The sequence below is a fragment of the Maylandia zebra genome, linkage group LG6, assembly GCF_041146795.1.
Source record: "Maylandia zebra isolate NMK-2024a linkage group LG6, Mzebra_GT3a, whole genome shotgun sequence".
Lineage (NCBI taxonomy): Eukaryota > Metazoa > Chordata > Actinopteri > Cichliformes > Cichlidae > Maylandia > Maylandia zebra.
In genome coordinates this window covers 38,347,942-38,420,030 of record NC_135172.1, presented here as the reverse complement: position 1 = coordinate 38,420,030, position 72,089 = coordinate 38,347,942, and the positions used below count along the sequence as shown (strand labels likewise).

The 72,089-nt window shown below is 39.4% G+C and overlaps 2 protein-coding genes across 3 annotated transcripts; one reads left to right on the top strand and one right to left on the bottom strand.

The window, feature by feature from the left end:
- The first annotated feature begins 34,768 nt into the window (after window positions 1-34,768).
- LOC106676063 (E3 SUMO-protein ligase ZBED1-like) lies at window positions 34,769-36,675 on the top strand. Its single transcript, XM_014411920.3, has 2 exons — window positions 34,769-35,835; window positions 36,078-36,675. Exons 1-2 carry the CDS (start codon window positions 34,769-34,771, stop codon window positions 36,673-36,675), a joined length of 1,665 nt encoding a protein of 554 aa, XP_014267406.3.
- Window positions 36,676-43,388: 6,713 nt separating this feature from the next.
- pcdh10a (protocadherin 10a) lies at window positions 43,389-64,044 on the bottom strand. 2 transcript variants are annotated; one of them, XM_004538854.3, is made up of 5 exons: window positions 60,734-64,044; window positions 59,429-59,487; window positions 58,792-58,898; window positions 49,232-49,392; window positions 43,389-47,059 (listed from the first exon to the last, which is right to left on the bottom strand). In XM_004538854.3, the coding sequence occupies exons 1-5, from the start codon at window positions 63,278-63,280 to the stop codon at window positions 47,006-47,008; spliced, it is 2,928 nt and encodes a 975-aa protein (XP_004538911.1). In that variant the 5' UTR covers window positions 63,281-64,044; the 3' UTR covers window positions 43,389-47,005. The 2 variants fall into 2 exon arrangements, with proteins under 2 accessions (XP_004538911.1, XP_004538910.1); XM_004538853.3 differs by having other exon boundaries at window positions 49,009-49,392; window positions 60,734-63,857.
- Window positions 64,045-72,089: the final 8,045 nt, after the last annotated feature.

Sequence of the window (72,089 nt, the reverse complement as noted above, 5' to 3'; positions counted from 1 at the left end):
ATCTCAAGTGACGACATCATCTTTATACTTGTCTGAAAGATGGGCTGAATTTGATATGGGACACACACACACACACACACACACACACACACACACACTTACTAAGAGATCTACAAACACTGGAATCTTCTTAAATCTATACTAATCCATAAACCTCTGGGTGCGCCACTTCCACCGCTTCTCTGTCGGCGGGACCCGCATGCATTTTGTGCTGTATTCATGTTGTTGAATCGTCGGAAGTCATAAATTATCAATAAATGGAACTGAATCTCCACATATACTCAACATGCAAAGCAAACCTCATTTGCTCATTGTCGCTGACATTACATTATTTTTTTCTCACCTTGACAACACTTCCCATATGTAAGTGTGTGTGTGTGCGTGCGTGTGTCTGTGTGCGCACAAATTCAGACAGGACTGTATGTGTAATGAGGCAGCATCTGTTGTGTTCTCTACTGCAACTAAACACCAATCAAAGATGATTATGATGTTGACAAAGTTTCCCAGCAGATAGCACTTATTCAACCTCTGCAGGAGTCAACTCTTAAACAGAGCCAGAAAACAAATTTTTATTGTCAAAGATTTTGATGAATTAGTGAGTTTGATGTTATATTTAAGACCGCAAGAAATGTGAATGATTTTGGAGCTGTTGAAACAAAGTTCAAAATTTCAAATAAATGTTTAAAGATACATCTTACAAACTCTGTACTCTTCAGTTGGATAAGTGGAAAAAATACTGGCAATATCTCTTTTTGCTTTTCAGATGTGTTTGCCACTTTCATTTTCAACATTTGAAACTGAATAGCCTTGGGTTAAGCTGTTTAATTGAGTTGTTAAGGTGTTTAATGAGATCAAGCTGTTGATTAATTAGAAAATTAATTAAGAGATTAGTGTAATTAAAGTAACTGTTATTTGTGGCCTTAAATTCCATCCTAACTTTTTTTTTTATTTGCAATCAGCTACAGCATTTTTGCATTGTATCATCTGTTGCTTTGTTAAACACATTTTTAGCAGATGTAATTTCACAGATTGTGACACTATGCTATCAGTCATTTAGCTTGCACAGGTCACTCACCAATCTTTTTTCCTCTGTATATGGAAGGCAGAATTGTTCCTTTTAACATGTTTGCCAAGCAAAAATTGAAAAACAATAGGTTTAAAACTTTGATAGTGGATAGTAGAATAAATTATCTGTCAGGGAATAATACATTTATGTTTATTACTCACTCTGTAATTTCCTGTGAATTTATTGCCTATACCAAAATCTGTCATCCCTCATTTGTTTCTTCTGCCAAGACGTGTCAGATTATGGATAGCTTTATTATTATTTTTGCACAGTAGCTGCAGTAGTAGCATGGTATGACACTAATTGTGCCAGGTTTTTTGTTGCTAATTCAGCCTATAAGTTTCTCTTTAATTACCAAGAAAATTACATTGCTGTGGTAATTAGTTTGGTAATTATTTGCATATGATCAGATCTGTTTTTACTGATGCTGTCCCTCTCGGATGCTCCCACCTTCTCTTGTTTGTAACTTTTTTTTTTTTTTTTGGAACTTGTCACTATACCCAGGGTTTCTTAGCTTCCTGAGGCTGAACTTTTTTTATTTTCATAAAAATGTGCTGGCTTTTAACATTTGCATTTAATTGGTTTCAAACACAAACAAGCACACACGCACACACGCACGCACGCACGCACGCACGCACGCACGCACGCACACACACACACACACACACACACACACACAGAGATTATTCAAATAATTAAGACAATCTGAACTGTTATCAGACCAGCAACCAAACAGCAGATGTAAGTCAAAGTGCATGACTGGCTTTAGGACTAATGGTCCAATTCCAGACGTTTTAACCAGATATATGTCTGATTCCTGTAAAACATGTTACAAAGTTTTGTTCCATAACACCCAAGTCATCTTTGGACAAGTGCCTCTTTCATGGCGAGCACTTAGCGTCCATAGATTAAGATGAAGGTGACTGAAAATTTCTTGGGAATAAAATCAAAAACCTCCTGCAACTTTCTATTTTCAAGACTACTACTCCATCCCATTATTGTTAATTGTGATGCACTCAGTATACAGGACTTGACTGGTCTATACAGGCTCATACTAAGTATATTTAAAGTTATTAAAAAACAATTCAAATACAAAATTTAACCTACATGCTTCCCCCCCCTCTGAGTTATATGTTATAATGTCGGAAAACTATCCCATCTCTGCTTTTACTTTAATTTGATATACAGTGGAAATTCATTAATCTTTTCTTCTACCCTGCATCTATCCATTCTCCCATCCCTGCCTCATCCATTATTCATGCCCCTTTCTACTTTATCTGTCTCTAAAATAAACTGACTCCACTTGAGCAGTAAACAGATACATGCTACGTCCTCTTACATCTATTTACCCATATTTTCATTTCACTATCTTTTGTAAAGGAAACACATTTATTTTTCACAGTGTGAATCATATTTTTCTCCACTTCATTATAGAGCTTGATAAGATGACTGCCCAATCCATTTACACAGCAGTTATAGACCACCTGTGCCAACATGCTGTTGCGTCTCATGCTATTACCTGCTTTCTTATGCTTATCCTACATCTCATATTAAAGGAAAAATCAATATGAAATAGGGCTATATTGAAGTGCCAACATGGGGATGTTAGCTCATTTTTTGTCTTCTGAATATAATACTGGCTAAAGTAAACACAAATCTAAGAAACTGAACTAAAGTCCTTTTGAATTTCCAGCACTCTTTTCTTATCTCGTATGACATGCAAAATGTTAGTCATTTGACTGTAGTAAGTATAACTACAGTCTAGTACTGCCTCTACTAGTTATACTTGACTGTGACTGGAGCAATGTTTGTTTCTGGGGCTAAATTCATAAGATGCCAACTGCAAAAGTCAGAAACAAAATTAGTTTGATAATGTATTTCATGAACTATCCAAAGAATTTCAATTACAGTTTTTGCCCGTTGCCTGAACACATTTTGCAAAACTTTGCTCATTGTGCCAAAACCCTAAACACAAGTAAATATGACACAACACTGGGAAATATACCATTCACATCTGCACCAAATTGAAACTCTACTCTCAAAACCTAAACTCTGCTATCAAAACCTGACATTCCTTTGTCAAAATGTAACTCTGTTGACAAAATGACACATACTTGCATCATATGCAAACACTTACAGAGCAGGAGGAACACACTAGTCTACTTTATATAAAGCACTGCAGTCTTTGATTTCCATTGTTCATTCAGAAGGCATATTTTCAGGAGACACATTTGCAAACAACCAAAAAAGCAAATAGGCCTACTCAATATTGTACATTGCAGCACTGTACATTGCAGTACCATGAATTCAGATAAAGCAAAAATAAAAAACAAAAACAAAAAACCCATAATACAGTAATAGAAAAAACACTATACTGTAAACAAAAAATCATGACAATTGTGCATACGTGGGCTCATGGATCCCGCCGTCTGTTGGGGTCTGGCCACAGGACCTCATCAACATCGCAAGCAATGTCTCCTCCCGCTAGGCACCGGGGAAAATATCCTCTTCCATGTCAAAACCATCCATGGATTGCTGTCACCTGAATGTCGCCGCAGGCCTGTTCCATTGCCTGCAGAAGAGGCATGCAGGCATGTAGTTGGCGGTCATATACACGCCATCTCCAAGCCGAAAAAAATTCCTCTATAGGGTTTAAAAATGGTGAGTAAGGGGGCAAGCATACCACTTCAAGTTGACTGTGGTTGGAGAACCAGGACCAGAGCAGCCCGATGGAAACTGACATTATCCCATATCACCACAAACCTGGGCTGATCTGGTCTGTTCTGTACAACTATATCATGGAGAGCATCTAGAAATGTGAGTATATGTTGCCTATTGTATGGACCTAGTTTTGCATGATGATGCAGAAGCCCTCGAAGGCTTATGGCGGCACACAATGTGATATTTCCCCTGCGCTGCCCTGGAACGTGCACAATTGCCCTTTGGCCAATTACATTACGACCCCGTCGTCTTGTTTTGCACAGGTCGAATCCAGCTTCATCAATGAAAATGAATTCATGAGGCTGTGCAGCTCCATCCATGGCCAAGATTCTCTGTAAAAAAAAAAAAAAAGAGAACATATTACTGTACTACAGTGCTACACATACAGAACCCTCACCCCATCACACGGGTACCTGTGTAGCTCTCAGAATGTATTCATGTGGTACTGATATGGTACATATTCAGCTCGAAGTCCTTTGACCCTGTCACTGTTCCTCTCAAATGGGACTCTGTAGAGCTGCTTCATGGTGATGCTGTGTTTTCCCAAGATGCGTCTGATGGTGGTGATGCTCACATGGTTTATGTTGTTGAACACTTGCCTGTCTGCAAGTATTTGCTTTCGTAGCTGGTGGAGACGGATAGCATTGTCTGCCCTCACTAGGTCCACAACGGCAAGTTCCTGCCGTTGTGTGAGCAGGCGTTGGCGTCCTCCCCCAGAAGGTCTTCGAGTCATTCTAGAGAAATACAACCACATATTGTCATCGGTTTGCTTATTTTTCTTACAGTACTTTACTGTATATACTGTATCATCCACTGTACAACACTGTACTTCAATATAAGTAATCATGGTATGTTTCACAGAAACTACCACTTTGGCTGCAAAAGGAGCATTAGCACCCTGCAATACCCTGTACACTTGATATGGTAACTGTAGAACAGTACTATAAAAACCATCTGAGTAGAGTAGAAGGCAGTGAGATGAAGACAGACCTGTTTTCTAGTCGGAATTTTCTTATTACAGATGCCACTGTGAAGCGGCTTAGATGTGGGTGGACTCTCTGCCCAGCTTCCCTCATAGTCAGGCCGTGGTTGATGACATGGTCCACCAAAGTTGCTCTTATATCATCAGAAATATGGGTCCGTGCATGGCCTCTTTGACCACCTCCTCCTCTTCCTCTTGCTCTCCCTCCATCCATGCTTGCAAAGTTCTTGAAATGGCTAAACTGAGGGCTTTTTGTGGTTGGCTAATTGGTGTTCAGTTTTGCAAGTAAGTGCCTTCAGGTGTATATTTGAGTGGTTGCAATTACCCGATGTGTTTTGTATTTTGGATACATGTGTTTTCCAAATGGCACCCTGAAATTTCGTTTTTGAACGAAGTGTCTTATGTATGAAATAGAGTGTACTATGCAGGACCATGTGTGTTGCATAAAGGAGTAAGTGTGTTGCATAATTGCAACCAGAGTGCAAAGCAGCACTTTTGTTTAAGGTATGGGTATGGTGTTTGAGGTATGGTAACAAAAGCTTCAAGTTGTGTTACTTTAGTCTAAGCATGGGTTTATAGTGTTCAAGCAACGAGCAAAAACTGTAATAGTATTTTTGAAATAGTCATCCATCCATGACAATAAACTGGACGGGGTTAAAAACACCACTGCACCATAGAGGAACGACGAAAGCTATCTCTATTTTCTGAGATGGACAAGGCTCAGGATTTTCTATGAGTGTGTTGTGGGCAGTGCCACACAGTGATGCATGCTGGAGCCACAGGTTGAGGTTCACAAATCCCAACAGACTCAATAAACTGATCCATTGCTGGGACAAAGCTGGACTCTCTTCAAGTGGTGTTGGAGAGGCAGAAGTCTTCCAAGAGCCATTCATCCATCCATCCATCCAGAAGACCAGCCACGTCCTCTGGTTCATCCCAGGGGACAACTGGGTTTTACTAAGCCAGGCCAAGAGATATAATCTCTTCATTGTGTCCTGGGTCTGTCTTGGAGCCTCCTCACAGTATGACATACCTGAAACACCTCACCTAGGAGGTGTCTAGGATGCATCCTAATTAAATATCCCAGCCACCTCAACTGGGGGAGTAGCTGCTCTATTCTAAATCTCAAGCTCATTCTTTCAGTCACTTACCCAAAGAGGCCATAGGTGATGGTGCAAATGTGAACTAACAGCTTCATGTTCAGCTCTTGCTTCACCACAACAGATTAGTATAGCATCCTCACCCCTGTCGTTTCATCTATCGGGCTTACTCTCCTCTCTCCCATTACTCATGGACAAGACCTAGAGATACCAAACTCCTCCACTTGGGGCAGCAAAATGTTCCACAGTAGGCACTCCAGCAATTTCCAGCTCAGAGCTATGGCCACACACTTGGTGGTACTAATTTTAAAAAATCAAAACAAAAATTAAAATCATGATCATATAATTCAATTCAATTTTATTTATACAGCACCAAATCACAACAACAGTCGCCTCAAGGCACTTTATATTGTAAGGTAGACCCTGCAATAATACATACAGAGAAAAACCAAACAATCATATGACCCCCTATGAGCAAACACTTTGGCAAAAGTGGCAAGGAAAAACTCCCTTTTCACAGGAAGAAACCTTCCTTGCATTCAGTACAGAGAGGTAGCATTTATAATCTATATAATATGAACATATTTTAAAGGAACAGTTTTATAAATCCAGCTCCAAACATTTGTGGGACTTCATGAAGTCTCTAGCTAAAATGTCCCAGTGAAGAAACTGTTTTGAAACAGTGTTTCAAGTGTTTCAGTATTTCCCAGTGTTTTAAAACTGGACACTTAACGGCTGAGACAATTAGGGACCTAGGTTTAACACTGTATAATGAATGTGGTGAAAATGCCAGACTATCATATCACAAGTCAGTCACACTCTATTCAATTAAAAGGGCAAGCTCAGATTGTGGCACATCACTGTGGAAGCCCTGGTGGCAACCTCAGAAGCCACTAACTACCACAGTTTTTGAGGTTGATACCATTTGGGGTTCATGTCAAGTCATATAGGGATGGTGTCATGACCTGCTGTGGCAGTGGTCTCTTTTTGGAGGTAATGCAGGTGCAAATTGGGTAATGCCATGGGATTTGGAGGTAATGCCATAAAATCTGTGTATGATGCTGTGGCATTTGGAGGAGATACCATAGCATCTAGGGATGATGCTGCATTTGGAAGTAATGTCATAGTTTTTTTGAGTAAGGCACAACTTTTGAGGGTGATTCCATAGAACTTGGGGGTGATCCTGTGGCATTTGGGAGTAGTGCCATATCCTGCCATGGAGGTGACTTCTGTTTGGAGGTAATGCCACGGGCTTTGGGGGTATTGCTATAGCTGTTGGTGGTGATGCCATGGCTGCTTGAAGGTGATGCTACAACCTGCAGCAGCTGTTTAGAGGGGATGTCATGACATGGAATGATAAAGTATGGAGGACAGGTGAACAACTGGAGTTGTGTCTCCTTCATAAGGCAATGCAATGTGGCAAGTTTACGTACATTAGTCATCTATTTCTGAGTGCATAATCACATATTAGACTGACTCATTCCCTCAGCTTATTCTCCGTTTCTTTCACACACACACATCAATTGTCTGGGTTGGTGGTAGAGTTACATGAATTAGTAACCAGTTGGGATCAAGATATACCCAAAGATATTTTTATGCCCTGTTTTACAAAATCTGTAAAAACACATTTGAGTAACATGTAAGATGCTATGCAAATGTTTTACAATGGAAGCAATGTTAAGAAATAAATAGTTTGTGTCCACTGAAATTCCATTGACAGAGAGATTTTAATTTGAAATTAAAACAGGCATTGGATCAAAAGTGATAACATTCCATTGATTATACTTTTTTAAACATTTATAATGAGAAATGGACAGTTACATTCAACAGTGTTCTGAAAGATGAAATAGGCACTTTGTGTGAATGAAGGAGAAATAATGGAAGCCAATGTTATTTTTTAGTAACTTTTACTGTTTAGTGGTTTCAAAATTTCAAAACATCATGTAATGTCTCTCATCTTCACTGGTTAACATATAGGATAACAGCTAACAACATTTTTTAAGATGGAACATTTTCTGGGATGTTATTGAGAACATAAGTTAACATTATGAACACATCAACACACCTAAAATGTCATTGTGACATTTCACCAATTAATTTCCCTTTATAAGGCATATTATAAACTTAACGCAATTATTGAAGCTGTGATTTAAAAATTGTCAAGTCTGTAGATTAACGTGAATAACTGGGTATTGTTTCTGCACTACTTTCAAGTAGCCAATTTCAAGTAGATTTTCATCAGAAGTGTGTTCTGTGAAACCAACCATTCTTGGCGTAAGCTGGCTCGACAAAATCTAAAAGCGCAGTCAGCAATAACAAGAATCACAATGGTGGTTATCAACTTTCTCTGTTAAGCCGGTCTTATGTGTGCAGGCACATAAAGGGCCTCTCTCTCACCTACAGCATAAAATGGGCAAATTGTGAACATAAAAATGCAACAACACAATGGAACACTGTTGTTGCAAATAAGACAAAACAGCAAAGCTGGAAGAAAATAATTAATTTTGTAAATTCATGAATTAATATATTTTGTAGCTTGTAGCTACTGTTGTTCTAATGTGACAGTTAAACATTTGAGCTTTGAAACTTTAAACTTGGTGTATTTAAACATTAAAGCTTACTTAATATATATCATTCTCATTGTTTCATAGTCTGAGGGAGACATTAAAGTTATTTTAGTCTGATGCCAGATCAAAGTCAAACTAATTAATCAGCTGAATATTTTGGCAATAAATGTAATCTAGTCCACACTTTTAGCAAGAAAAAAACAAAAATGAGTGAAATGTGACCAAAACTACACTCTAACCCTGCTGTTTATTTAATGTGTTACCATTAATTACCATTGGTTGTCATGATTATATAGGGTGAAAGAGAGCTACCTTTGTGACATTAAGTTTAAGAACAACAGATCAACAAGTTATGTTTTGTAGTACACCCCTAGGGACAAGAGTTACAGTAGCTTGTGGCATCACCCCAGATACCCATGGTAACATATATTCATCTCCAGACAATCACAAACACTTGTGGTGAGTCATCAGCTCACAAAAACTGCATTTTAAGATTGTTGAGGTTGCTAGAAGTGGTGCAGACAGTCAGAAAGTTTATCATAGTCCTTAATCACCTTACAAACACTGTGTGTTATAACAAGGCAGAGGTATTCTGTGTTAATTTGTGTACTGTTCTTTTATGATGTTTGATTTTGATGTAAGTGTTATTCACAAATTTAGATTTGTTTTGCTTTGTATGTATGTGGCGCCTTCAATATGGTTATATTGTTGGTAACTTGGACTTGGAGGCCAGAACAAGTTTTATCCATACTTTGAATATACTCTGTTGGGGATATAAAAGTGTATTCTGTTCTGTTCCTACAACTTGAATGTGAGGTCATCCCCTAAAGACACTGATAGAACTACATCATCTGCTTCGGTGGAGTTCAGCATCCTTTAGTAACAAGTTTGACTTATTTGTTAGCAACTGGGCAGCATTTTGAAAAGTGTGATTTTGTTTGGATTGTTTGTTTTTTTTAGTTAGATATTAAGAACAATAACCTAATCATTTGCTGTGTGCTAAAACTGAGGCCAGCAAACGTAATCAGTTACAGTAGCTAGCTTTGAAAAAAGTTTGGTTTTCTATTTTACATTAGACTTTTGATGGACATAATGGTCACACGGCAAATATCTAATTAACATAATCACATACAATCAGTATATCATTAGTTTTTAGTGAAGAACTTGTATTCTGAATTATGACCAATGCCAAAAATATTACATTGTACAATGTTGGAGGGCAGTTTTGCTATCCCATTCAATCATAAAAAATATACAAATATGCATCCTTTCAAAAATTATGTTTCCCAGCCAATCATGTTTGTTTAGATTATGATGATCACTAGAGTTCTCCCATCTCTCGTCACCAGAGATGGACAGTAACGCGTTACTTGTAACTATATAATGTTGCATATAATTTAATGTTTGCCTGATGCATAAAGTTAAAAGATTAAAACTAATAAAACAAGTTTTAAAAGAGACTTTTTTATTTGATTACATTTTATATGATGGATTATGCAGAAAAAGTAGAATTGGGCTAAAAGATCTATTGCTTTATTACCTATTTAGGGGATAAATCATGTTTTAAAAAGTAACTAAGTAACTAATTACTTTTGAAAATAAGTAATCAGTAAAGTAACAGGATTACTTTTTTCAGACATAGGTGCAGTGTCAAAACTTGTCATCTAACATTCACAAGAGGTCATTAAATTTTTTTTCTCCACAGAGTAATGATTTACAAAAGCCAACAAGAACATCTTAGCCCATTCCAACCACTCAGCTCACATCTTGCCTATTTCTTATCCTTATTGTATTATTTATTTTTCTTCTTCTCTTTTTAGAGTTCATGCAGAAAGTAGTTCTGGCATCCTCATTTTACCTCTTCTGTGGAGTTAGTCAAGAGTGATAAAAGTACATAAGTGGGCACGGTGATGCATTGAAGACAATGAAAAGGAACGCGGTGGTACTTCAGAAACACACCATCCTTGAGTCTTCCAGTTTTTTGATGTCTGTCTCTTTGATCTTTGATGCTGGCTGCTCCACTAAACTGGGTGGCATTCAGTCAAGATTCTACCTGTGCCAGTGCTACATAACTGTCAGAAGATGTCATTTCCACAATTCAGACTTTACCAAAAGTTATTCATGTTTTCCCAGACCTCATTACCAACTTGTTTCACACCGAGAGATGCACACATTACTGGGAGTACACATGCAGCATAAGACATGCTTGCTCATTGCTTATCGCCACATCAAATAACTGCACATTATTTGTGGCATATTTCTGTATTTGTTGAAGTACCATTAGAGCCAATCTTGTACAGAAGGTGGGTTTGATGTCTATAGTATACATTTTTCATGACTAGGCAATTGCAGGTTTTTCATTTCTAAAAGCTAAGTAGCCATGATTGCATTGCCAGGGTTTCCATGTCACTGACCAACTTCCTCCCCCAATATGTTTTAATATTTCCAGATAAACTGAATGGTAAAAGAGAATACATCCACGTGGAATGAAGAAAATGATTATGTGCAACCTCTATGCTCAAAAGTTGAGGATAATATATCAACTTTTAAGGGACAAATCCACAGTGGATCATCAATAGTGGGGAAAATTACACCTTGCTTCTTGCTATAGGCAGAAACTTTCCAGTCAGCCAGGCTTTGCAACAGAGTGATATCACCAGATTGTTAGTGTGCTCTGTAACATCACACACAAAATTCATGGAATGTTATGAACTGCAACGTAGTCTTAACCTTCGTCATCCTGCTATAGTCCACCAGTGCTGCTGATGACAATACATGTACATATGAAGCTCCTACTTATGAGTCACTCTTAAAAATAAAGATGCAAGTTCCCAGTAAATAGAGAAGAAAAAAGCCAAAGAAACTCAAGAATGCAAGCACAGCATGTGTGTGCACGCATGTGTGTGTGTGTGCGCGCGTGTGTGTGTGGGAGAGAGAGAGAGAGAGGGAGTAATTTAAAGGTCATTGTCACAATGAGGCCTGCTAAAGAGTGTGTATCACAGACAGCCTGACCCAGCATAAAACCAAGGCAATTAAAGCCCAGCCACGGACCAGGGAATCGACACAGCACAGCAGTGGAGTGATCCAACATGGCCTCGGTCGCACAGAGTAAACAGAGGCTGAGGGAAAGGCTAAGGCAACTGGCAGTAAGGGAGGGGAATAGGTTATGCAAATGATCCTGGGCTCCGGCAGAAGGGAGTCAATGGAGTTCCTCCACGCTGACGGGAGCAGAAAGTTAACTACACAAACAAGTCACTGGGTTTTTGAACCAGTTCTCTCCTTCAGTCCCTCTGTCTCTTTTTGCAGTCTGCCTAAGTCAAATTATTGCAACTATCAGCTGATTGTAAAGCTCTGACCTTGATTTAAAAAAAAAAACAAAAATAGACTCCAAGCAGTCTTTGAATTCTTGGTTCTGGATTGAAAGCTACCACAGAACAATTTGCCGTAATCCATTTTCAAGTATACTTACAATCTCAGAATCTCTCCCCTAACCAAATGAAATTCCTTTGTATTCCATTTAGCCCACAAAACATGTTATCTTTGCTCATAGTCTGCGGTTGACTTGAGAGAGAATGACAGGATGGCTGGGTATATGTGGGTATATTTTCATGCCATTCTGGTGGGAGAGACTTGGCCTGGTTTTCAAAGCCTGGTGCCAGATGGTGGGAGCAACTTGCGAGGCAAAGGAGGAGAAAAAAGAAAACAAGCTTGACTCTATAATGCCAAGACCAGATGAGAAGACGTAACCCAAATCAGACACACTCATAGACAGACACGCAGACATGCAATCTTGCATCTTGATCACAACTTCAAAAGACTACTTTGAGAGATGTTCTTTCGCAGGAGCCTCAGATACGCTGAGGTATGCTATTGTTGGAACATAAACAGAACCGTCTGTTCATCCCACTTAGAGGATTATACATTCACATTTACAGTACAGCTGTATGAGAAGGTATAACACATTTTTTTCCCTTTGAATGGTAGTGTTAAACAACTAGTTCGCTGTCACTGTGTCAAGAGCTTTATTTTAGCATCTTCAGTTCTCTTATTTTTTTTGTTTTATTTCAATGTCAATGATAGTTCACTCAGAATACACCCCCAAGTTGCAGGTTTATTGCAGACATTCGTGTTGAATCCATTTGGTGCAAACTATTTAGTTACACCAAAACCCTGCACTGCATTTGGGTGCAGCTCGTTTTGATGTTATCAGCCCACTACATAGCCATTACCAGTTCACTACAAACTGTGAGTGTACAAAGAGGCCATCATGACAATTGTTAACAGGGTAACACCAAAATGTGTTTTTTCAGGTTAAGGAGTATTTTAAAATGTCATAAAATTATTGAAAACACATTCAGTAAGGAATGAATTATCACAATAATAATAATAATAAGCACTGTTAAATGAAAATAATATTAACTCATTCACTGCCAGCCATTGGCAGTGAATGAGTTAAACCCATTGACTCATTCACTGCAATTGACGGCTATAGACGTCAATGGCAGTGAATGAGTTAAACATTATAGTATTTCCTAGTGTAGGGACTTTGTTTCCAAAACTAGGGTTTATGATTTGCATCAAAAATATAGTACCCTCCTAAAATATGTAAACAAAGAAGTGACACTGATATTTTTCCATCTTCCATCTAGGAAATTGTTTTACATTTTTAATTTATTTCCACTTATCCCTTATGCAACATGTTGTATTTCTACACTATTTGCACTGAAAAAAGAAAGAAAGAGAAAAAAGAAGCTAAAACCATTTTCTGTTTTTTTCTTCATTTCTGTTTTGACCTCAACTTCAACTTAAAAATAAATAAGGAAAATTAATATTTTTCCTCTTACGTATTGTGATTTTGGAGGAATTTTCAGTTTTTAGGATGACTTTTAAATTTTTTTCAAGGGCAACAATAAAATATTTTTTTTTCACCATTAATCCAATAAGTTAAAATAATAGGACTTTGTAACAACAAGAATGATATTCATCCCTCCTGTTGAGTTTAAGGTTACTGGAACAATTTGTGTATTGCATTTACAACTAAATATAATTCAACAATAATTCAAAAGTCCTCATCTGAGTTTTATCAAAGCTTATACTATAATAAGTTATATTATTAAACATATGGGAACTATGACAATTGTAATTTTCAGACAGTTATACTTTCAGCAAAAAGTCCTGACTGATTTTTTTATGAAGCAATTAGATGAGAAATGATTGAATGCCCTCCTCTGGTGTGGTCATTAAGTGAGGGCACTGCCAGTATATTTTCCAGAATTTCTTGCAGATCTTTCTAAAATTTTGACAAAAATATTTTACCAAGGCTTTGTTAGTGCTATATCTTGACACACCTTGACAACAAGTGAAATGCACTGTGTTCTTGGTATTATCAATTAACTCACTATATTATCACTAAATAGCTCTGTGCTGTTCTTAAATTGCTGCTAGATTTGAGTTTGTCTACCATTCCTTGTTTCTCTTTTTTTATTTTAAGTAGAGGGCTCTTTGTTTACCAGCACCCTGGCTACTTGGTGAGAGGTTTCAATCATTTGTCTGGTGTTAGAAATTTTAAACTTTTTTCTATAGATTCACAGGAAGATGTGAGCTTTTGATCTCAGTACTGTAAATAAATCTGTTTCAAATTGCTGTGTACGTTGTCATCTAGAATTTTTACTTACATTTGCTGTTCAGTGACTGAGGTCTACATTATAGAAATCACACAGACACACATCATGTACTACAATCCAATGTTTAAATGTATGAGGATTTTGAGGCAGGGGTTAATGGGTCATTCATGGCAGGAATGTTGTTAGCCAACATATGGTGAGTCCAGACAGCTTAAACCCTATTTGGACAAATAAAGGAGGACAAGTCAGGTCAGGAAGTCCAAGCACAAAGACTGTGCGGAGATGACCTGAGAAAGAGATGATCCTAAGTTCATCACACCCCTTACACTTCAGTGCACGTCTCACAATACAAAGAACACAACTCAGACATGCACACAAACACTGCATAGCATGCATTTGTACTCAACACTTTGTGCTGGGTACTTTGTCTTGCAAAAGATTTTAATGCCTGACAAACTTTTGTATCCTCAAATAACTTGGATTAGACAAATCGGATGAATCAAGCATTTTAGTTTAATGTTGTGTTAATGTGGCTCTTAAGATAAAATACTGTTGATAAGAATGCATGTCTGTAATTGGGTGGGTTTTAAAGAGTTAACTGTATTAAGTAACAGGATCAGTTAATTGCAGTCTATTTTAAATGTAACTAATGAATTGATTACAGTTTAGTTAATTAAACTTTTAATCTGCTTTCTGTATAATAGATGGGATAGACTAAAATGCAACCTGAGGATCAGTGTACAATTACATGTATATTTTAATTAAAGAAAATTCATCATGTATCATACCGCAGAACAACTACAATTAATGTGGGTTACATATACTTCCACATCCAGAATGTTGTTCTTCAGTACAGAGAATCCTCAAAACACTTTTGATCACAGGAGCTCCATCCATCCATCCATTCGCTACCGCTTATCCTTTTCAGGGTCGCGGGGGTGCTGCAGCCAATCCCAGCTGTCATGGGGCGAGAGGCGGGGTACACCCTGGACAGGTCGCCAGTCTGTCGCAGGGCTAACACACAAGGACAGACAACCATTCACACTATCACAGGAGCTCATTGACACTAAATATTCTCTGCTTGCTAATAAATGAATTAGAATAAGCATAGATGATCCCTAACACAGTTAATGTAGTTAATACATACACTGTATGCTACAATCAAACCAAAGTACTTCATGGTGTTGTCAGTCATCTCAAGGCCAAGACTTTAAGGAGTGTTTCAACATGAAGATGATGAAAGTGCAGTGGCAGATTAAATGATAAGACATTAGGTGATTCAGTGGTTAAAATTCTAAGGGTAATGTTAAACAACAACACAGTCAAACAAGCTGATAAAATATCTATTAAATGATGGTAGTGATCAAACTAAGAAATGGTTTCATTATCTTGTTGACACTGCAATAGTTACAATTACTATTACTATGGTAACAGTTACTATCACATTTGGGAGCATTCTTCTCAGGTCTGCATACTACTGCATGTGTGAGAATAGCTATAGAAAGCATTTTTGAAGCTCCAGAGGGAACTGGAGGAAATTCGATTTTGTCAGAATTACCACAAGTTACATCAGTTGCATCAGGATCGGTTTGGGGTGAAAAGTTTGCCCTGACATCTTCCTTGTGCAAGAGTAGGTAATTGTCCAGAGAATTTCCAGCTGCCGTATTTCTAGTAATTTAAAGGCGTTTGAGATTAACAGTCTTCGATGGAAGAACAGTTCTGGAATATGGAATATAGTCCAGACTAAATAAGTGAAAAAAATGTTTTTGCTTTGTTTTGTAAGTTTATATCAGGTTTATATCAGATTTATAAAGCAGAAGAAATAAGTGTTACCCCCAAACCCCCAAAACACTTAGCAGTGACTAGTAAAATCTACTAAGAACAGTACAAATTCGTATGCTGTTTAATGAAACAGCACAAAAGCTTAAACCTAGGAGATCTATGTAAGAGAATGTAGGGAAAAAAGGTTTTATGAAACATCACACACAAATTTCATGGAATGTCATGTTTTATGTGTTTTATGATATAACAGTACATGTTGGAGAAATGTACATTTCAGGAAAATATTTCAAAACCACAAAGCATGCAATAAAATAAATATAAATCGATAGGAAGTCACATTTGTACGGTATAATAGTATTAGATATATTAAATTAAATATATTTCTTTGCAAATTATAACCTGAACACAGCTTTGTGTTGTTAAAAAAAATCAAAACACAGCTGGAAACAAATGTTCCCTTTTTAACAGTTAATCTATTACAGCCATGTCGAGTACAAAATGGGGTAAGCTATCTGCTTGTTTTATTTTAATTTAATTTTTTTCTCTCTGCACTGTGCTGGTACAGTGACTGTACCTGCCACTAAGACACTAAAGTCATGGAGACACAATCTCTGTGAGATCGTTTTACTCAGATAAATGTTATTGTTACCGTGTGACATTATCTCAGGGACAATGCTATTGCACCAATGTTTAGTAAGTTGGATGTTTACTACTTAGTTTAGCTGTTAGCATCCTAACAGATTTTTTTAATAACCAGTTGACAAAAAGTACAGAAAAATTATTAGAATTCTATAGGCATTCAAGGAATTAGTCATAATGTAAAAATAGGGGCAGGGATAGCTTAGTAGGTAGAGTGTACGGGGGTTCAAATCCACTGAACGGCTACCCTGAGGTAGCCTGAGCAAGGTCTCTACACACTGCTCCCCAGGCGCTGGATTGGTAGCTGCCCACTGCTTCACTGAGTGAATGGGTTAAATGCAGAGCAATTTCTTATGGGATTAATAAAGTACACATTAAGCAGGGTACAACCTGAGATTAATATAATTTTACCAATTTAAAATATATCGTTTGAGCTTAGTGACTTCTATTGTTTAAAATGTTTGATTAACAGTATTTTTCCTTTTGTGTACTATACATACATACGTGCTGATTAATGTAGAGATCTGTTGCATGCATTTGCTGGTTAAAAATTTGGATGGATGGATAAATGGATTGATGGGGTGTACTAACTTGAGCTGAACTGAATTCAAATAAATTGAATTAAGACACATTTGATACGTATTTAAAGAGGCTGTGTCTTATTGCCTCATATCAACATACAACAGTTTAAGATGCATTTGTTAAGATAGATAATTTGTAGTTTGTAGATGAGGATCATTTTAATAAGCCCTTTCATATCTATTAGTGGCAACTTAAGAATAGAGACTGACAGCTGAAATATTCCATTGTCTATTTGGAAATCTTTTTACTTCCTAATTAGATCTTTTCCCTGAGATAAAACTGGATCTATAAAAAGAGGTCTGGAACTAAGTTGCAGAAACATCTGAGACTTTGAAGTGGCTATAACAAATATGAAACTCAAGCTGTGCTTGATGTAAGAAAAGCTCAGTCATTACCTCTTAATATTGTAACTGTTGTCAAAGCATTCGCATAATTTATTATCAATTTATAGCACTGCTATGAGAGGGCTTTATCTTCATTTCTATTCAAAGTGTGCTTCTGTGTTAAGCAAGGCAAATACAGCTGAGCTGAGAGACTCTCTCTACAGCCTCTGCTCATTTAGCTCTATACGACAAAGGGAGATGAGTTGCATTTTCGGATGCATTCATTATTTCTCCTCTGTCTCTCTTCCTCCCCTCCTTTCTCTCTCTCTCTCTCTCTCTCTCTCACACACGTACTCTGTCCTTGCTATTAAAATCTGTGGGTATTTTTGTTCCCATTAAATGAATTATACCCATTACTCTCTCTGACAACTCAGCATTGAGTGTGTGCACCCCGATTTAACATTGTTCTAATTCCTCTCACTATTATTGCAATAAAGCATTCATCATAATAATTAACCATTTTGACATCTAATTTAAGTTAATTAATTTAAGAGAAAGAATGCTTGTGTTATATGGAGTTTTGTGAATTGCTTTGAAACTTCTGATAATCATGGGGTCAGAATGAGTGTTGATAAATTTCACATTCTTTGGAACTACAGGAAAAAAAATATTCGCACAAATGTGACATGGGTCACCTGTCCATTAAAGGACAATGACATTGATCCATCTTGGTAATAGCAGTAATGGCAGATTCCTGTGAGGGTAGCTTATGGTGACCATTCTTCTGTGTGCCAACCTAATGATAGACACTCGAATAAAATGCTCTATTCTTAGATTGGTAGCACCATAATCTATCTGGATAGAGGCAATCTAGCTTTTCAAAATCAGGCTATTGGTTTTCTCTGTATTGCTCTTCTGTTATGGATCCCTCCAGGCAGCACATTGATGTACTATAATTTGCGTGTTTTTGTTCTCTGCATTTGGCCAAAAGCTTCTTTGTTCGAAGAGACAAGCGATCGCAAACAACAGTAGGCAGATATTGTTATTGGCACATTGTTTTCTTTATGATGAAGCAAACTCTTGCAAGAAGTGCATTTTGAATTCACATATTGATTCTTTGAAACCGAAGCCTAGAAAATATATAGTTATTTTGCCAGGTTCTTGGTTTGCTTTTGCAGTGATTGGCGTTGAAATAAGAGCCTAGTGCAATAATAAAGCACATCTGATAAAGACATGTGTAGATTTTTATGTCTGTGCATTACCAGACCTGCCTACCAGCTACTGACCAAGTGACTCAAAGGTATCACAGACAACAATCGTAGTGTATCAGATTAGTGAGCATGAAAAAACAAAACAGTGAGCACACCAATATGTTTCTCTTGCTGTCACCAGAGCCTGTTTTTTCTAAAGCAAAAACACCATTAAATGATATTTAATATGACATGTCTTCAGCAGTACTCAGACAGGTATATTTATCATGCACGCTAATAGATTAGGGAAACACTCATTTGGTCTCAAGTAGCACAAGTCATTAATTAAATTCTCTTCTCAAGTGATTTTTCACCATGCTCTATAAGCACAACAGTGATATATGCTTGTGTCCCAAGCACAAAGTCAAACTGCAAGTAAAAAATTGTATTCAAGGCATATAAAGTGAGATGATTGGTACCTGTTGTCACATCAGACAGGCATATGGATGATCTTGTTGAGTTTCCACACATTGCAAAAATAAATAAATAAATAATGTATATTGGGAGATGCCCCTTAGAGTGGTGGAGATTGGCCGAGCTACACAGTCCTGTGGGACTTCCAGATACAGATGAGCAAAATGATGGTGGATAACCAACCGGACATAGTGGTGGTAGACAAGCAGAGGAGAGAGACGGCCATAGTGATAGATGTAGCGATACAGAATAACAGCAACATCGGGAAGAATGAACACGAGAAGCTGAAGAAGTACAAAGGGCTCAGAGAAGAGCTCGAGAAGATGTGGAGGGTGAAGGTAACAGTGGTCCCACTTCTAGTCGGTGCAGTGGCTCCTAAACTAGGCGAGTGGCTCCAACAGATCCCAGGAACAATATCAGAGATCTATGTCCAGAAAAGTGCAGTCCTAGGAACAGCTAAGATACTTCGCAGGACCCTCAAACTTCCAGGCCTCTGTTAGAGGACCCAAGCTGGAAGGATAGACCACCCGTAGAGGCAAGAGGGGAATTATATAATAATAATAACAACAACAATACATTTTATTTGAGTGTGCCTTTCTAAAACCCAAGGTCACTTTACAAAGAGAAAAAGACATCAATAAAACAATAGATTAAAATAGATTCTAATAAGTTAAAATACAAAAAAAAAAACCCAACAAAATACAAGCACAAACACCAAATTTAAAAAAAAAAACACACACAAACACACACACACATACACACACACACACACACACACACACACACACACACATATATATATATATATATATATATATATATATATGCTGTGTGTATAGAATCACATTGAAGTGACACCCTTTATTATGTCCGTCAGTCTGTCAGAAATGTCTGCTTTAATATGAAATGATGGTCAAGGTCCACAAATTTAAAATTCTAACGAATTTCATAATTTAAAATTAGAAAGTTATCATGTAGGCCTTTAATTATCTTTTTTAAACTTTTTTTTAAATACTGCAGTTTATGACTTGCAAAACTACTGGTATTCTCTTTAGTATAATCAGTAGTCTAAGTTTAGAGATGATTAGCAAATCTTAGGTTAAACTAAGATGGTGGACATTACACAGAAACATCAGTCAGTCTCCACATCAAAGCATTACAGGCTCACTAGCATTTTTAGATGATTGTATTTAACCACAGCTATAAAGCTTGTTAAAAAAGAAATGTGTTTTTATGCTTGAAATCCATTTATTTGGAGCTAGTTCACTGACACCCTGCCCTTCCCCTTCTCTTTTCCCACCACCACCATCATCAATATCAGCCCTTCAAACTAACCATGTTTCAGAGTCACTTTTGCACTGAGTTCTGTGCCTCTCACAGGTACTACAAAACAATGACTCCATTTCAGAGACTTGGGTTTTTCATTCCATTTTTAAACTCAAGTACCTTTCCGGAAATCCATCACAGGCTGAGATACATACAGTTTTCTGTTCAGACCTGACAATGTTCTCAATGTAGTCTGGGATGAAAAATACTAAGAAATATTCGGCTGTTTGTTACTAGTTCCCAAGGTAAAAACGAAGGATATAATATGGGACAATATTTTTAATATTTTATATTAATATTCATGTTTTTTCACTAATTTCACAAAGTATTAGACAAAGAGTTGTATTTCTGAATTTTTAGACGGATCTTAAATCAGAAGCGTTCCTAAATTAAGTAGAGTTCATGTTAAGGACAGAAACATTTTTTGCTTAAAATATGTATACATAGTATGAAAACCTAATTAAATAAAGCATAAACATAAAACTATTCTTGGTAAACTGCTCCTTTATTATCTAAGTTTGTTCTTGGGTTGCTCTGGCACGCTCCAACCCCCCATTTCCTAGTCCTGTTATTGGTTTTATTATCTCTTGAGCTCTGTAATATTTGTGGAAACTGTCTCCTCTTGTGGTTTTGTTTTCATGCAGTTCTCTGTAGACCAAAACATGGGGTTTTGAAAATTATTTGTTTTTTATTTGTCTGTCTGCTTTTATTTATGTTTATTTTACATACAAAGGTCAACTTACTCCCCTTGTGATATACTCCTGTGAAAACAGTTGCAAAATGCATCTAAAGTCAATTTGACCAGGGACACCTGCATCGCATTGCTTGTATTTTAACATATTTGTATTTATAAAGAATTATTATATAGCATAATTTGTATTTTTTGGACATGAAGGATCTAATGCCTTTTAATCTTTGACCCATCTGAGAGACAAAAAGGCAGAAAATCGTTAACTGATTGACTTTACCATTGATTTTAAACCTGTTCAACCAATTCCCACAACTTTGTAAATTTTCAACACTAAATTACTGAAGTACCCTTTCAAGAGGTGATTATTCTAACTGTGACTGTGCCTCCAGCAGTGGTATGCACGGGGGATGGACGATTGTCACCATTTTGCCAAATTGTTTTCTTAAACATTCATTTATCAGGTATGTGTGTGCACTGATGTGATATTTTTGCGCTCCATTTTTGCCTTAATATAATAGCTGGTGGCAAAGGGGGCACCTGGTATGGTCAGGTTAAGTACCTTGAAAGTACTTTTGTTGTTGACCCAAGTGCCCCTCTAATTAGTTAAAGTGTCATCCTTCTGACCTTAGGGCAAAACATAACCTTTTCCCAAATGCTGCACACTCCATTTTATTATTTTTACTTTTACCCCATTAGTGTAGCTGTGTTTATCACTGCCCACACCAATCAGCAGCATACATACATTTCCATACAAGCTTGAAATCAGAGAAAATATTCCAGCTGGACTCACGCAGTCAAAATTGCCCACACATATCACAGGGAAAAAAAAATATCATGTCCTTTTCAATGTAGAGTCCTGTTGCCATTTCCAGGCATGCTTATCCATTAGTGCCAGGGAAAATGAAGGGATGTGCAAGTATGTGTGTGGGGTGGGCACACACAGGTACAGCACAATGTTCATGACTTCGTCTGCCAGACTTCTGTGGCTAACTGCATTAGTTCTGCTTCAGTCACAGTTGGAGACCCCACAGAGGAAGAGACTTAGCTGCAATGAGCCACCCAGGAGAATGAAACTGATCAACAGTGTTTACTTCTGAACAAAATTTGTGTGCACTCGGAGGGGCCTCTGTCTACATATGTGCATTTTGAGCATGTACTTGCTTTCATAGTATTGGCAATATCTGTGTGCATCTGTGCAGGTGTATTCTTGGGCGGTGTTTGAAATGCAGAGACAAGAGTATTTCTGAAATTGGAATGTGGAAATGGTTTGGCATACATACGCAGGGATTTCAGTGTCTCGCTGTGAGTGTTTTTCAGGGAGATGATTATGGTTTATTAGTATGGGACTGTACAGCCCTTCTAACTGATAGTCAGATGTCACAACGGCTGTTGCATGAAATTCATTGACTTTATAAGGAGGACATGCTGAGTTTTGGCTGGCAGGGGGGCACCGACAGCTTTGTAAATGTTTGGGAGATAAAAAGGCTGTGTGACTGTGGGCCTGTGTGTCTATCTGTGTGCATGTCTGGCTAGGGTGTAAACAATGGCTAAAGAAGTCTTGATAAAATGTCACTTGGGCGCTTGACCTTGTTTGACAATTTAAGGAGCAAATAAATAAATCACCCTGAAATGCATCACCGCAGGGTGGTAATACATAAATACATACCCACACACAGACACACACAAATAAACAGATTAATGCAAAATATGGGGGTCTAAAATTTTAGGATGTGATTTCTAGTTTATTTTAAATTACTAGGTTCATAAAATACCTGGATGTGACATGCCACTCAACTAAGACTATGTTAGTTTTTTTTTTCAATTAGATTTTTCTTGCACCAAATCACAACAGCAGTTGGCCCAAGGCAGAAAACAGAAGCTGGGACGCTGAAGGATCTGCAGATCAGCAGAAGCAGCTTCAGTCCTCTCTCTACACAGGATGTGTTCAGGCACTGTACTGTGCATAGGTCATTTGATAGTGCTAAGCTCTACACACAGTCATTGTATTTACAAGAAAAATGACTTAACCCTTTAAGACCTACCATAGAACCAAGTCCGCCAGAGCTTATATCATATTTTTACATGCTGTGGAGCCATGTAAAATTGGTGTATCTCAAAAATAAAACTATGAAGACACTCAAAATTAATTTCCTGTTGTTGTAAACTATTTTTTGCAACTTTTTTGTATTTAAACTTTTGAGGGATAAGCCTCTTAAATTTCTCTAATTAGACATATATGAAAAAAAAAACAAAAACAAAAACTATTTTCAATTTTTCTCTAGTTTATTGCACTTTTTGCAATTTACGTGGTTACTATGGATTTAATGCATAACTTTTATTAAAATTTGGGCTATAACAGTTGTATTGATGTATAGCAACTTGAAATGCTCCCAAAAATGGCACTACAGCATGCAAAAATATAAAGTAAGCTCTGGCGGACTTGGTTCTATGGTAGGTCTTAAAGGGTTAACTATAGTAGATTAATGTTCTTACTGTCTTGGAGCAACTGTGACCCCATAATTTCCTCCGGGTTTAATAAAGTATTCTGATTATGATTCTAAAGAATACACTTAAGAATTAACATTATCATTACCCTAGTACCAGATTGGGTATACCTTCAACTGAGACGGGTAAATACCTGCAGAGGGTAAGGCAAGTCCTGAGGAGTCAGCTAAATAGAAAGAGCAAGATCTGGGAAATCAACACTTACACCCTGCCAGTGATCAGCTACCCCACTACGATAATAAGATGTCGAAAGCAGGAAACAGAAGCCACTGACATCAATACAAGGACGCGCCTGACCATACATGGAGGGAGCACCCTGAGACTGTACGCTAAGCGAAAGAATGCAGAGGACTGGTGAGTGTCAGAACCACTGTCCAGGATGAGACAACAAACATGAACTGACTGTGTGCTTAGTGAATACCTCAGGCAGCAGAAACCCAAGAAAGCAGAGGAGCAAGAGGAGGAACCATCATGGAAGGACAAGCCCCTGCACACAGCTTATAGAGGAAGTGACTGACAATCAGAAATCCTACTAGTGGCTGGACAAAGCTGGACTGAAAGACAGCACAGAGGCACTAACCATGGCAGCACAAGAACAAGCTCTGAGTACAAGATCCATAGAGGCTGGGGTCTATCACACCAGGCAAGACCCCAGGTGCAGGCTGTGTAAAGATGCCCTTGAGACAACATAACATCATGGTGCAAGATGCTAGCAGGCAGAGCATACATGGAACGCCATAACCAAGTGGCCGGCATAGCATACAGAAACATCTGTGGCGAGTATGGCCTGGAAGTTCTGAGGTCAAAGTGGGAGAATGACTAAGCCAAGATTCCGTGGGACTTCCAGATACAGACAGACCAATTGCTGATAGCTAACCAACGAAACATAGTAGTGGTGGACAAGTGGAGAGAGACGGCCATAGTGATAGATGTAGCAATACCGAATGACAGCAATATCAGGAAGAAGGAACACGAGAAGCTTTAGAAGTACCAAGAGCTCAGAGAAAAGCTCGAGAAGATGTGGAGGGTGAAGGTAACAGTGGTCCCAGTTGTAATCAGAGCACTAGGTGCAGTGACTCCTAAGCTAGGTGAGTGGCTCCAACAGATCCCAGGAACAACATCAGAGATCTATGTCCAGAAACGTGCAGTCCCAGGAACAGCTAAGATACTTCGCAGGTCCCTCAAGCTCCAAGGCCTGTGTTAAAGGACCCAAGCTTGAAGAATTGACTGCAAGGGGAATTTTATATCATGCTGACTTTAAATAGAAAAAAGAGCCTTTCAGTTAGTTTATATGGTTTTTTTTAAATTATTAGTTTTGCTTTCAATTTTGATTATTATGTCAAATAGTTTTGATTCCTATGATTCAATAAATGTCACTATTGCTTATAACACTGACTCAAAAAATGACTTTACTTTCTGTAGGTTTACTGTGAGTGTAGACTATTAACATTGTGTATAATTTTAAATTAAATGGATGGCACCATTTAATGGTTGTATTGGAATAGTCTTTGAAAAGGGATCAGGGCTGATTTAGCTGGAATGGATAACACTAAATTGTTTTAATTGCAGCATTTTAAATACACTTAGAATCTAGATGCAGTTCAGTCCCACAGTGCAAACTTGTTTAATGGCAGTTACAATACCTTAAATGTTAAACAGTGTGCAGCATAAATCTGTAACCAGTCAATGAAATACACTGCCATTCAGCAACTCTGCTGTTAGCTAGCTGTCTGTCAGTATGTGACTGTTAGCTCTGTTTAGCTGTGATATTCACTTACAATGTTTTCTTTTTTCACACATAGATTAGGAACCACACATTTTAGGCCTTTGTGAAAATTACTGTTACAAAGACCTAAGGCATAATCATATGTCTAGTATTTACATTATATGCACAGCTGGTAATTCTATATTTAATAGGCTATTGGCCATGCTGTTGCACAGCTCTGACTCAGCCAAAGCAAACAAACAAACAAACAAACATAAAAAGGTATATATAAAAAACTATTTTTACATGTTACATATCTTTGTGGAGGCTGTGGTTCAGGAGGTAGAATGTGTTATCTACTGATTGAATGGTTGGTGTTTCAATTATCGCCTTGGGCGAGATCCTAAGCCCCAAATTGCCCCCAATGCATGACATTGGAGGCTGCTATGACAAAAATTATATTTTGTCATAGCAGTACCAGGGCTTTTACCATCTATTTTTCTAATTTGGTTTAAATTGTCATGAATGTACAAACCAATTTCAACAAGGATACATTACTTCAATTTTAAAGTTGTAATAATCTATTCTTTATTTTCTTGTTAACAATTCTGTCACAGTCATGTCATGTCTGATGTCTTGTCATCTGTTAAATCACAACATTACCAAAATGACAGGAATAACAGCAATGCATTTAGTACATATAGTGTTTATCTCTAAGGACTAAAAGGATATCAAGGGTGCTTTTGGAGATGTTTCAAATTCAAAGGCCAAATTAGCCCTTAAACAATATAGTGTTCTGCATGACAATATTTTATGTGAATGTTTAAATTTAAATATTACAATTATTTATCAAGCAAATTTTATGTGGTTATGTCAACGTTGTGGTTCCAGTTTCACATGTATGTAAATATATTGATCTTTGCATTTCATCAACTTAGGCTCTTGAAATCTTTGATGAACATTTTCTTTCCTTTATTTCTGACATTTTATGCATAAAGTGGTTAGTCAGTATTTCAACAGATATGCTCACTTTTCAAGTGTTGCAACTAAGAGTAGTCATTATAAGCCTATTATAATGTATAGATATATCTCGGAAAAACAAATTATTTGTTTTTCCGAGATATATCTAGAGCTGTCACACCTTCATGCACTCTTTTTTTTCAGCTAACAGTAGCTTCATTATCAAATGAGACAAATGATATATGATAGTAATGTCAGTCCAGCACAAGACAGCGCTACTTGGCTAAAGAATTCATGTCCTGTATAAGATAATTGAAATAATGCAATAATGTTTGTACACCTGAGTACATGTACATTTAAGGTGTTGTAACTGCCATTAAACAAAAATATTGTCCCACTTTTCTGGTGCAACATTGTAATTATGTTTGATTGTACACAAAGAAATATGCAGTAGGAAATGTAAATGTTTAAAAAGCAAAAATGATTGAAAGATAACAGATTAATCAAATTCCTACTCTTTGGATATATTAGAAAACTAAATTCATGCAGCCTATCAAGTGAGTGTAAATAACTTTATACTTGCAAAGTTAACTAACTTGGAAAAAATATAACTCTACAAAACAGCCATGCAGCTAACTGCCAAACCTAAAATTAGTTTAGAATTGATTGGATGTTATAATTACAGCAGGTTCGGTACTTTAGAGAGACTTTAGATGCTTGAGTAAAACGGAGTGAAGGAGCACATCCACCATAATTTGTACCATCTGTGGAATATTGGCCTCTTTGAAAAGTACAGTGTAAATTATGCACAGTCTTCTACTCATCTTTCAAGTCTGTGAAGGAATATGCTCAAATACAGACAGACACACACACACACACATATACACTGACCTAGACACCTACACTCATGCACACACACACACACACACACACACACACACACACACACACACACACACACACACACACACACACACACACACAGACAGACAGAAACCCTTTCCTCCTTCCCAGAGCTTCTCTTCCTTTATCTAATCTGTGTTTTATTGAATATGGTAATTATAATGAAAGGCCTATCTTGTGCTTGGTTTAATTTGTTTTTGTGCCTTTTTCTGATCTCCTGCTTACTCCTTCTGATGAATGTGTGTGTGTCCGTATGTGTGTGTGTGTGTGTGTGTGCGCGCGTGCATGCGCATGTGTGTGTCTGTAGGTGTGTGTGTGTGTGCACATGTACGTGTGAGATGGAGATACACTATGTGTGCTAATGAGCATGTGTGTGTTTGTGAGAAAGAAGTCCCTGCTCTGACACACTGCGTTACAGTGGGACCTTTGTAATAAGGAAATAAGACATGGCTGCTGATGTCACAGGAGTTTAACTTTGGCTCAAGGGAAGGAACTGGACACACACACACACAGTGTAGACAGCCCAAGACATCAACAAAATTCTTCCATCGGGCCTATTGGGGGTTCAGGGGATTAAATACAACATGTAACCTTAGAGACCCGCTTCTGGTTGGCTGACACGTTTTTGCTCTCAGTGCTCCTGTAGGGTTGTTTGTTGTTTGTGTTCTTGTGTTTGTCGATAAAACCTAGAATGCTTGATTATGCCTAAAAAGTTTGAACCATGCAGCTCCAATTCTGCCACCCCAGGTAAGGAGACATTTGACGTTTCTAGCTTTTTCATTCTCTATTGGTTATTCATGGTTATTCACTCATGAGAACCTCAAAGGCTGAGTGAAATTAAATACAAAGAGAAAAAGGGGAAAAGGCTGTTGATTTCTTTTCAACTTGGTACAAAACAGATGTGGTGCACAGACAACAAAATATAGACAAAGTCAGAAAAATTCTTCTATAGCCCATTTTCTCTTGCTTTTCCAGCAATACCAACAGAATCAATTCTTCTCTTTTTTGGCCCTTATTTTTGCACCAACTCATGCTTCCAATAAAAACAAATTCCTTTCAAAGAGCTTCTTTGAAATTCAGACAGACCCAGACTGCCAAGAGGTAGCCTTGTCACCTTATTCCTTGTTGCTACATATTTTAAGTGGCAATACAGTGAGAGGAAACCACAGGAGATGCATAGTTACTGTAATGGGGAGTCTTTTGATATACTAGCTCCATTTGACTGGGGTCTGGGGAGTCTCGTTTGAAAGTATTATCTTTAAAGTCAAGCTGCATCCATTCACTCCATTACCTCTGATGTTAGTCAGTGTTATTAAATAGGAGAAAGTCACGTCATTTTTGACACTGTTAATGCTTGCTGCAAGTAATACACAATGACTGTGAATAGGAAACCTGTGATTTGTGTAATTTTATGTGTGCATGTGCACATGTGCGAAAGAGGAAGAAAGAGACGGTCCGCAGAATACAGTATAGCAATAGATGGCCTTAGCCTTTGGTTTGAAAATGTACTGTAAAAGAAATATTGCACAATTCACTCTCTAAAGTAAATGAAGTAGCTGAATAGCCACACACACACACACACACACACAAATACATGAACTCAGTGTCTTTCTAAATAGATATTTTATTTGAAATCTCATACTAGATGAGACCTTTTCAGTGTGATATATTCATTGTACATGTACTCGAGTTTGTGTTTCCTTAATATGCATATCAGCAAAAAAAGAGAAAAGAACTTATGTGTTTTGGGATTTTCGTCATGGAGGTCATGGTGAATGTCAACCGATTGATAAAACATGTTCTGGCTCGTGTCCATGTGCATGTATCAGTAGGAAGTATTTTTTAATCACTGTATATGCCAGAACCTGCCCACCATATCTCCAAGCAGCAGGGTACCTCTATTCATGTTTGTTTGTTTTTAAGGTTTTTTCAATGCAGATATAATTCAGATTACAAAAAATGATGTAATGACATCCAAAGGTTCCCTATTTGGGTTTTCTACAAGCATGCTTATGTAGTTTTATTTAATTTTGCTTCCTGACATTTTTTATTCACAACTCTACTTGCCGGCCAGGAAAAACCTTGATTCTTCTCTCTGAGGGCGGATGTGGCTTGTTTCCTCTTGTCTCCACTGGCAATGTGGGGGTAAAGTGCCACAGGGGTATCACACAAGGGGTTTCCCATTGTGACTGACAGTATGAGATATCAATTTTTCCCTCCACTGCTTGTGTCTCAGTCTCTTCTTTTGTGTATACATTTTCAGCAGATGTACATGCCTCAATCTACAATTTTTCTGGTTTTCCTTTAGAAGCTGTTGTCAAAAGAAAAGTTTATTTCCTTTCCAACGTAAACAGTAAGTAGACAAGACTTCAACAAATGTTTCACAGAACAAAGACCCACTTTGATCTCCCATTAGCATTTAACAATACAATACTCAGCAGGAATAAAAACATAAATGCTCATTTGCTCCCTTTTTTCTTAACACGCCATGTTTTTCCATCAAAGGCCCACTGACGACACCTCAGGAAGGGAAGAAAGAGCCTTGAGCCATATAAGCCTAAGAGGAATTATGCATTACTATTGAACAACTGTGTCTATGTACAGTATAGTATTTCATGGTGGTAATGCTTTTCAAAAAAGGGAACATAAATTGAGGAAGATACAGTGTCCTAATAGAACAATGAAATATTGTGTGGCTGTAAGCTTTTACAAAAAGGACTTACATTACAATCTTCTTATTAAAGGTGAGTTTGTGGATCACAATGGACAGAGGAGGAATCATCCAGTGACTGAACAGTTGAGGAGAATCTTCTAAAAGTAACTGTAAATATTAATACTATTAATAATATTAATTTTTTTAGTCAATAAATAGTGATTACATTATGTTCTGTCTAGACACGTTTTGGTTTTTATGACAGAATTAAACAAGCAAGCTACAGTTTGTTGTCCATTTGGGAGAATAATTATGTGCCCCCATGTGGAATTTGTAAGTTTGGCCACTCACTCACAACCATCAAACATCTCTAATTTTATGATGGTGGATCACTTGTTGAGAAGCACAAAATATTTCTTGTAGTGTAGTGACCAGGATTGCAAACATCTCAGGAGGGACTCTGCCCACATCTCTTTACAGGAGCTCACTAAATCTTGGTTTCTTGGCTGATTTTTGGCGTCTTAGGTCTCTCCAAATATTTTCTGTTGCGCATCTGTAACCGGAAGGTCACCGGTTCAATCCCTGGGCTCTCTGTCGTGGTCGTTGTGTCCTTGGGCAAGACACTTTACCCTACTGTCTACTGGTGTTGGCCAGAGGGGCCGATGGCGCGATATGGCAGCCTCGCTTCTGTCAGTCTGCCCCAGGGCAGCTGTGGCTACAACCGTAGCTTGCCTCCACCAGTGTGTGAATGTGTGAGTGAATGAATAGTGGCATTGTAAAGCGCTTTGGGTGCCTTGAAAAGCGCTATATAAATCCAATCCATTATTATTATTATTAGCAGCGTACTCCTGAAATGCGCCAACAACATTGAGAGTAATATCCTCCTCTCTGCCCCTTAATGCTCTCTGGTCGCTATGGTAATGCGTAAATATTTCTTTCAAAATAAGACACAGAACTACAACACGGGAAAAGACCCAGGGAAACAGAGTTCATGATAAAAACCTGAAAACCATAAAGTTCACACCCGTGCCTCAACTCTCGCGGCACGGTGGCCCGGGGGTTGTGGACCGCTGGTCTTGACCATTGTGGTGGAGGTTGAAATGGTAGAAAGTGATTATGTGGACAGGTGTGTTTTATACATGCAAAAAGTTGAGATCAGAAGCATCTATTGATTGATTAACTGTCATCTCTGTGCCCATGGTTGAAAGGGGTCAAATATGTATTTCACTCAATTGACATGCAAACCAGTTCATAGTTTTTATGTAATTTGGAGCGGGGGGTGTTCTCTAATTTTTGATTCTGTCTCTCTTTATTAAAATGAAACTACTGAACATCAAACTCCTGCTTCCAGTCTGTACTCTTTAATAACTGTTTTTCACAGCTTCAAAGATAGAAGACCATTAGAATTTATTTCTAAAAGAAGTGCAATGGCGTAGCAGCTACATGATAATTTGTTTTTTTTTCCAAGTTAAAAAAGACAAGGTCCATTTAGTAATGCTTTAGCATTTATGTAGGCCAGTCTGTCTCCAGTATGACTTTTAAAACCTTTTAAAATCAACATGAAAGTCAACAGGTCATGGAACAAAATAACCAAGCCTTAGATTTCCCTTTATCATAATGCCCCCAGTGGAGCAGCTTCACTGATATTCTATATTGTGTATTGTGCAGAAAAAGACTTTGATCAACTCTGAGGCATATATTTTGGGCTTTTGGTTTCATCAGTTCTGAACCATATCATCAATAGAGCAGGTCCTGTTTTTGATGATTGAGCAACAAGTAAGTAGTCTGCCTAACACACCGTCTGAAAAAAATGCAGAACAAAGTTCAGACAGTGTGTAGGTTTTTTTTGATCTTGTCAGCATGTCACGCTGATATTGAATGGGCTGTGAGCTCACTGGTTAGATATTCCCATTTGATCTAATATATCCAAGTCTATCACTTACCAGAAAAATAGCACTATAGTGAGTAGTTCATATGTGACTTAAAAATAGTGTTTATACAACCTTGCATAAAGAGGAAGGCGTTTTACTGGCATGGTTTGGGTCAAGTTTGCCCCTTAGATAGAAGGCACTGAAAATATGTACCATGTGTTGAAAAACTGGTATTTTAATGGAAGTGAGCTCTTCTAGAATAAAAATGTCTTTACACACAGGACATCTGTTGTTACCGAATGGGTCAATAATATTCAGATCAAATTTCAAATTTTATTTGTCACGTACACAGTCATACACAGTACAATATGCAGTGAAATGCTTAGACAACTGCTCGTGACCTAAAGAAAAAAAAAAAGGAAAAGGCTATGAATAAGATAGGAAATAAATATGAAAAATTTAAAAGGGTAAATTTAACTAGGAAGGAATAAAATATAAAAAATGAAGGTTAAAAATGAAATAACTGTACAACACAAATTAGAATGAAGGGTAAATTTAACTGGGAAAGAATAAGATAAAATATATAAGTTAAAGTTGAAAATAAAATAACTGTCCAACAAAATACACAATACACAGTATAGAACTATATAAGAATGTATGAAGAAATATAAATAAATAAATATATACACAATAACAGCAGCTGTACAAGTATTAACTGGAAATGAAGAATATAGTGACCAGTGTTGTGCAATCCATATGATGTCTTGTGCAGTGCAAATATGCTTAAAGTGATTTAAGTGATGAAGTGAAAACAATGTCCAGAATGTCCAGTGTGTGTGTAAGAACTATATGTGTAGGTCAGTACTGTGTGGTGGTGTGATTGAGAGACCATATCGCCTGCGGGAAGAAGCTCCTCCTCAGTCTCTCTGTGTTGGTCTTCAGGGAGCGGAATCGCTGTCCACTCTCTCCACTGGGCACTCGTTGATGACAGGGGTCTGGTAGTTCCTCTCCTGCTTAGTGCTGAAGTCCACCATCAGCTCCTTTGTCTTACTGACGTTTAGAAGGAGGTTGTTCCTCTGGCACCAGTTCTCCAGATTCCTAATCTCCTTCAGGTTGGCTGCCTCGTTGTTGTCAGAGATCAGGCCCACCACGACGGTGTCGTCAGCAAACTTGATGATGGTGGTGGAGCTGGTAGTGGCCACACAGTCATATGTGTACAGAGAGTACAGCAGGGGGCTCAGAACACACCCCTGGGGGGCTCCAGTGCTGAGAGTGGTGGAGGCTGAGATATGTCCGCCCATCCTTACTGCCTGTGGTCTGCCAGTTAGGAAGTTGGAGATCCACTGACACATAGATGAGCTGAGTCCCAGATGCTCCAGCTTGGTGGTGAGTGTGGAGGGAATTATGGTATTAAATGCAGAGCTGTAGTCTATGAAGAACATTTTAACATAATCCCCCCTTCTAGTGTCCAAGTGAGTAAGTGATGTGTGGAGGAGATGAGAGATGGCATCGTCTGTGGAACGATTTGGACGGTAAGCGAACTGTAGTGGGTCCAGTGTGTCTGGTAGTGAAGAAATGATGAAGTCTCTGACCAGGCGTTCAAAACACTTCATCACTACTGAGGTGAGGGCTACACGGCGATAGTCATTGAGAGAAGCAGGGTGGGGTTTCTTCGGGACAGGAACAATGATGGACTCTTTGAAGCATGTGGGGATCACCGACTGAGATAAAGAGATGTTGAATATCTCAGTGAACACAGGAGCTAGCTGGTATGCGCAGTCTCTGAGGATACGACCTGGGATGCCATCTGGTCCTGCTGCTTTCCCGGTGTTCACTCTCTTGAAGGCTCTCCTTAGTTCATGCTCGGAGATGACGAGCACGTTTCCGGTGCTGGCAGTATCTTCCTGTCTGCAGCCATTAGCGCCACTAGCACTAGCATTGTTGGAGTCCTTAGCTGCAGCCTCGAAGCGAGCATAGAAAGTGTTCAGCTCGTCTGCCAGAGTCACGGCCGCGTTCGTCATACCGGTATGACGAACGGTATGAGAATAACATGCTATGGCTTTTGTAGTCACTAGATCTCAAAACAGTAAAACACCTATGTGAGATTTTGAACAACATTCTCAAGCATCCAAAAAAAAGGAATAATTCTTTGGAAGGCACATTGATGCTGTTCAGAGGTCTCATAGTGACCTAATTTCTAACTATCCCTATATAATTCGTCACACATTTTATATTGTATTTTCATTCAATTTGTTAACTTTCTTTATGCTCACTTTGACAATTGGATAAAAATGTTAGCATCATTCTCATGTCTTAGTGACTGCAAGCAGAAGAAACGACTTACGTGCCTCACTGCCCAAAGTATAGAATAGTGTGACACAGTAACTTGACTAGATCCAAACTGCCAGATCCAGTGAATTCATGTGACCTTCTAACAATATATAATCGCTAAAAATGATGGCTGTAACAACTTTGATGGTATTCTAAAGTAGTGTTTTATCATTTGATTTAGTGTAAAACAAGCATTATATTTTGTTCAACAGGATTGAAACCTAGAAAGCGAGAGAATAAGCTCATCGCCAATGAGTTTGCTGAGCTCATAAGTGATAAGTTTTTGTTTTATAACTGTCTATACAATCAGACTTTGCTTTATAAGCAAGGAAGATAACCCATTTTGGCCTCCTGAAATGGCTTCACTTTTCAGACATCAAAATTATATCCATCTGATAGTGTTGAGGTCATTACTTAAATCAAATTAATGTATTGTGCATTGCTTGTTATTTTTCTCAAAAGTAATTCAGTATCTTACTTAAGCAATCACCAAAGAACGAAATTAATTACAGTACTCATTACTTATTACTAGTGCTGTCAAAATTATCGCGTTAATTGTTAAGATCAACGCAAAATGTTTAATGCATTAAAAAAATTTAACGCTGATTTTGTTTTTTTATTAATTTCCTGTAATCTAAGACCTTTAAATTCATGAGCACCTCTGGAGGAGGGGGCAACAGTGTGCTATGCTGGCGTTTGGCCTGACAGAAATGATTAGAAGAAGAAGTGACACCATGCTACTATCTAGCTAACACTAGCTAACACACGCAAGCATGGACGAGGGCGGACTTTTGGGTGGAAAGTTTCTCTTTAAGAAGTTGCCTGATGGCTTGTTGGACAAAACGAGAGTAAGATGCACAATTTGCAAAGCTGAATTCAAGTACCACAGAAGCAGTTCATCACTGGCGTATCACCTGAGAGCAAAACACCCAACTGAATCCACCTCTACGGGACCTCGCCAGTCTACGCTTCAGGAGTATGGTGCTTGTGGACGAATAACAAAAAATGTGAGAGAAAAGGTAACCAATTCCTTGGTTGTTTGGATAGCTAAAAACTGCCGACCAGTTAGCATAGTAGAAGATGATGGACTGAGAGAAGTCATTCGTGCTGCATCAGGAGATGAGTGTTACAATCTGCCCTTGAGAGGAACCATTGTGTCGAGACTGCACACTTTGTATGGGGACCAGAGGGCTCAGCAGTCCAGCAAGCTTGTGCAAGTAAGGAATGTCGCTCTCACCGGAGACCACTGGACTTCGGTGAACAACGATAATTACTTGGGGGTCATGGCGCATTTTATTGATAACGACTGGACTATGCAATCGTTTGCACTAACAGTGAGTAAAACTGAAGAGAGACACTATGCTGAGGCGTGTGCTGACCATTTTCTGAATGTTGCAAACGAATGGAAAATCAAGGACAAGGTAACCACGCTTGGCACCGACAGTGCTCGTAACATGGTTGCAGCCGCCAGACTACTTCCATTTGAACACATGCCCTGCATGCCCCACATTCTGCAAAGAACGGTCACAGTTTCTCTTAATGACAGCGCATTTGAAAGGGCTCTGGCCAAATGTCGCAAGATTGTTGGACATTTTAAGCATAGTCCAGCAAACGCTCAGGAATTAAAGGCACAGCAAGCTGCACATGGACATCAAACAGAACCGCTTGTTCAGGACGTTCCAACAAGATGGAACTCCACCCTAGAGATGATCAAGCGGATCCAGAGAAACAAATTTGGGCTGACCACCATCCTGACTCAACAAAACAGCAAGGTGACTATGTTGACTGACCAGGAGCTTGACAGACTGCAAAAGCTGGAGGAACTACTGGAACCTTGCAGGTAAATACATTTTGTTTCTCATGATTGTGTGTCTATCTTTGAATTCTAGCTTTGTTTTCAAGTATGTTCTCCACCTCCACCTCTCTGTGTATTTTCATATGTAGTTTTTATGTTTGTCTCTGTGTGATTAATAGAAAAATACAGACTTGATCTTTCTATTGCAGATATGTTACCAAACTGCTGGGAGGAGAGCGGTATGTCTCTTGTTCCATGGTGTTGCCAGCCTTGTGTCATTTGTTCAGGATTATGGAGACCTCAGATGATGACCCAGTCTACGTTTTGAGGTTTAAGAAGATTTTTACCACAGACCTAGCTCAGCGGAGGGACAGCAGCAATCTCACATGGCTGAAGATCGCTACTGCCCTTGATCCCAGGTTTAAAGATCTTAAATGCCTTTCCAAAGATGAAAGAAGAGAGGTGTGGGCATCAGTACATGACCTTCTGATGTCAGAGACGGATGCACACCAACCATCTGCTCAGACAACAGAGGAACCCTCACCAAAGAAGAGCAAGATGTCCATCTGCTTGCTGGGTTCTCCTGATTCAGATAAAGAGGAAGAGGAAGATGCTATAGACTGCTGTCTGAATCTGTACAAAGCAGAGCCCAAAATTGACATAGGAGAGTATCCACTACAGTGGTGGTTAAAGAGAGAAGGGGCACATGCCAGGCTGGCACCTATTGCACGCAAGTACCTGTCAACCCCTGCAACCACAGTGCCTTGTGAGAGATTATTCTCACTCTCAGGTCACATCATTCAAAAGAAGCGTGCTTCTTTGTCATCAGACAATGTAAACAGAATAGTCTGCCTCAGTAACTGGCTGAGTGCAAAGAAGGACTAATCCAGATTGCTCCTTTGAAGTGAAAAATGTTCAACATTCTGGGTTTTCAGCTGTGTCTTTTTGTGTTTTAAATACTGAGTTTTGTGCACCCTTTATTGTTATGATATTCACTTTAACCTGTAGGCCTGGGTTCAGTCACTGTTGATGGCCTTAAAGGTTTTTTGTAAGTTTTCACTGTGTTAAAGATTGATGAAAACTATTAAAATTCTCTTTGAATTTCAGCATACATTCTTTGTGTTTATTCTGCATTTACTTCATTGTGTTGCATAAATGTCTGTTACAATCTTAAAATATAAAGAATAAAAAAATGTAATTGGAGCCAGGCTATTAATAAAGTAATTGAGATTAATCGCAATTAATAACAGAAAATTGTGAGATTAGTTAGTTAATTTTTTTTAATCTATTGACAGCACTACTTATTACATTATTATCGTGTTACTCCATAAAATGACCCGAGATGCATTACCAGTTAAGAATATAAACCTTTGGTTACAGTTCCACAAAATGTGAACACAAAACTAACAACATAACCCAAAGTTGATAAGTAGCCCAAAGAGAATTTAAAGCGATCATCACAGTGATTGTACTATAGAAAAAGGTACAGACAGAAATGGAGGTTACAGTACTGCAAGTTTGTCTTTCCATACTCTGTGGTGAAAAAAAAAAGTCACATATTTAAAAAAAATAAAATAAAAATGGTGACCTAAGTTACACATCGGTAATCTACATTGAACGTGATATGATAAGTTCAAACAGAGAACGTAACATTGCACACAAGGGGATGATGAAATTAGGAAAATATATAGGAAAATCCCCAAAATTCAATTAAATTGAATTCTGTTTTATTTATATAGTGCAAAGTCACAACAACAGTTGCCTCAAGATGCTTTATATTGGGAAGTGTCACTTATCATAAATATTTTTTTAAAACATATAGATGCTAATAATCACTATATGTGTCACAATGATCGTGCAAAATTTCTTTTAGACTGGCTCACGCGTTAAGGAGAAAATAGTGTACTGACAGAACAGAGATGGCAAGTACAAGCACCAAATCATTGTATTTAAGTAGAATTTTTTTATTTGAGTGTTTATTTTTCTGACAACTTTTTACACAAATACCTATATTTTCTACTCCTTACATTTTCAAAACAGGCTTGTTACTTTAGGTTTGAGGAATTTGAGGATATTACTTCAAACATACCAATTCGAGTCTAAATGGAGAGTAACATAAAAAATAAACAATCGTATAGGTGTATCCATCACTTATATTAGGAGTTGGTGGGATTTCTCTGGTGTGGTGTCATGGGTTTGCTTCTGTTTTCAGCACAGGTAGGCGGGGCCGGTGTGTCACGGGATGCTGGCACACCGGCGGTACATCAGACGTCATTTGATGGAGCATTATTTAGGAGCAGCGCGACACATATAGTGTATAGTTGTCAAGTTGTCATCGTGTTACTTCAGCATCTAGCTAGCACTACAGAAGAGGATTGAGCGTAAATGGATTAATGTGTTGTGGCAATTAATTTCAAATACAACATTTTTAATGGCTCACCAAATCTCAGCAAACACAAATTTGTTACACAAATGCAGTTTGTCACACACTGTGTCTGCTACCTAAAGCTACATCTACTGTATTTCCCAGGGAGAGAAAAGGATGAGAGTTGGAGAAAGATGTCAGAAAGACAGGACAGGAGCGAAACAAGGGAGGTTATATTCAAAGGAAAGAACTGCTGAGTGGCATTTGTAAACGGGAACTCTAAAGCTTATGTGCAATGTCCTCAGTTTTTACCTCTCAGCCATGAAAAGATGATGGGGTATTGTTGTCACCCCATTGGGAGTCATTTAGACAGACGGGCGGCATGGACACTCAAGTTTGTGGATGCTATAACTCGAGAACGAGGCAAAATAGGAGTTTTAAATTGATACCATAGTTGTATCTCCTAAAAATCTTACTGAGCTCGATCTCAAGGTCAAGGCTGGAGGTCAAGTTTTCTGAAAATTTTGTGAATGTGACAACTTATGAAAGAGGTAATATAAGAGTTTGAAACTGATACTATAGATGCATCTGCTAAAAATCTCAGATGAGTTTGAATCCTGGTGACTTTGACCTCAGCGGTCAGAGGTGAAGTTTTCTAAAAAATCTTGTCAATGTGATAACTTGAGAAGAACTTGAGAACAATGACAACATAGGATTTTAAAAATAATATATAGGTGTAGCTACTAGGAGGCTGAAGTGTAGCACTGGCAGTCGTCAATATTTTTAAATCAGATATTGGATCTGTATATGACAGGAAGTTTTTTTTTTTTTTAACATTGTGAAACATTCTGGAGAACAAACTGAGATATACTAACTTATTACAAGTTTGCATTAAAATAGTGAGAATTTTAAAGTAAAACAAACAGATTTGTTTTCTATACTGTGTGTAAAGCTCTGTTTTGGACTGGTGCACAGTGGGTATGATGTTCATGGTCAGTGTTAGGTTTGTGTAGCAGAGATTAATTTCAGTTTAAGATGTTGATGCTTACAGTAGATTCCTTCACTAAATTCCTCCTTTATGCCATCTTGTTACAAACGAGTACACTGCTATAAGTAAATAAATGAACAGTCTTGGATATTGATGTGGTCAGTTAGCATATCAACACAAAAATAGCAGATAATGTTATTAATCAGTTTCAGTGGTGTTAATGAAATGAACAACTAGTCCACTGGGAATGGTTTTGCAGTTGGAGGCTGCTGACATTTTCCCCCTCCCTCTTCTCTTTTCTGGCTGTTTTAAACCAGTGAAACTGTTTTAAACCAGTTTCACATTTGGCTAGGGTCAGTTTCACTGTTAGTTGCATGAGATAATACCTGGAATCTACAGATGTTGCACAGGTAGTCCAACTCCTCCAGGATGGTACATCAATATGATCCATTGTCAGAAGAGCATGGAAGAGGTTCTAGGAGACAGACAACACTCTAGGAGAACAGGACACAATATTAACGTGCTATACTTTGGAACATGTTACACCCGGCACCTGTTATAACCTATGGCAGGAAGACATTCAAACACCTAATAAATGTGCATTTTTATTTACCATACTATTAAACTGCTGTTAACTGTGTTTACTGAATATTTTAACTGGGATTATTTTATTTATTTATTTTTCAGCTATTCTGAGAATGAGCTCATCACTGAATCACAATTATAACGCTTCAACCTCATTCAAATTTGATTGCAATCAACATAAAATATCTCTCTAGAAAATTTGTTTTTCTAATGTTTTCTCATACACATAATGTGGGCCACAGTGAGAGAGTGCAGACAAAATCAAGAGCCCTTGCAAGTCTCATAAGTAGCAAATGTCATTTTAGCTAAAATAGTAGTGATTATATCCATTTTCTTTTGATTGTTTTATCATACACAAAACAAGAGATGCACAGGTTGGCAAGTGAGGACTGGTCTAAATGTTACATTTATATGTGTGTCAAATGTAACTCAGACTGTGCGACTGAAGATCTCTGTCTTTTCTTGCACGTCTCCAACAGCAGAGGACCCCTGTCTCGCCTGCAATTTCTAAGTCTGACAGCTGAGAGCCAGATAGCAGAACAGGAGAGGAAAGAAGAAGGGAGAGAGGCAGAGGAGACAGGGCCTGAATTTGTGGAAGGTGAAAAGAAATGGGAAAAATGGGCAAATAAGTAGACATACATAGGGGATAGTTATCACCAGATCAACCCTTCCCCCTATTCTATCCTTTCCTCTGTGGGGACCAGGTGTTCTTCTGAGGGGGCATGACTGCAAAGAAAAAAAATATAAAAGCCTGCCCTCATGTTCACTTGGCATCTGCACCTGCAACTGCAGGGTTGGGAGGTGGGGAGGGGGAGAGACAAGGCGTCAGATAAGGTTGGTCTCTAGAGGTTACTAGCTTTGTTGTTTCACCACCCTACAGCAGACCTCTATGCCCTCAGCAACACCCTCTCCCTCCGCTTGACACATCTCCTTGAAATGAATGCCAGGCTTTGAGTCAGCAATTCAAGTTTCTCTTTCCTATAGACCAAGCTCTTTCTTGCTTTTTTCTCTAGCTGGTCAGGTATATTCTGTTTTTATTTTACTGTTACTGTTTTAAGCTGTTTTGTGACAGCTGGGGACAGGGTAGGCATCATCCTTTTTTTCTTAGCATTTTTGGCACTTATGCACTTCCTGTTAGTTTTCTCTTATACAGCGATGCATTTGCTACTCATATGTCTTACATTATTTACACTATTTATTTCAAATTCAATTTCAACAACTATTAATATATTTTACTTCCCCTTATATTTCTACATGAATGCCATTTCTTGTTCCACTAATGTACAGTATGAACATCAAGCCACCTTCTTTTCATCTTGTATTTATTTATTTATTTATTTATTTATTTATTGGGGGGCTTTTTAAATGCTCTCCGTGATGTGTTGTTGTTGTTTTTTTTTCTTCCTGTGGTTAGCCTGTTTGTTTCTGTCAGGCACGTTGCAGTAGCCTAGCACTGGAGGCTGAGCTCTGTCCTCACTGGGTTGTTCCCTCCCTTGAGGTCAGGGTGTGTGAGTCAGAGGCCTGATTCCGTCACCCCAGGTTACCAACTCACTACTTCCTGTCCAGAATTTAGAATGAGAAGGTGGCTGAGGGCAAAACGTTCCAGGCCCTGTGACCATGTGTCTGTTGTGTTACAGAAAAGCAGAGCAATTGTTATCTCGGCCATAACTCTTTTTGTTTGTTTTACTTTTTTTCTGTCCTGAAAGGACACAACCCAGAGAACTGATTGTGATTGTGCTAGATGCAGTTTGTGAACATACTAATAATTGTTGTGCTTGTTTTTTTTAAGTAAGATAAAATGGATTTCTTGGGTATATATACTCATTCATCATCTTCTAACAAATATTAATCAGTGTAGCTTTAAAAATAAACATATAAAAATGCCTGCTTCATTACAGTATGTTGACCAAGAGTCAATGTTAAAACCTAAAACATAATGATTATTTAAACAAGTTTGCGAAAAAGGTTTGAAGCAAATATATCAACACAGAAATAAATAGATATAGACCTTTGTAATACCAAAAGAACTATGTCATTGTTTATGACAGCTGGCAAACGATCTGGACTGGAGTTGCCTTTTTTTTTTTTGCTTTCAGTGCTTTCCCCGACAACCACCATCATCTGTCCGTGCTTGTATCACTGATGCTGTTGTCTGTTTTCATCTTTGTTTCTTGTATTTGGATCCTGGCTTCTCCTATCCAAATACATTGTGTAGGGTGTGAAAAACAGGAAGCTATGATTGCTTGAGATACAACATGTAGTCATTTGTCTCTGCCAACTGTAGCAAATAATTTACAACTGCATAATCTGTGCCTAATCTGACATGGTGACCATATCAAAAAGCAATACCTTGTAACTGTACTGCAGCTTTAGGCAAACCATGTGCAACTCCTACTGCAACCTAGAAGAAAGTAAAGTAATGAAAAAAGCAAATAATTACATTTCTATCACAGTCTTTCTACAGTCTTGTAAAAGAGGGTCTCGACTCCGTGTCTAATACAACCTGAGAAAAACTAACAACAGCATGATTGAAAATAGAGTGCCTGTTTTTCACACTCCTCATTTTCTGATGAGCTGAGTCTGACTGATTAATTAATCATTGTTTGTCTAACCAGAAATCTAATTAAAAATGCTTTGTTCTGACTTTGAAAACATTTACAGTAAGTTCCATAAGTAATTTAATTAAAGATTAATCTTTGAATTTATTACGATTTATTATGCAACCAGTAAGTTTGATGGATAAATTTTTGATTCTAAATGGGGGTTTTTTCTGCTCAAATTAGAAATGAAATCATTTCTTTATAGTGAGCTGAAATCTTATTGACATGATCTAGAAACATATTTGACCTAGATGGCAAGCACAATGCCAACCCTGCCTGACATGAGGTGAAATGAATCAAATGAACAGCTGTTGAATGGAGTTTGTTGTGTGAAAAGCTAGAATGCATTCTGCTAAATGTTCACAAAATGCATTCCGGTCAACAGGGCAGCGAGGCTACGTCTCTGGTCAGTAGGTTGTTGCAGACCTCTCCTGCCAACAGATAAGGAAAGAGATAGGAGTAGAAATAGGCATTGAAGCGCACACTGTAATAGCTGTCTGCTCTGGCCTGATGAGGTGGCTGGGGAATAGAGCCCAAGGATATGGGAGTGTTTTTGTGAGAGTGTGTGTGGGCTCATGTAGACTGATGAGGTAGCCAGGGATAAGAAGGCAAAGGAGGAAGTCTGCATGGGTGTGCCATACATGTGTGAACGGCAGGGTGTGTATATGTCTGATGAGATGGCCATGGTGAAAGGTGGTTGGACCAGGCTGTGTAAATGATGGCTGATGAGGTCTCTTGAAAGTCTATTTAGCGAGAGTAATGAAGTAGGTCTGCCAGGGGAGAAATATGTGGGATAGGCTGTGTGGCTAAGACAGACAGCTTGGTCACCTCACTCAACCTTTTATGGGGAGATGAAATGGATAAGACATATCAGTTGTCATGACTTGTATTCTCTCTGTTTGCCATCAAGAAGAAGAGGAATCACATCACTGCAATTTACAGCCGCTGATAGAATGTCAGTATCCACCTTCAGATTATGCAGCCTGCTTGGTGAAGTCCAGATGTTTGTCTATATTGTCATTTTATTTTCATTTAAAATAAACACTTAAATAAGTAATACTTAAGCAGACAGAGTTGTTTATTTACTGAACTAAAGCCATTATAAATCAGGAAACACTTCTATTTTTAAAAACTATTCATTTTAAAATACAACAGTGTTTTTTCTTTTCTTTTTTTAAACAGTTAACCATCAGACAGTCCAATAACACTTAATGCAATGATTGGTGAAGTCATCAGAGCTGTGAAAACAGCTTCTTTCTGTCCTTGACAGAGCCATTTGTAACAGCTATAAACAGTAGCCTGAACCTAGTCAAGAAACACAAAAGACTCAAGCCTTTGGGTTATTTACAAATTAAATTGGATTACTTTCTTAAGTGATTCAAAATGATACCTCAAATTCTTTACCAATGACACGCATATCTGTTTAGAATGTAGCATTAAAAATGGTTCTGTTACGTATGATCCCATATCTATCAAATTTAGATTTTGGACTTATCTGACCTTTATTTAATAAAGGTAATGCCCCCAATTTTTTTGGTTACAACAGGGTAATGGTGGGGCAATGATAATTGCATGATTGCATGATGATAATTTTCAGATCAAATTTTCATAATGAGGTAATTACAGGGAAAAATATTCATGCCGTACTTGAAATTGTTTCAAGGTCAGAAGATGTCAGTAGTAACCATATTAAACAATAGATTTTAATGCTCACAAATTTTAAGTTTTGCCATTTCAGTTCTTTCAAAATTAATGGGATAATGTTAACCCAAATTTCTCATGAGAATATTTTGGGGACAATGTTAACAGGAGAGAAACCGTGATTAAAAACAAAAAAAAACAAAAAAAACTTGTTGATACCAACGTATTACCCTATTTTACCATATTAAGACTAATCCAAGCTGTGACCTCTTTTTTTTCTCATTCCTTTTCCTCTAATTTTCCAGTCTCATAAATAAACATACCCTGGATTGTTTCTGGGTGAGATCAGTACCCCAAAGGCAATTCATTCATGAAGGCAACCACCAGATTAGTCACATACTCTGGTCACATGTATCCCTGCTCTTTGATGAGGGCTATCTTGTGATAGACACAAACAGATCATCTCTGTTTTTAGGACGTCAAGTGAGGGACTGCTGTTTCCCTCATGATTTCAGACTCCAGTGCTCCTCTTCTTCTCTTCTTCTTTTTCTTCATGTGTCTGTGAACTTGTGCCAGGCCATGTGAAGATCACACTGGAGTGAAAGGGTGGGATAGGGATTTTTTTTTTTTTTTTTTATGAAAAGCTATTGAGGTCAGGGAATGGGGAAAGTAGAGCAAAACCATGGTGATTACTTCTTGAAAATCCAAGACATCTTTTGGGATAGAGCTATGCATTTTTTAAAACGAAAAACCATGTGCTTAAAACAACACCAAAGCAGTTGAAGTGGGCTGTGAAGATTTGAAGTTATAAATTGTTTTGTTGCCTTAGCGGAACAAATGGTTCACAGGTTCACCAAAAAAAAAAAAATTCTTCATAAAAATATAAAAGCGCTACTGTTAATGTTTATAATGTGGTTTTAACCATATCAGTGACACTAGACTACGGTTTATTAAGTATGAGAGTGACTTTGCCAGTTTTATAAGCTGAAATATCTCAACAACTACACTGTTGTGTGATTTGGTAGAGGCACTCTTCCTTTGAATCCTTCCAACTTTCATTATGCCTGGATTTGATTCAGACAATACTATCCCCCAGAGGAGAAATCCTAATGACACCTGTGTAATCTTTTAAATGTCTCTGACTGTTGGGTAGATTGTCACAAAATCTGCTGCAAACATGCACAGTGAATTTGGCAGCTCTCTAATTTTTCATCAGCACCATCTTCAAATCAACTTGTAAAAAACCTGTGGCATTCGCATCAGCTCAGCCAGACTTTTTTGGGGGTAATTAGCAAATGTTAGCACACCCATAACTAAACTGATATGGTGAACTGAGTAAACATTAACTGATTTATGAATGCAACAAAACACACTTTAAATAACTTCAATGACACTGTTTATTTATCACCACTTGGTCTGTGTATGTATATGTGTGTGCAATTCTTTGCGCCTCACCATCTTTGATGTTCATATGTACTGTATTTGTGTATGCCTTCCCTGTATGATTGCAAAACCCTTCAATATCTTGCAGTGATAGCCCTCTGTCCTGTACATGATCAAATGTTCTGTTAGTAAAAATACACAACAGGCCAAAACAACTCAACTGGTTCTTTGCTACACACAGCAAGGCCCAGCACCTGTAAGTGGTGAAAAGTAACAATCAAATAAGATCAACTTAATTCTTGGTTCATGTGAAGGGGTTTTCTGAAGCACTCTCCCTTCACTTTAATCATCTTGATTTTGTAGCACTTGGTTTTATTAGATTGAATGACGATATGAGGTGTAGAAACTAACCAATGGTTACACAGTTTTCAGAAAAAAGTATATTGTATGCGTATATATATATATAGTTATATATATAGATTTATATTCATTTATAAGCTTTTAAAATAGCACAGTAAACACTTTGCACACATGATAAAAACCACTGAATGTGTCTGATTGTTTATGTATAGGCCAATGGCATCAAGGGAACCACACCCTCATCAAAGGAAATTTTACTTTCTCTGCAGTCAGTCAGCTCAGGAAGGAACATCAGAACTGTTACTACTTCAGAAATGAGAACATTCATTTGTGTGTGTATGTGTGTGCGTGTGTGTACGTGTGTGTGGTTTTTTTTATATAGATAAACTGAACATGAGGCTAATGAGCTTCTTTTTCTACACAGTACTTTTGTTCAGAGCTCCTTCCTGAAGTGGCTTATCTGGAAAGATGATTGAACTCAGCGCTAGACCACATGTTCCTGTCTGTAATTGCAAGTTGGAATATTTTAGAGTTTGCACACTTTAACCACACAGAAAGAACAACAGAAACAAAAAAGAGAAGTTATATAAAGACAGTCAAGTTAAAAACCAGAGATACAGAATTTATAATACTTCACATTTTCTCTGCTTGCCCCTCTTTACCATGATTTTTTTTCATACCTGTACAACATCTGCTCTCTCTCTCTCGCTCTCCTCTAATTGTCTCTCACTTTCACTCTGGCAGTTTGTCTCCTTCCCGCAACACAGTCTCTGTACAGCTGGCTTAGTGGTGACCATAGAAATAGCTAAAGGGTTCCGTGTGACGTTGGTTGAAGTTTGTACAGAAACATTTGTTTTTTTTTCTTTAGTTTTTTTTCTTTATGTAAACAGGCACACACAAATTTCTAGAGGCTAACTCTTCAGTCAACAAAAACACCTTCTTGACTTAACCGTTCCCTCATCATCACACATGATTTGTATTCCTCTGTTTGTTTCAGTTCCTTTCCTCTGTCTGCTGATGACATTGTAATTTTCACATGGTCAAGAGTTTCGGCCCCGGTCTCAGTCCTGCTGAGAGAAATAAGGCCTTGGATTGCTCTTTTGATATCTAGAGGTTTACAGCTACTCAGTTTTTATTTCTCCTTTCCTCCCTCAGCAGACACAGCCAAGGCTTCGTTACAGTTCGCCACCCAAGATAATGAAGTTTAACCAAGGTTGCTGTTGTCCAGGTTGCCGTTTGTTTAGTTTTATTTCGCTGTCTCCAGCATCAGTGTTGGTGGTCTAGTAAAGGAATTCACGCTGTCTCCGACAGATCCACATGGAATGAGCTAGCAAATCCTTTTGCGGGCTGAAAAGACAGAGAACACACTCGTTAAGACAAATGACACCCTTTCCCTCGAGGCTTTTTAGTGACACAGGCGGCTCGAAATACTATCTCTTGAAGGATACGTGCCACAAAGGACTCTCTGTGAAGTTATTTATACACCCTAGAGGCTGGTTCTCACAGCATAATTGTAAAACTAATTTGGGAATTGGGTAAAAACATGTCTATCAGTGAAGATAAATGCTCCAAAATTTGGTGGCTACATGATGCATGCGTAGAAAATACACAGAGCACTAATTGATTCATTAATTATCTATAAATGGATCATTAAACATTTATAAATACTTTATCAAGACAACCCTGGTGATCAGAGTATTGCCATAGCAGCACAAGATGCTATTTTTAAAAGTAGAATATATTGCCTATTGTTTAATAAAGTCTCAGCTTCTGGGACTATTCTGATAGCCTATTTTCTTACAGAATGATGAACAGCAAAACCTTTGCTGTGGCACAGTGGGTCCATTTATTTCAACTGATAAGAAAAAATGGAGGTAACATCAAAAAAGTAAATTGAAATAAAATAAAGTTGTGAGTTTTGGACTGAGCGAATATGGAGCACATTTATCCTAACCCTGCAAGGCAGACGAGATGAGCAGACACACAGGCAGCTATATTTGGAGCAAAACAAGCTCTAGCACCTAAAGGCTAAATACCAATTATTTTTCACACAGACCTGATGTGCAAGAAGAAGATTGCTTGCCTCTATTAAGTCACAAACAAGAAAAAAGCAGGTTATGGTGCTCATCGTTTACCTGAGAGACAGCCCACAGTCAGCATGCAGTATCATGGAGGGTGGTGGTTAACATGATGGTGACTTGACTGGAAATGACTTCTCTACTGAATGTGTATATCAAATCAATTCTCTACTCTTAGAGCTAATAGAATATTCATGTAATGTGGGAGCCTGGAAAGCAATTGAAGGTGCTAAGAAGTGTCCAGCCATCCTTTTTTTCCCCTTGCTTTCCTTAGAAATGCAAACTGGAAACTGAAGTCTCAATTTTAGTGGTTCAGTGATTATCAATATGTTTCTTTTGCCAAATTAAACTTACTTTATACTGCAATAGTTTCCTGCCTTCTTGCAGAAAACTTGTGTACGTGACATTGCCAACTGAAATATTTTGACCTCATTGTTGACAGCCCATCTCACCCACTCTTATTTATGTCATGTATTGATCCACAAGCAAGCAAGTATAGATACTCAACAGTTCCTTTGTAGAACAAAATGGACTTCAGTCCTTGTGAAGAAGAAGCAGCAGCGTGGGTTGTGTTTCACCTTTTGAGCTATTCAGTAAGGAAGTCATCATGCTCGAGCAAAACCAATGTTGAGCAAATGGAAAAAGATGTCCTCTACATCATGAGATGATCTGTCTTTTGTTTTCTCTTTGCATGCTCCAATCACACAATGTAGATATGTGGAAACATGACGTGTGCTTGTTTTGACAACCTTTACTTATATGAGCATCAGATAAAAAGGATTTTGAGGGGAGAATTTGGAAAAAAGGAAAAAGAAAGGGGCAACAGCAAATTAACACAAGTCCAATTCATTTTTTTATTATTACTTTAGAATAAGTCACATAATTACAAGCAGCATTTAGAGTTAGGGTGAGGTTGATTAAAAATTTAAGTGTCTTTTGGAGAAGGACAGTTAGAAATAGTTTACATTTTACAATTGATAAAATTAATGATAATTTACAAAAAAAAAAACAAAATCAAAAAACTTAACAGAACGATATAACAAAAGATAAAGCCGTAATTTTAAACTCCTTAATAAAAGAAGAAATAAAAGTTGATGAACATCATTAAAAAAGTCCAGATCAGAATCAAGAGGCAGATTCATTGTCCCCTCCTTTAGTATCTGTACTGGACCAGACCAAAGTCATAGGGTCCCAGGGACCTTTCATACTGATACTCACAGAGAAAGGTGGGTTTGTATGGTAGGGTCCCCCTATCATACTCTTTCCTCTCTAGCGTGCTGGAGCTGTACTGCTGTTGCTGCTGATGGAGATGATGGTGAAGGCTGTGGTGTGACTGTGACCTTTGGCCGTCCTTGCCAAAGGTGGAGAATGACCTATCGTTGGACGAGGCAGTGGACGAGGTCATGGTGAGTTGGTCGGAGAGGTTGACAGAGGAGGGTACCTCAGTGTCGGGCAGTGTGGCATCCATGCCGGGGACATGCAGATTGCTACGGTAGTCCGGCCCCTGACGCCCATCTGATGGCACAAAGGATGGCATCCAGCAGCGGTCAGAGTGACCCAGGGCCTTGCACTCTTCTGTACAGTTGGAGAACAGGTCAGTGCCTATAGAGAGTATTCAGAGAGAGGATGCCAAGTGCAAATGAAGAAAGCACAAATGGAAAGCCAGAAATGTTGATGGAGGACAATAAGTAAGAAAAAAGGAATGGGGTCATGATAAAAGAAGCAGTATAAATATTTGGAGTGGAAAGGGGAGATGGAGGGAGAGATGAGTGAAAGAAGAAGAGAGAACACAAGTTAGCAATCATTTGCCAATGTCGCAAGCAGAAAAAGTGCTGCAAAAGCTATTCATCAAAGAGACAAGGCCAACATTGATGAAGCGAATTGTTTGTTTTCTTCCTCACCCCATTCATTCCGAATGAAATGTGCAATCAAAGTGATGTGGTGTTGAGAAAACATTTCAACCCCCCCACCCCCCGACATCAACATCCTCAGTCTCACAATTGATTTTGAAACACCAGGAGACAAAATGCGAATCTATATTCCTTCGTCTGTACACAAAAAACGATAATTATGTTAAGAAATGTGCCACAAAACCAACAAAATAGTCACTGGCTACATAACCACACTCTAATGTCAATCATCCCTATACCAACCGACAAAGTGTGTAATTGGCACACAGCTTCTGCCAAAAACAAAAGACCACATAAAAAAGATCAAATCAACTCTGAAATGATATAATAGAATGTCAAACACACTCACGCATAAACCCCAAGCATGAAGGAAGTACCAGTTGTGTTAATTAAACTGTCTCTGTGTCAGAGTGTGTGTGTGCTCATGTGCATAGTGGATTGTAGTTTTCCTGGCTCTCCAGTGAAATCTGGATGGTTTAGGAAAGCCTTCAAATGACGCGATAGAAGCAGGAGATGATCGGTTTTGGGTGAGAAGAGGAAAGAGATCTGTTTCATAAGGAAAGCGAAAAAAAGAGCAAGGGAAAGAAAGTGGGCGATAATTCCCTGTGGCTGAGTGGGTTTCAGATCTATTCTACTGATCCATTCAACTGATAGTGTCTCTATTGCTCCATTACTAACACTACACATGTACACACACAAACAAAATAATGTTAGAGAAAAAGCAGAGAAGCTAGACTCTTTTCATATTTTTTGAGAGGGTAGGGGTGTGTGGGAGAGTCTGTATAGTCAGTAGTGATCAGTGCAGTCATGTCAACGAATAAATGTGTTAATATTATCTGCCATCTACAGAGCATGTTTTTTTTCTGCCATTTCCACAACCTGTCATGGATTACAGATCATTTGAACCTATACATTCTTTTCTAAAAGACGAGAACTGAGTACAGAAGAAAGTATCCATAAGGTTCATATTGTTAGTTAAGTTTTGTTTGTTCTGTCTGGTAGATTGCAACTGCTTTGCTGTTTGTTATATTTCAGTATCATGACAATTTACAAATAAATAAATAAATAAACAAAATGAAGTTGCCCTGTTTCCATGTGTTCAATATAATGATCTGAGCAATCATCAGCAACAAAAGGTACAACCCGCACTTTCTGAACTTATTTTGGTGACCTCGCAGGCTATATGCATACTTGCAGATGTTAGTCAAGGCAAAAAAGCACTTGTACCTCCTTCTCATGTTTATCAAATTAAAATAAATTAATTGTAGTTCTAGTTAATGTTCTTCTGAACAATGCTAGACTAAATCTTAAGTGCACAAATAATGCAATAAAGCTGAATCCCTTGTTGTGGAGACAGAATACAGTATCTTTCATCATCTGGAAAGTATTATGTAGGCTTAATGCATTAATAATAAAGCTGAGATTTAGGTAGGATTTTTTTGTCTATCATTTTTATGTTAAGTGGGATAACTGGTTTCACTGTTTATGGATGCATTTATTTATTTATGTATTTATTTATTGAACTGCAACTAAGGTAATCCTTGAAAATACTGAAGACGGGGGAAAAAGGCTAAAAAATGATGAGATGAGAACAGCCAGTAAACGGTTACGTATTTCGAAATAACCTTAAAATTAATTAAATCTAATTCGATGCAAATTATTAAACATACAACAAAAACATTATTGTAGTTTTGACTCTGTTGTGTTATACATCGCCAGTTATTTTAATAGTAAATATTGACCACTGCACATGTAAATAACACAGCAATATCAGTCTTTATATTGTCAGAACTACCACTACAACAGATCCCATTTCCTTCTATTTGTGCGCGTCGTGTGGATCTAATCTTGCTAATTCATGCCTCATGGGGAGCGAGAGAGGCACAAGACTGTACAGTGACCAGAGAGCTAGAGACAACAAGGGCCAAACAGACTGGGGGGACTCACAGATTTCAGAAAAAGAGACAGCAGGCGGGTGAAACGGCAAGACTGCAGGAACCATAAGGAACGAGAGGGGAAACCTGGGCAATCACAGATGGAAAGAGCAATGGCCAGAAAAGACAAGGGAGACCCAAACCTTACAGATGGAGATGGGAAAAGGGCTAGAGAGAGGTGGGCTGAGTTGGAGGCTGGCTTTGATTTACCAGAAACAGCATTACAAATGTCCAATTAAACATTAGCTTTTATGTGCTTCAACCCTATTTCACAAATATTTTTTAAACATTCATTCAGATGCCACTTTTCTAATTCTAATTATTCAAGGCTGTGTGGAGCAGCTGCCTTATCTGAGTTTAAATAGTTTAAAATAGATATGTGTTAGAGCTGACAAGTTCTTTGTTTAGTATTTTACCTTACATATTTTGTTTGGTTACGAAAGATTTAAAGTCATGAGATATGTTTTTAGTTTGTATACACTGTCTGGTTTGATTGCCCCATGAGTAAGCACAAGTCACAGGTTTTTGCTGCCAAAGGGTGCATTTGTTTTTTATCATAGAAGGGATGTGGCTCAGTGGCAGCACAAACCGATCCGATGGAGAAGAAAATGAAAAATCTCTCAATTCCATCAGGACTAGTCCAGGAAAAGCTGCTCCAGGAGATATTTGTAATGCTGATTCCATTTTTGAGTGGCGTTTACTTCAATTTACCCTCCAATTCACCCCAAGAACTAATGTATATTTATGGTGTCTTTAAAGGCTGGGTGCATATAAATTATGGTATTTCTGTTAATTCCCACTTTTATATTTGCCCTTTAACCTTTTGGTGGACTATTCAGAAATGTCTCTTCTCACACGTGAAGGGCGTTGACCTCAGGCCACTTCCTGTCATTTCTGAGGTATTGTGTGGATAAAGAAATTGGGTGTCATAATGCATACATATATACATTCTTAAATGTATAAACAAACGAGCAGGAAGACTGAAGCACAGGTGCGTAAACCAGACATATATTTGGCAGAAACCACATGGTACCCACACCTGCATACCAATAAAAAGTTAATACTGAAGGATTATAAGAGAAAAGGTTTGTTTGTTCCGTATTTCTCATTTCTCAGTTCGCACTGTACTCTGGAGAGGATGTAAAAATATAGTCTGCTCTGCACTGTTTACCATATATCAGGCTGAAAGTCGTGTTACAGCTTCCGAAATGCTCAGTGATTTTTTGCCTGCCAACTCACTCTTGAAAAACTGACAACGTGAACATATATGTTTGCAAACACACATACATGCTTGAAATACTCCATTAATACAGAGATATGTAAATTTATACGAGCAAACAGACAGGGCATGCATACATGACACCAAGTAGCTGTTGATCCCCGTGAAGCACCTTTTCCTCCTCAGGCAGGAAGAAAAACAACAACCAAAACAGTGACTGGCAATGACAGGCCCTGCCAGCAGCCCTATCTCTCATTGTGACCTCATCAGGCAGGAAGAACACACATACGCACTCTCACATGCACATGCAGGAGACAATGTAAACGATGCTACACAATAAAAACCTGATCTACTTGCTAATAAGCAATCAGCACTTCTGTTCTTTTTTCTTTTCCTTTCCCCCCCCATTACAACTCTGCATGTTTCTGAAATCCCTTGTTGGTGTGATTTGACTAATTGCGCTGTCTGACATACATCCAGCAACAGCGAGCAGGGAAATGAAGGAAAACAATTTCTCAGGAAAACACGAGCCTCTAGTTTGAATTCATTTTGTGGGTTTACACTTAGATTTGCAGTCTCTCATTCTCTATTAGTCCCTATGAGTTTCTTTCCTTTCGTCCTCTGTCTCTCATTATTTTCTGTCACATGTAATTCTCCTTCTTTCCTCTCCTTGCCTGTTGCTTTTTCTCTCCTTATTTTGTTTTCTCCACCCTTAAAAAAAGAGCACTCCTGTTCCCCCAGGTGGAGGGTGTCTTCTATCCATACCTCTGTTTTTCATCTTGTCCTCCACTGCTCCAGAGAGAATACAGACACAAAACATCAATATTTGGACAGCAGCAGCGTACGGCAGGGGAGTAGCAGAGCTTCCTTACATGAGTTGGCCAGAGAGGCTGTGATGAGTAAACCAGAGACCTCCCAGGGCCAAAACAGAACAAGATGGCTCTCACAATTCTAGACGTAATGACAGACAGAAAAGAATGTTCCTAGCTACCATTTTCAATGTTTGTTAGGCAGCAACTACGCTGGGATGGAGAGCCAAGATGGCCCCTCCTGTAACAGTCACTGCTTGATTAAGTGCAAAGGGACAGTTTGTATGATTTGGACCTTTGTTGAATGCCAAGAATTACAGTGTACAGTTCTTTGACAAAAGAACTTCTGACAGCATCGTTCTACAAAATTTTGATTTATTACTACTTAGCTTTTCTTTTCTTATTTCTGGCCTTCAGATGTTATTATAAAATTGCACTCAGAGACTGTTGTTTCTAATATTTTACCTAATCTATGTATCGTGACGTCCTACTCTTTTTTTAATAGGTTTATTCAGGCAAGCTAGACCAGATGTTCAGTGACATTCATTTTCTGGAGAGAAAATGGCCAAAGCATGTTTATGACTCCCCCAGAGTTTGCAAATAGTCTTACGGCCTTACCTTTTACTTCGAAATTTTCAAGGCCTCATGTGAGGAAAAAAGAATACAATACTCTTTCACTTTTGATCTTGAGTTTTTAACAGATTCAAGGTATGTCCATGTACAGGCACTACAGCCATACTTGTGTCCTCTTTTTTCAATCACTTCAGGGTTAAAAACACATTCAGTTTATTCAAAAGCTATACCCTATTTATACTGAAGAGGGTATTCATCAAGGTGCTAAAGTTGTTTGAGTGTATTAGTAATCACTGCAGGACATGTTCCTATTGTGGTTTCTTTTTCACACAGAGAATCCTCTTCCATCTACCTTAGCCATGTTACAAAGAGGTCATTCAAAATGGAAACTGTTTAAGTGCTTCCACAGAGATAAGAAAGACATCTTGCAGGAATCTGAGCAATCTCGTCAATTAGTTAATCAAACTGATTGCCAGAATTCTCTTTTATCTTTCTCTGCTCTGATTTGTATTGACTATTTTTGAATTCAACAAATGAGTCGTGTTAGTAGAAGAGATGCCATGTCTGCCTATTTCAGGTAGAATGCAAAGTAATTTTTTAATGAGAAAATGTTTATTTTTTTCATTCTGTTTCCTGCAGAAGATTTTGCAGCGAGCTCTTTTCAAATTCTTCCAATTCAAAGGCAATAAGTGTGGATCTACACAATGAGTTCACCAAACTTCCATCATGCCATCTTCGTTCAGAGGTTGCACATTTACGAAAGTATTCTGCTGTCATTGTTTCTTGTTAAAATAGCCGTTCCTTAAGAGCAGTGATTTTAAGCAAAAAATTGCTAAACATTTGCTGATTCCAGTGTTGTTGCTTGTTTTATACGATAGTAAACTACATATCCTTTGGACTGGTGGTCAAGACAAACAAGCAATTATGTAACAATATTTTTAGGCATTAAACCATTTAGAGCTTTGAAATGATTTCAGTCAGAAATTAAACTAAATAAATGATGAAAAACATGATGCACAGCCAACTGATGACACAATAATTGTTAGTTGCAGCCTTTGTCTGGTGTTACTATTTTAACTACGGACTTGAAAAGGTTTTCATGAGTGAAAGCTTTTCGGTTATGACTGTTTGCCTTTTGTTTGTCATTTTCACCTAAGCAAAGGAAATGTCTTCCGAATGCATTTGTGTATTTTCTTCCCCTCAACTCCTTTTCGTTCGAGTTTCCTTTATGCAAGCTTTTAAACGAAAACTTGAGATGTTCTCTTAATCATCTCACAGATTGCATTTGTTTGTTTATGACATTCTTTTGGCATAAATCTATATTTCTATGCAAACCATTTGCCCTTTAGTGTCTGGGACAATGAGAGAAGGTGGTATCAAAACACTGTGTGCTAAATTCCTCTGACAGCTTACTGACATGGGAAACTGCAACACTGTGGCCGCCACTAATTCATAATCAGCCATCTAATACACCGTTGCCACAGTGATTTAATTGTCTCATTTGTCACGGCTGTTGTTCTCACCATAACAAACGTCATGATAATGATCATTTCCAGTCTCCCACCCGTCACGCAGTCTTCCACAGCTGATCGAATGTTTCTGTGAAGCCAATTTTTTTTCCTGATGAATATTTTATCCTCTCTTAAGTGTCACCTTTTTTTCTTACGTTCACTCACTCCTGTTGTCACCTCCAATTTAGATGATGGGAGAGCAGTGTATAATTTGGGAAAAAGAAGTCTTGGGCTATAAAAGGTGTGGCAGTCAGTCAATAGTGCTTCAGCTGTTGATGAACCAGTGCCTCACTGCAGACACGCTGCTTTGAGAAAAAGCCATTTGCCCACTTTTTAAAGGTATCTGGTGGCTCACAGGCAGTGTCCCTTTGATTTAAAACCACGTCAGGAGACTTATTTTCTAAAGTGTCAGCCGAGCGGCCGAGCGGAAAGCTAAGGCAGGTGTAGTTGATGATATGCCAACTGGAAATGGTTTTCCCTTGATTTGAAATATTCTGAGGTGCACAAAAAAGGAGAGTGTGCTGTGCGGTCCCATGAGGAAACCTTGCCTCTAACCCTCCTTTGATAATTGCTATGCAAAGGATCTAGAAATGAATTACTGATCAGCCGAGTGTTGCGGAGAGCCAACGTGTGGGGGAGACAGAATGAAGGATGAGACCCTGCCACAAACCCAAGAAAAGAATATGTGTGTGTCAGGCAAACGCATGCACACACAGAACACAAGCATATGAAGTGTTATCTAGGCATAGTCATGTCAAACACACAAATATATATGCATATTTGTGTGTGCGTGTGTGTGTGTGTGTGTGTGTGTGTGTGTGTGTGTGTGTGTGTGTGTGTGTGTGTGTGTGTGTGTGTTCACAGCCAAACATATGGTTGTGAACACAGGTTCTCAAGAAACACATAAAAGTACATCAGGTCAGTACAAAGTCATCATGGCTCAGGCTTTGGCAGTCTGGCTTTCTACTCGCACTAAACACAAAACTCATACAGGAAACAGCACATAATAACACAACTAAACTTACAGAAGCTCGCAATCCACATAAGACAACCAACAGCATTCCTGTCCCTGTATATTATTAAGTAACACAGAGAAAAACAGAGACACAAATGAGCAGTATGTACACCTATATAGAGAAAATATATATATATGGCAAAGTGCCAACTGCTTTCCTCTTAAACTGAATCTCATTTAAGCTTCACACAGCACCATCTCAAAGGAGAAAGCCGTTTCAATACAGACATCATCACTGAGCCTTGTGTTCTACACAGCACACACACAAGCAGATTCAATACAGGTATCATGTATACACCTACATATTAAATCAGACAATGGTATACCTTTACACCTACACAGACACACACTCCATCTGGTTTTGTTTACAGAAGTCTGAGAAACTCAAATGTCCCTCTTTCCAAAATACCAGTCGTGTGATATTACCTCCCATGGAGTGTTAAGCTGTTCCCTTCTAAATCCAACATGCGGACCAAATGTTGGTTTCCTGGTATGAAATACAGAGTACAGCACCAACTGTGTACACTCCCAGACCAGTGCCAAATGAGGTTTCTAGGAGCCAAATAAAGCTGAAGAAACATGTTACCGATTCAAAAATGTAGGTCTGTAACTATACTAGCAAATCGTCACAAAGGAATTCAAGACAATTTTCCACATAAAATAAGTGATAAAGTACAGTCTCAGACTTGTCCAGGATCATGTTAGGACTTATTCCTTTCTGATATCTTGAGACATATATCACATACTTATACATCCAATGTTCCTTGTTGTCTTTTTTTTTTTTTTTAATCTGATCTGCTGGTTAACATTGGGCAAAATTCTTGAATAACAGCGAAATGCTACATGCATTCCAACAAGAGGTGTATGTTTAAGCAAACCCATTAATCATTTCACAAGGGTTTTTTCTGATAAAAAAATAAGGGAGTTTTGGATTTCTTCCAATTCTGTAGTTCAGTCTCGCACAGTTTGACCTTCCCAGCCTGTTTCATGAGCGAGGGCAGAGAGTGACACTACCACTGCTGCATACTGGCTCTCTATTTTGGCTTCGTTCATTAACAATGTCAAACACAGGAGAGCCTAATGAGGGACCATTCACTATCCTACAACACCTATCTGATCTTTTCTATTTGTATTCTCAGCATTGATATGATATTTGGCTGGCTCCCGTCTAGACAGGGGTCTTACACGCGTCGTGTGGAACAATCCCTCAGAAGGAAAGGGCAGTTCAATATGAAATGAGATTTTGTATTGCTCCACTTTTTGCCTGACTCCACTTTGATCAATAAACAGGTAAAAACCTAATAGAATTTTAGATAGAACAAGGCTAGCCTTATGATAAGACCCAAAGACATGTCTAAAGAAATCTGCATTGTTTTAAAGTGTAAAAGAGAAATGAGTGAGTAAACAGACCTGAAATATGAGTGTAGGTGGGGAAATGTTACCTAATCCTGATATTTTACCTTTATTTTAGCTGCAAAAGCTACAAAAAAAAAAATGCAAAAGGTACTAATATTTTTTGATAAGCAGAATCTATACATCAAAGGTACTACAACACCCCAAGTGTAATGCTGATTGAAATGCTTCTCATTATATCAATTTAGCTTTAATGCCTTTCATTTCACTTCAGTGAGGATATTGATTTGTGCCACCAAAGCACTATAGGCCTCACACTGCCTTAGTGCCATTTACTGTCCTTTCAGCACCACTTCATGCTGAAACAGCAGCAGACTTAAAACGAGAGAAGTCGGAATGCAAGGAAGGAAGAAAGAGAAGAGATTTCCCCCCAAATTTCCCTCCTTTTCACCCGGCTGTGAAATGTAATCAACACCTCTGGGGCCCAGTTCGTGCCAGCAAGCAACCTCGGAGTCTAGGCCTTCGCACTCTCTCAAATTAAGGAAATTAAAAGTCACCGGTCCGCACCAACAATTCAGCTTTATCCCATTCACAATAACAAACACACACTATTGAAACAGATCAGGGTAGGGTGTGTGAGGGCTAATATGTTGGTGTAATTATGTGGGGTAACTCACCGGCTGAATGACCCCGGTTTGTGGCATCGTGGTCACTGTCACCCTGTTCGCTGTCACCGTGACCACTGTCTTTGGAGCTAACAATATCTGCTTCTTGAAATGCCGAACTAAAAGAGGCAGTGGGGAGGGCAGAGAGTTGAGGTATGAAAATAGTAATAGGGCAGAAGGAGAGAGGTTGAGACAGGGAAGCAGGAGACGAAGAGAGAAGCCAGGATTAAAAGGGAAAGGAGAAGGAATGGGAGAGTCAGAAATCAACACCACATTAATATAGTCACGGTGGCCATCAAGAGTCTAAATTGGATGTTACACATGGCATGTAATGAAATCCAGCATTACAGCTTTAATAGACGCTACTCCGTCAGTTATGGGACTGATGCCAAATTGAAGATGAGTGTTATGGATACACTGGGAACAGTGTAGCCTCTCAAAGCCACAATTAAGGATGCAGAATATATGGGATTCACACTGATGGTTGTAATATTCATTTTTATAGACATATGAATAGGTTGTGGCTCCATGAGGCATATTGAATGTTACAGGTCTTCTGATGGTGGATTGTGTGTGGCTCTTTAGGCTCTGTGATTTGGAGATGTTTCAGTGTCTGTGCATGTGTCGCTAAATGTGTGCTTTTCACTACCTGTTGACACGTCTGGGTCTGTCCACAAGATAGCTGAGTTCTGCTCGTTGGTGTTTTGTCTAGAAAACCCACAGACAACATTGGTCACATGTGATGCCGAATAAACAGAGGAGAGAGACATATGTTTCAAAATAAGAGAAGCATTTAAAAACATATATGGATACACTTGATGTCAACGTGTAACTGTGTAGAATAAGTTGTGGCTATGTGAGGCGGGGTACCGACGGTGCGCGCATCCACTTGGTGAGTGAGTGGGCGAGAGGAGACGAGAGTAGGGGAGAGTAGGTTAGGGAGGCGATTGAATGCGTAAATGATTGAGCCGCGCGATGCTGAAACTGAACAACCTTTGTTCACCGTGCTGCCGTGCTGGGTTGTGCACGGAATACTTAACGCACAGAAAAGGCAAGGCTGTGACTGGCTGTCTGGCTCCAGTCCAGCCAAACCGCAATCAACAAAAAGCCCCAACTCCACAGCTCCGCTGGCAGAACGCACAGACTGAGCACATCAAGTCTATTGAAGCCGCTGGTCTCATATCTTCTTATAGATTCTTATATTTGCCACGCAAACTTTATAACCTCCTGGGGACATGTGCAGTATTTTGTTTATTTATTTTTTAAAAGATCCACTGTTAGGGAAAGATTCTGGCGTTGCTAAACCAGCAGAGCGAAACGCTCTCCGGGCGATTTTTTTTTTGCACATTATAGTGCTTTATTGATTACATACTCCCTTCTGTGTAATTTAAAAAAATACATTCGTTTGAATGACCAATATAAGTTCCACAACTCTCCAACGTGTAGCCTAAAATTCATTAATTATTAAAATACTTTTGTAAAATTCACAAATTACACTGTTGGCCCTTAAGTGGGAACTGGTTAATATGTGCGTCAAATTAAATCGTTTTTACTGAATAAAGAATAAACATTAAATAAAACACGTTTTTCAACTTGGTGGTCTAAAGAAATTGGCAAGTAAAGAAAAATATCTGGCGCACTCAACTTCTTCGCACGACGTAAAGGGTGATCTAACAGCAATCTGTTACCAAAAAAAAAAAAAAAAAAAAAAAGGACTACCAGATTTAAAAACTGACATGTCCAATCACCATTAAGCATGACAGCGGTTAAAGGCCACTAAGCACAACAGCCAATGGCACATTCCTTTATAAGTCTTTTGAGAGAGTTTGACATTAGAACAGCTTGCCATGCCTAAAAACTGGGTTAACTGTTGAAATTGGGGTTTTGTGCTCTTTTGATGCAGCTCAAAATGTAGCCCAGAGAGACTGCTAATGCTGATTCAGGCCTCTCTTACCTCATTAGACAGGATACTGCCATTAGATATGATGTCCGGCTGTTGGTCACTGTAACCAGTGACTATGGCGCCGCAGGGGTTGGTGTGATCTGTGTCAGTGCTGCGAGAGGGGCTGCATGGTTTCAGAAACATCAGATCCGTTTTGGCAGATTCCGGTGTCAGACACACCTGGTAGCAGTAGGAATTCTGGTTTTGGTGATGGTGGGAGCCGAACCCCCCTCCTACGCCGCCTACACCAGACTCCTCCACGGGCACCTGCCCCACGGGCCCGACTCCTGACGTTACATTGGTGCTCTGAACTAACATGATGTCGGATTTACTTAGCTTTTTCTGTTTACGGCCACGAGCCTGCCTGCTGCAGCACGAGCCACAGCACAGGCAGCAGTCACCAGCAAGCAGGCACGTGTATATGTTGAGCTTCTTGTCCTTTTGGCAGCGCACGGCCAGCACGATCATGGCCAGTAGGAAGATAAAAGAAACAGAGCCCAGGGCAATGATGAGAATTAGGGTGAGGTCAAGGGAGGTCTCTTTTGTCTTGGAAGCTGAGCCGCGATCGACACCGCGGCCTTCATTCACGCTGTCCACTAAAATTACACTCACACTGGCAGAGGAGGACAGAGGTGGCTGCCCGTGGTCCCTCACTTCGATCAGCAGGTCATAGTAGCCCTGGGGATCCCGTTTGGGAGATATCCTGCGGGCTGTTCGTAGTTCCCCTGTCCTCCAGTCCATGCGGAACATTCCCATCTCGTTGCCCCGTAGGATGCTATATGACAGGCGTGCGTTCTCTCCATCATCTGCATCCATGGCCACAATGCGCGTCACTAGATAGCCTGGTTCCGCAGAGCGTGGCAGGTGCTCTTTGGCTGTGCCGTTTTTGCCGATAGGGGCTATCACAGTAGGAGCGTTATCATTTTGGTCAACTATGATCACATTTACAGTAGCGTTAGAGAAGAGCTCGGGAGCACCTGAGTCCTTAGCCTGGACCATGAAACTGAACTCCTTCAGCTGCTCGTAATCAAAAGAGCGTAGTGCGTAAAGGTAGCCAGTGTCCTGATTTATTGACACATATGTGTCCACGGACATGCCCTGTATGTCACACTCCAATATGGAGTAGGTTATAAGAGCATTTTGTCCTACATCGGGGTCCAAAGCGCTCACGGCGTGAATGAAAGCACCGGGCACGTTATTCTCAGTCACATATACATCATAAACAGCCTGCGTAAATCGGGGCGCGTTGTCATTCTCGTCGGAGACGTGCACTTTAATTGACTTGCTGGTAGCCAGGGAAGGCTGACCTTTGTCTTTAGCCACCACGGTTATGGTGTATGAATCTGTGTTCTCCCTGTCCAACGGTCCGTCTGTCACAATGGTGTAATAGTTTTTAAAGGAAGATTTCAGCTTAAAAGGAACATCCCCTAAAATTTCACAGCTCATTTGTCCATTCTCATCAGAATCCCTGTCCGAGACGCTAAAAAGTGCGATCACGGTGCCCGGGGCGTCCTGCTCGCTCACAGATTCAGTCACAGTGCTGAAACCGATCTCTGGTGTGTTGTCGTTCACGTCCACGAGTTTGACAAGCACTTTGCAGTGCGCGGGGACCGCATTAGCTCCCAGATCTTTAGCCTGAACATAGATCTGGTGCGTGACACTCTCTTCATAGTCCACCTCACCCGCTACCTCTATCCTACCTGTTCTGGCATCAATGTTGAATAATTCCTTTATCCGCGGTGTGTTATGATTGCTGAAAGAATAAACGATCTCTCCGTTTTGTCCCTCATCAACATCAGTAGCATTGAGCTGAATCACGAGAGTGCCCACGGGTGAGTTTTCCCGCAGATTAACCGTGTACACGGACTGGTCAAACGTGGGCGCGTTGTCGTTAGAGTCCAGAACTTTAACGACCAAGAGAGCTGTCCCGGTCCGCTGCGGGATGCCCCCATCCACAGCCGTCAGCACATAGCGGTGCACTGCCTGCTGCTCTCTGTCCAGCGGTTTCTCCAATACCAGCTCCGCAAACTTGTTCCCGTCGCTCTGTGTTTGCACGTCAAGGTAAAAATAGTTGTTATTCGTTATGGCATATGTACTGAGCGCGTTTGTGCCAACGTCAGGGTCGAAGGCGTTCTCCACCGGGAAACGGGTCCCGGGAATAGCGCTTTCCGAGATTTCCACAGAAATGTCTGTTTCAGGAAATCTGGGTGGATTGTCGTTGATATCCATCACCTCAATCTCCACACGAAAGAGCTCCAATGGATTTTCCAGAAACACCTCCAGGTGCAATAGGCACTGGGTGGTCTGCTTACAAATTTGTTCCCGGTCAATTTTTTCCTTCACCACGAGCGCACCGTTCTCTAAGTTCACCTCCAGATAAGGTGTCCGTGAACTAGGCACAGTCTGAAAGTGGCGAGCGGAAAGTTTGGTAATGTCCAGCCCCAAATCCTCTGCAATATTCCCAACCACAGAGCCCGGTTCCTGCTCCTCTGGCACCGTGTAGCGTAGCTGAGAGGCAGCTCCATCCAGAGTGGAGAGCAGGAATATTAACCAAATCATCTCCTCTGCCTCTGTCCAAGTGCACTTCAAAACGGAAAAAAAAATAAATGTTATTCCCTCTTCTCACAAGAAATGAGCATTTCCCATTTTCTCTGTCCGTAAAAGGGCAGTGAAATAAACAGCAACAAGGCTGCACGACTTTGAAATTCCTCTCCTCTGCCTCAGGTCAGTGGAACATTGTGTCGTTTCAGCTGTGAGAAGCACAGCCATTTGATCCGAGCTTCTCTGTTTTAATCAATTCAGCACCGGTCTGTGAGTTTTGGCGTCAGCGCAAACATTGCAGGCTGGAGCCAGGACGCATAGCCAACTCATAGCCTCTGCACAGAACAGACTGCCCCTTCTTCACAGAAAAAAAGTCACAAAACAAAACAGGAAATTCCACACCAGCAGAGAAAGAACGCAAAAAGTCCTATTTATGCACAACCGAAATCAGCAACAAATATAACTTCTAAAGAAAGCCTGGCGAATAACACGACTTTCTCCCTATCTTTCTCTATGAGGATGTAATCACTGCGCCTAAGCGCTCAAAGCGGATGATGTTCACAGCTCGGCTTCTGTAAAGCAAGTGTGAGCAGCGAGGTTGGTTTTGCGCACAGCTCCTTTCCCCACCAGCCAATGATATTCTCAAACAGCGGGTGTGATGGCACCTGATTGGGGCTCCGCAACGCCAGCCAGAGAACACATCGGACCCTCATAACAAAACCAGTTAAGTGCCGCTGCGCTCCTCTCCTCTCCTCCCCTCTTTCCTCCAGGCCCAGCCTCAGTTGTAGCAGGGAAATTAAATGTTTTACACATCCAGTGAATTAAGAAAGTTGAATAATAGTGGGTGCTAGTTGGCGTTGGCGGGGCTGTGTAGATAAAACTGAAGCTTCCGTCGAAATAGTGGATTTTTTGAAAAGTTTTTTTTAACCTTATTCGTATTACTATCATGAGGATTCCTTTTTTGTTCCAATATAACAAATATCTCACAACTTGTTAGATGAAGAGCCATGACCCTCGTGTGGCTGTCCTTGACGCAATTATTTCAACAGTTTGCTATTAAAGCGCTGCTCTGATAGCAAAGCATGAGTCAGACTGTACCAAGCATACTCACAGCCAAAGACCACCATGTAAAATGCCTGCGCAAGTAAAGACAGCTAGTGACGCAATACTCCAAAGTGCCGTGGTCACTCTCGTCTCTCTCTCTCTCTCTCTCTCTCTCTGAAATGCACACATCTCAACAGGATATTGGAGGAAAAAATAAAGCATTTTAAATAAAGTATACATATATCCAATGCAATTTCCTGACGAGTATCAGTATGATACAAGGTTCCATCAGAGCAGGATCACACATGACTTACTTTAATTCAGAGAAATGAAGCGTTGTACTTTAGTCCTACCGTGTTGCTAATAGCCTAAAGCCTATTAGTTCTCCCATCTTCCCGTTTTTATCATTAACCTCCTCACATGATGGCCTTAACGTTAACGTTGCGTCATGCGCTAATTAAATTCATAAAGCACATATTAAAAATGCAAATGGTGGAGTTTTGAGAGAGATACGAATAGTGGGGGTCTAACTACTTGCACACCATTTGGCGGATGACGACAAAAAGATGAAAAAGAGCGTAATTGAGGCTAATTAGCATAAGTCTCTAATTCCAAATGTAATAGATGGAGCGAAACAATATCGGCCGTAATGCAAAACGACGTGCCCATTGTGCAGTGGATTAAACAGCGAGTGATACGCGATTCTGCATCTCGCCATACAAGTCAGGAGAAACAAAGAGGAGACGTTAGATGAATTTCTACCCATGTCTGAGCTGGAGCTGTGTGACTGAATCGAGCTGACACTGGAGTCGAATCGCAGAGCGGTGCGCTCTGCATCTCCTCTCTCTCCAGCTCTCTCTCTCAGTCGCGCTCTCCGTCCCTGTCAGGGAGTTACAGACCAACGTCGCCCCCTTGCGTTAGCCCACTTTCTTTTAAAAAATTCTGTTGATAAAGAAGAGCCAACAGAACCGTTAATGCTATTTTCTAATTAAATGAACATTCACCCAGTTCCGTGGAAGGAAAGCAACATATTACATTGCTGAACTCTACTGAAATGTTCTCTTTTGTTGCTCATTCCACTTCAACATTATATCTTATTGTCCGTTTAATAAGTCTTGCTGGTTTTTATTGATACAGCGGTGAAGTATATATATATATCTATATATATATATATATATATATATATTAATTCAAGTAACAATAGCAGTACTATTGCAAGGAAAACCTCTGTATATAGACATAAAACAAGTCAATACTGGAAATATTATACTATAGATTCATTGTTATGCTTACTTCATTTTAATTGTAGCAGGAGAGACAACTACAACCCTTGAGTTATGGAAACAATGCTAGTTGGCACTTATGGCAGTTATGAACGTGTGAATCATGAATAGTTCTGTATACAACCTTACTTTATTTTATAATAATGACTTCAAGAGAGAAGGTGCAACCTATTTAGAAATGCATCACATTAGAAGTATGAATTATAATAATAAGGTAACACTTAAGTAAAATGCCTCTTAGTTGTTTTTAATTGCGCTGCTTTGTCACGATCCTGGGTCTTAGGACCCAGTGTTTTGAGTTTTAGTTCATTTTGATGTTTATAGTATGTTTAGCTCATTAGGCCTCCTATGTTGATTTGCTTATTAGTTCCCCCTTGTGTTTCAACCCATGTTAAGTCTCCCCTGCCCTTCATGTCTCTCTGTGCCCCCTCTGTTCTGTTTATGGTGTGTCTTTGCATGTTGGAGTTTCTTGTTTTCTGTCACCCTGCATTGTGCATTATGTTCTCATGGTTGGTCTTTTGTTACTCCCTCTAGTCTAGTCTCTTGTGTTCAAAGCTGAGTATTTCCCTCTGTGTATTTTGGTTCTTAGACCTCTGCCTTATGGTTTGTCTCTGTTTCTTAGTTGCTGTCTCCACCGTGTCTAGTTCGCGTCTCTGTGTGATACTTCCTGTTTTACTTTGAAGGTCCATGCCTCATGTGAGTGTTTCTAGTTTTGCGTCTCTGTCTCGTCCAGTCCTGATTTCTCCCAACTGTGCCCTCCTTCTGTGTCTCATTCCCTCGTTATCCCTCTGTGTATTTAAGCCCTGTGTTTCTCTTTGTCAGTGTCGTAGTCTCCATCATAGCTGTGTGATTTTTCCCTGTGGCTCCTTGTGCTTTAGTTTTCCCAGTTTAGTTTATTTTGTATTGTTTTTCGTGTCCCACTCCACGCCAGCAATAAAGCTGTGTTTTTTGAGTTTACCTTTTGTCTCTGTGAGTTTGCGTTTGGGTCCTCTCCTGCCTGCCACACAGCCGAACCATGACAGAAGACTACGACCATTACATGGACCCAGCAAACCGCTCTCAGCTGCGTGAGCGTCAGGATGCTGCCTTTGCTGAGCTAGAGGAGGAGCTCCGCTTGAGGCCGTGGTGCACTCCTGACTACGGGCGGATTTTCCGAGGAACGCGACTGGCTCTCGGTGGTCCCCGGAGCTGCCGAAAGCCCCCACCTGCCGCTTCACCTGCACCCAAGCCGTGGCCGCTTCAGGTGGGAATTCTCCGCGTCCCTTCAATTGCCCACGCTCCAGCCTCCGTGTCGCCGTTCTGCACGCCGGAGGCTCGGCTATTCTCTCCGCCCGCTTCCCCTCCCCGTAGGAAGCGGCGCACACGCCGCAATAAGATGGACCATGTTAAGCAACTCCCGGTGGTGAGTAACACTGATTATCCTTCTTCCGCTTCTCTGGACATTAAGAACAATAGACACACTCCTGATCCTGTCGATGTGTCCCTGATGGACGATGACATAGACTGGGAGAAGTTTTTTCATTTTGCTCCCTCTGAACAGGGAGAAATCACAGACAATAAGCACTCGCCAAAGGCTGTAAATGCTGTTAAAGGGAAAACTGTGAACCACTCTACCAGGTCAAACACACTCAGTTCCGGTTCCGTCTGTTCGGGTTTTGTCAGGTCCGGTTCAGTCATCCCCAAGTCAGCTCACTCTACAACTGTCAACCCAAGGATTTCAAAATCTATTAAAACAAGGACTGCTAATACTAAGACTGCAAAACATGAAGTGGACGGCGGGTTCATTTTTGATAGATCTGTTTTTGTCGACCCTGAGCCTGCCGTTTCTAAGACTGTTTTTTCTGAGCCTGCTCCTTTTCCTGCTCGTGTTTCTCCTCCCGGGGCAGCTCGGGCCCAGCGTACCTCTGCACCCGTACCAGTTCCTCGGGTGGGGGAGGCTGAGGCCCAGTTGGTCCCTGCTCTGGTTTCCAGGCCGGCTGAGGCTCTGTCCCTTTCTGCACCCGTACCAGCTCCTCGGGTGGGAAGGGCAGTTGCTCAGCCGTTGCCGGTGCCTGTTCCGGTCCCCAGGGTGAGGTCAGCCAGGATACAGCCCGTCTCCGCACCCGTACCTACTCCTCGGGTGGGAGTGGCTAGTGTCCGGCATGCTCCTGCACCCGTCCCTGTTTCTACTGAGGGCTCAGGAGAATTCAGTCCACAACCATCACCACCATCACTACTGCATGCTTTTCAGTCTATAGCTCAGTCATTAGCTCTGTTAGCAGCCCAGTCCATAGTTCACTTTCCTGTGCTTCCGTTAGCTCAGCCCTTAGCCCATTGTTCAGCTCAGTTATTTGCTCCATCACCTGCTCAGCCTTTTGTTCAGCCAGTAGTCTCGGCACCTACTGGTCCTGCCACTGCTTCTGCTGGAGGGCCTGAGGAGCCCGTCCAGCCTCATGCCTCGTCAGCTGGAGGGTCCGAGGGGCCCGTTCAGCCACCTGTCTCCACTGGAGGGTCCGAGGAGCCCGTTCAGCCACCTGTCTCCGCTGGAGGGTCCGAGGAGCCCGTCCAGCCTCACGCCTCGTCAGCTGGAGGGTCCGAGGGGCCCGTTCAGCCTCCTGTCTCCGCTGGAGGGTCCGAGGGGCCCGTTCAGCCTCCTGTCTCCGCTGGAGGGTCCGAGGGGCCCGTTCAGCCTCCTGTCTCCGCTGGAGGGTCCGAGGGGCCCGTTCAGCCTCACGCCGCATCAGCTGGAGGGCCCGAGGAGCCTGTCCAGCTGCCACCTGCGACCACCTCGTCGTCGCCTGGTCCGGCTGCATCCGAGTCTTCGTCGTCGCCTGGTCCGGCTGCATCCGAGTCTTCGTCGTCGCCTGGTCCAGCTGCATCCACCTGTGCTTCTGTTACGCCTGGTCCAGCCTCTGCCTGTGCTTCTGTTACGCCTGGTCCAGCCTCTGCCTGTGCTTCTGTTACGCCTGAATTTGTTTTCATTTTTATCACTTACCTTGACCTTCCTCTTTGAGATGTAGAATGATATAATGAGCCCATAACATGTGCTTCAGCTTCTGCTCGAAGTGTTAGCTCAGTTGACATCTCCATCAGTGATTGATAAATTCCCTCAAGAAGTGTGCATAATCTTCTCCCAGAAACATTTTGTTGAACATTATTCATGAGCACTAGAAATGTTGCAATAATGAAAACGTGTTCTTCAAGGTGACGTAGTATAAATTCAAATTATTTCTACCATTTGCAATTTGAACAGCTGTCGCAAAACAGTTGTCAAGCTCTAAAAAGTACTGAAATAGTTCAGCTGATGCCATTTTGTAAAGGCAGAGAATTCAGAAACACATCATCTCTAAAAATGAGGTTCATACATTCTATATATTCAAGTTTCATTCTATATATTCAAGCTTCATTCTATATATTCAAAAGATCATTCTATATATTCAGACTTTGGTTGGAAAATATTATATATATATATATATATATATTTTTTTTTTTTTTTTTTTCCTAAAGGGCATTCCATAATATCTATCCTGAATCAAAATTTATTTGTAACTCTTTAACAAAGGTTGAACTGTAGGACACATTCAGCCTGCACATTAAACAACGTGAGCCACCACAACTACACCCGACTACCTTCACTACCGTTACACCTTTGTTTTTTCCTAATGTGGCATTCATAGTGTGTTCCATGTAAAAAGTCATTTTAAATGGAAAATTACTCAATGTTACTGAATTTATTGTGCACAGGCTTAATATAAGAAGTCATGTGTTCAGCCAGAATATGGGAAAACATCTAAGCATCATAGGGCCACCACGAGTAAAGACCTTTACTAGTTCTTGTGTTTAACAGTTAATATCACTGTTAAAAGTGTCAGTAGAATGACATTATGGGTGAAATAACATTTATTTTCTTACCAAGAATGACAGTGGGGAATCAATATTACTTCATATTTGCCTGTTAAACACTAATCCTTAGAAAGCAACTGATTAGCCCAGCTGAAAAAAAAAAAATAGGAGAAAGCAGTCCTAGATGGTTAGTTTTTTCCTTAAAAAGACATTTTTTTTAAAAAGATATTTACAGCTAGCATGAAAACTTCAAACATTTAGTAATTAAGAAATGACTGAACACACAAACAAACAAACTAATAAATAAATAAATTCAAGTTTAAATAAGCCTGGACTGTATATAAGCATGTGTAAATATGGGACCCTAACTTGCTCACTCTAAATATTATGCTGTTATACTTATATCTTTCTAAATTACACTTTTACCCTATTCTGAGAAGCCAGCTGCGATGAAGAAGATGAAGAGGTTAAGGACTGATCTATGGACTGTTTAGTCTTTGAGAAAGTCACACTTCTTCCTGTCTTCATACTAATCATGTGCTGTCTATAGCTTACTATTCATATTCCTATTGATCTTCTCAAAGAGTTTTCTTTTAAAGGAATAACTGCAATGCTACAAAGGCATGTTAGCGTAAGAAATATGCATTCACAATTTGAAGACTTTGGTTAACTTCATTTAGCTCCATTTAATTCCTCACTTGACTCCTTGTGTCCGGGCAAGAACAACAGCCATATTAATTCCTCTTTCACTCTCGGTGCATTTATAATTTAGTGGCGCTGAAATGACAAATGGGACATAATTTTTGACAAATGATATCATAACTAGCCATGATGTGAAAGGCTAACAGACTAAGGCTGGTCTTTAGGTAAAAGCTCAGCAGGCCATTAAAATTTCATAATATGAACAAAAAGGCAATTAAGATATCATTAAGGGGGTTAGCACCCAAAGGATATACCTCAAGCTTATTACAGTGCCCTTTGATAGGCCTGTACCTAACCGCTGTTGCAGCCTGCACTTCAGAGACTTAAAAGAGAAGAGTTGTAGCCCAGTGACAAACTGCTAAATGGGAGATATTGTCTCTTTCAATATGTCAACAAAAGCCTGTGTTTGAATTTAAGTGCACAATCGTGGCCAGAAAATTAGTTCAGACTTGGTTTAAACTAACTCTTGATGGTTAGTTTATAGAGGAAAAAGAAACTTGTTAATTTCTGACTGTTTTATCTCATCGGCTTATTGAAGCTCTGGGGTCATAAACGCTGAAGAAACTGTAATACAAATGGAAACAGGTCAATAAACAAACAAAATAAATGTGTAGAACAGAGCTGTTACTTCTTAGTGTCACGAGAATCAAGCTTGAGAAGAAAACTGATCAATACGTAGCAAATACAATTCACTGTTAATAACTACCCCACTCTTACTGAAGAAATTCTGTTCAGTTGTCTCATAGGGCTTTCATGTGAAATCCGCAAACAGTTGCATATTAAAAACCACACTACATCCACCCTTTAACCCTAGATGAGTATGATCAACGCAAACCATTTGTACCATTTGGGCTCCTGTAATTGCTTTAGCTTAGAAATTGCAGTGTGTTGTAAGCTGGATAAGACCATGTACAAAATGGATGGCTGTGCCCTCAGCCCAGAGTGACTGTGTGTGTGTGATCAGTGTCTGTCCCAGACAGCTGCAGGGTGACTCCCTGCCCTGATGGCCATTACTCAGTCTGATGGATGGAGTGATGGTGTAAAAAGTGGTGGAGAGAAAAAGAGAGGGGTAATAGGAAAGTAGGAGGACTCAAAGGAAGCAGTGGACAGCACATTAGGGCAAAATGAACAAGATAGTGAGAGGGAACAGAGGAATGGTTCGAGGAACAGAGGCCACAAGAGGTTGAAATGTTAAAGTGAGATGAGAGGAGGTGAAGGAAGAAAAAAAGAAGTGGAGAGATGGTGATATGGGATCTGGGCATGACAACAGTGAATAGTGCTGATAAGAAATGGAAGAGGAGGCAGAAGAGGATGCTACTTTAGGTAATTGGTTTATTTTCATGGGGAGAATCCATCACCATTTCTGTAAATACATCAGTAACTGCCCGTGATAATTTTCAGTCCTTGCTTCTCAACATGATGTAAAAATTAAAAGAGAGCGAGAGAGAGAACATAAAAAATCTGTTAGCGTTTAAAAACACAAACTGTATACTACATAAACATAAAACATAGCAAGTGTACAATGCAGCATTCAAAGTAAAATAAATTAGTTACCAAATCTTTTGAAAAAATTTACATAATTAAAAAAGAAGAGTAGGCAAACAGGTTTTCTTTCTGCATTTCACAAGTAACTTCACACAGAAACCTCAACAATTGCACAGCACTCCAGCTAGCACTCTTTGATGCAAACCATGAAAAGCATACTTTGCTAGTGGCACTTTGGACTTTGTAGGCAATATTAGAGTGGCTCTACTCAAAAGCAGTGTTTGCATTTACATGTGGTATTCAGTCTCACTGACTACATTCTTGTCCTTTTACAATGCCAGATGGTACTGTGCAACAAGTTGAAAGGTCTTAAAGCAGCAATAACTGGTTTGTAATTTGGCAATTTTTACACAACACAACAAGCTGTAAACAACCATCAACCACAGGACATTGCAGTAATGCATGTAGCACAAATGCATTTTTTCTTTTCA

Excerpts from the sequence above, each read along its gene's own strand:
- pcdh10a (XM_004538853.3), bottom strand. The coding sequence starts at position 63,280 with ATGATTTGGTTAATATTCCTGCTCTCCACTCTGGATGGAGCTGCCTCT. Across the intron at positions 58,899-59,428 it reads AGACCCAGACGTGTCAACAG|TTCGGCATTTCAAGAAGCAG; the intron begins GTAGTGAAAAGC and ends TGCCTCTTTTAG. Across the intron at positions 47,060-49,008 it reads ATACAAACCCACCTTTCTCT|CCCGCAAAAGGATTTGCTAG; the intron begins GTGAGTATCAGT and ends CTGTCTTTTCAG.
- LOC106676063 (XM_014411920.3), top strand. The coding sequence starts at position 34,769 with ATGGACGAGGGCGGACTTTTGGGTGGAAAGTTTCTCTTTAAGAAGTTG. Across the intron at positions 35,836-36,077 it reads GAACTACTGGAACCTTGCAG|GATTATGGAGACCTCAGATG; the intron begins GTAAATACATTT and ends TCATTTGTTCAG.